We start from the raw sequence: 72,089 nt of genomic DNA, 5'->3' as shown, positions 1-72,089 counted from the left end.
TGTGGATGGAACATTTGATCCAATTCAATCCAGAAGCTCAGTGAAAATTATCAAAACATATCCCTTTGTATGCAAAGAACCTAATATATATATATATATATATATATATATATATATATATATATATATATATGCCAAGAGGCAGGTCCAGTCCTACACTTGTCTGTAGAGTTCCTCTATTCCTGTCTGTCTTATATAATCAAGGAACAATCCCAGAGATCTCACATAACTTGGAGCCCAGTACTCAACCCTATTTAACTAGGGGTTATAAACAGCACTATTGTTTATCTAGGAAAGGAAACTTAGAACCTACTCCAACAGTCCTTTTCAAACTCGTAGTATGACTAGCTGTTCAGTGCACATTAGAATACTCCAAATGGCCAATACAACTAAGAGTCAGCCCTTCTACAAAACTAAGCTACACAAAGTAGTAAAGTTTGCTTATTGTAAAAGAGTACTTTCAAAGCCTAGAAGAGGTTTCTGTCTCCTTAAGTAGTCTGAACATCAAAATAAAGATGTCTTAGTTACTTTTCAATTACTGTGACAAAATACCATGACCAAGGCAATTTAAAAAAGAAAGTGTTTAGTTGGGCTTATAGTTTCAGAGAGTTAGAGTCCATGATGGCAGAGGAAAGGCGTGTCAGCAGGAACAGCTGAGCAATCACATGTTGATCCACAACATGTGGTGAGAGAGACAGAGACAGAGAAACAAAGACACACACACACACACACACACATACACACACACACACACACACACACACACACACACACACACACACGGAGATGTCTTTTGAAACCTCAAAGCCCACCCTTAATGACACACTTCTTCCAACAAAACCAATCCTTCCCAAACAGCTCCATTAACTTGGGACCAATTATTCAAGCACATGAGCCTATGAGGGCCATTCTCATTCAAACCACCACAGTAATTAATATGTTTCTCAGTATTCACACCATCTGTTTATTATTTTATTTTATTATTTTTCTCAGGGCTGGGGATTGAATACAGGGCCTTCTATACACCAGGCAAGTGCTCTACTACTGATCTACACTGTTAGCTCACATAGTTGATGTTTACTTTCTTGAATTATTTTCAGTTCTATTGTGGCCAGGGTCATGCTTGCTTTCAGACTGTGATTTACCACAAACAAAAAAGTGAAAATGACAAGACAGCTGATGCAGTTTGAAAATGTAAATTTCTTGCTAATTTCATTGGGAGCTTGTTTGAGGACTTGAGGATTCCTTCCTTCCTAGCCAGGGGAGTTCCCTCTTCCTTCTTTTTTGGTTGTTGAAAAGCAAGGGGAAAGATAAATGGGCAGCCCTGGATAACTTTCTATTTCCTCCCACACAGCCTCTGATGTACTTGCCTATATAGTTGGCAAGCCAGAGAGACACATAGGCTTGGGAAGGTCTGGATTTTTGCCCTGATGCTCTTCAAGCAGCTCCAGCCCTTTGGCATGGGCACGCACCTTATACCAGTTACATTTCTGCACCATGAATTTCAGGCAGCTGAAACTGCCTTTTGGTAGACTTTCACAAACACTGTGGTAAGTCACTTGAAGTTCAGCGAAGGTTCCTGAAATCTTTCTGTATGGCATCTTGCACTGCAGATTGTTCATTACCCCATCCCTAAGTTATATGGGACAATTTCTGAACAGATTAGTCATGGGCGAAAACTGCATATTTCTTGTTATGAATCACAAAAGTGGTTTCTTGCCCAAGCACAGCTTTCCTTGTGAGGTAAAGAAGGCATGTTGCTAAGTAATAGTGACATTGTTAGGTGTCTGATGATGAAAAGGCTTACTATGTGCTACCTCCATGCAGCATTCATTATTCTTTACTTGTGAGTACTATAAGCCAAACATTGATTTGAATATACAATCTATTAATCACATGAGCACTGTAACATTTAAGGAAAGCATATCATTAATATCATTAATTTCCTACATCATAGCAATATTTAAAATGAATTTCCTTCTACCTGACCACCTAAAATATGCAATGTGAAGATTTAGAAATATATCAGACATTCATATTGCCATTTATAATTTTAGAAAGAAGTGTCAAGGGTTAAGTGACACTAAATCCCCGTTTACTCATTCATTCTTTCAGATCAATTTGGTATACCTTTACAATCTACAGTAGCTATAATGAATACACAAATTGAAACAAAGACCTAGATAAAGATCACTGTGAATTTGGAAGGAAGGAAACAGTCAAAGATATGACAGTCAACAGAACTTCTTCACAAAGAAGGGTAATATTGTTCTGTTTTAAGGGAGGATGTCATGTAGCTCTGTACTTTTTTTTTTTGAAAATTTAAGCTTCATGAGATCTTGTTTTACATTCTATAAAATGGCTACTACTTTTTTCATGTTCATCGTTAATGAAAAGACTCTTTTCATAGAAATGGAGTATTTTAAAATAAGCAAATTTCCCCTGGAGATTTTCTGGTTCACCCTGACAGAGCAAAAATTCCACTGGATGCTGTTAAGTCAAGGAAGAATTCCTTCAGAGGAGTGATGTCAATGCCATTACCATCAGAATCTGCACTGCAACACAGGATGGGGGCTGTAGAGCTGGCCCATCGATACTATGCTGTTTCCTCATTACTAAAGGGACAGAGCTGAGCATGCACTGCAAGATTGTTGAAATAATGTATAAGTAAATTACTAAGAAAATAATATGAACCTTAGAAAAAGCAAGCTAATGCAAAAAAACTCTCCTTAAAGGCTAGTGAGAACTCAAGTGATTTTTAAGTATAGTAGTACAAAGTTTATGAAAATAAAAAAATGAGAATATTCTAATTTTCAGAATCATGAGCTCAGAATAGAGAAGAAATATTTTCCTACGTGTAGTATGACCATATCTGAAAACACGAACTTGAAATAATATGATTCTTTAGAAATCAATCTGAGAATATAAATTTCAAAGTATCCATTATAATCTACTTTGTTAGTTGTAAACATCCCCCCCAGCAAATATCTTATTTTAGTTATTTTGTGTTGGAATTGAAAATATTTTCTCTTTGTTTCTAACAAAAAAATTATGCTGTAATTGATACTTAATTTTTTTAAAAATTTGAAACAAGTAATTTCATCCCTGAAGCAACTGAAAAGATAGTAAGTTTGGCTTTTCTAAAATTTCACCATAAATTATGGAATAAAAGATAGTTAAATACAGGCATGCTGGTTCATTAATATGACTTTTCACTCCTTTAGTGCCTTTTCTTGAATGAGGAGCAGGTGAAGCAAGGTCAAACTCTACCAGATTTGAGTGAACGCTATTTTGAGGATTACTAGTGTTCATCTATAAGAAGGAAATCAAAATCCAATTACCATGCCGACCCAAACTGTCCAGTATTCACCGTCTGTCAAGTTCCTGAGCTGCTACACTGCTTCAGGCAGCAGGGACACTTGTGCAAAGCTGTCTTTGGTGCTCCAGTAGGAACTTAAATGTCAAATGGTCTTTTATCCCTATGTCTTATTTGCTGAATTATTAATATAAATAATTATAACTATATATTGACACTTACATGTAAGTATTACTATAAACTATAATGTTTAAACAATCACTAGGAACAAACCATTAAGGTATATCTAATAAGGTAAGATACACTAAATAAAATCTTATAATAATTATTGGTTTTTATAATAATACTTTCAGACATGATTTTGAAAGTGATTTACATAGCAATATCTTGGACTCATATGCACCATTAATGCTATGTGTTGATGGTCACTTAACTATGCTACAAATAAAAAAATCACTAATTTGAAACAATTCCATAAATCTTGAATGATATCAACCATGCCACACAAATGAGCAAGTGACAATTATACACGGAGTGTTCATCACCTATGCTTCTGTTCTCAGGAAACTGTGCACAAAGGTGACTACCCAGCGGTAAAGCCTCCTTCACCTGTGACTTCTGCTGTTTTTCTTTGAAAAGGAAATTAGAACAGCTAGAAAAATTCTTCAACTCATTCTCTGTACCAGCTCTTGGAAAGGTATCAAAACCATAATAAGGGGCTGGAGAAATGATCCAGTATGTACGGTGTTTGCTTCTAGCTTGAGAATCAGAGTTCCATGCTTAACATCTCTGTGAAAAGGCCTGCCATGGTAGAGGATAGCTAATCCCAGGATTGAGGGGTGGGGTTAGCAGCAAGCGTCATAGACTGACCAGCCAGTCTAGACCAAAGAGCAAGCTCCAGCCATGTTCAGTAAGAAATCCTGTGCCTAAAAATAAGAGTGAGAGTGACTGAGGAAGCTACTCAAGCACACTTCACCCAAAAGCCATTATAAGACATTTTGAAATTTTGGCCTTCTCCAGTATATGCTTGTTTATGCTGGAGAGATTAGATGAGAGGAAGGAAGAGAGAAAAGAAGGAGTAAGAAGAACATTTAAACTTAAAGGTTCTAAGACAGGATTTTCCTCTCACTCCTATAAGATAAAAGATGTGTGTCTGTGTTTCACATACGCCACTTGCCCACATATCTTCTCACAGCAGCATAGTAGGAGAGGAAGAGGTTGTAAGATTGCTTAAGATGCCTTTAATCTCCATTGTTGGAAGTGCTGTGCCTCACTCCTTTCATCCTGCTGGCCAGGACTTAATCCTTAGCTCCACATTCCTGGAAGGGATGCTATGAATCTGATCTTTGTTTGTCCAGGAAGAGATAGCAAGAGAATCCAAACCTGTTGAACTGATTGGAGTCTTATGCAGGCTCTCTCTCTCTCTCTGTCTCTGTCTCTGTCTCTCTCTCTCTCTCTCTCTCTCTCTCTCTCTCTCTCTCTCTCTCTACCTCTCCTTTATCCTATCCTATTCTTGCTTTCTCCCCCTCTCTTTATTTCTTTCATTTTTGTTTCTGACAGGGTTTTGCTATGTAGTTCTGGTTGACCCAGAACTCTAGATTTTCTTCCTCAGTCTCCCGAGTGCTGGGATTCCAGGTGCATGACGTTCTCTCTCTCTCTCTCTCTCTCTCTCTCTCTCTCTCTCTCTCTCTCTCTCTCTCCACACACACACACACACACACACACACACACACACACACAGAGGGCAGGGTCACACCATTCAGCAGTGTGTTTGTATAAATGTTCAATACCATGATATGGAATGTAATTATAATATTTGCAGTAGCACTAGCTATACATTCTACTTACTTATGCAACAATCTTATGTCTTCCCTCATTCCAACTGATCTGTTAATTAAATTACAATTTCTGTTAAATATCAGCTTTTTCAATAAGCTTTTGCAAATACTGATCTGCATTCAATGTTCAGCTGAACTCAAGTATAAATACTATAAAAATCTATATCCTGGGTTATGACTTAAAGATAAATTAATGTCACTAGTAAGAATGACATACTTTCATGTGCAGCTAGTAAGAGTGACATGCTTTCATGCTGGTTTGTTATCTCTAAGAATGGTCCCTCTCCTGTGTCCAGAGTAAAACTATGTTTTCTGTACTAGGATCTCTTCCACTCATGGGCTCAGGGCAAGTAGTTTCCAATAATTTAATTTTGAGGTATGTTAAATATAGTCCTATCAATGAGTATGATGATTGTCATCTGGAATAAAATGTGAGTAGTTTTATATGATATTCTTTATTGGCAAATACCTATGAGTTTCAGCTGTCAAGTCTACAGTCAGTTGTAGAGGAACCTTGGAACTGCCTGTATCAGACTGGCCCAGAACCATGTCTCTGGGGGCACTTTCCAAATTGCTAATGGATGTAGAAGACCCCAGTCCACTGAAAGCAGTGCCATCCTTATACCTTACACAGGTATGCCTGTACTGTATAAGAAAGAAAGCTGAGCAAGCCAGAGAGAGCAAGACAGTAAGAAGCATTCTTCTGGGTTTCTGACTCAAGTGCCTGCCTTGAGTTCCTGTCTTGGCTTCCCTCAATCTTCATGGAAACCTAGTAGATAAAATAAACTCTTCCCCTAAGTTGCATTTGGTCATGGAGTTTGTCATAACAACTAAGAAGCAGGCCAGAATGTCAGGTAATACATTTAGGGGCATTTGTAAATAATTTATGTTCTTCCTTCATATTTAGCTCCAGAAATAATTTACTGCATAGCCAGTATGGGTAGTATGTCTGAAATCTCTTACTTAATACTCCTAGGGAGAGAGAGGATTGGGAATTCAGAATTTTGATTATGATTTGATGGCTAGGACTTTTCCAATTCTATTGGTAGATTCTATATGGACCTGTCATATCTACTTGCCTTTTGCTCAAATATCAAGCTCTAGGAGCTAGGAGGTATTGCTAACACAAGTATTTCTATGAATGGTAAGCAAGGAGAAACTTCTTGCTGTTTGAGGAATAAATTTATAGATTGTGTGAACCCACCATGCTGTGAACATTTGATAAAAAAGCATAAATGGCCTTTTCTACATTGCTCCTATGTTGGTTCCATTGTGTGCCTCATAGAACAGTACAAATGCAGCATGAGGCTCTATTCAGTTATCTCCATAACCCAAGCTGAAAGAGATGCACAATGATATTGTAATAGTAAAAATTCTCAATGGCATTTTTCTTTTGAAGTTTGGTGTAGTAGGTAGACCTAAAATACACCACATGGGCCTCATTATTTATTTGAATGATGTCCAAAGTGGATGCTGTGGTTTTCCAGATTCCTTTTCCAATGGCTGTGAGTGCCTCTCTCTTTATTTTCTGCTTCTTCATGCATGCATGCACGCTTTGACAGGCATCCTGGGGATCACCGAGGCAGCAGATGGTCTGTGCTCAGTTCCCTCAAGCATAAAACAAAATTTTTATACTTGTTGTCAGGACCTTAAACTGCACACTTCTCTGATTATTTTCATCCTCTAGATTTACTGTAGGAATTGAAATTAAAACTATTTATATAAAAGAATTTAAAGAAAGAAAAGATCAATTAAAAGGGCAAGTTTGAAACTAAATCTTATGTAAAAAGTCATTTCCTTGGTTATCATAGATGTTATTTTTTTTATTACCATTAATAACATTAGTCAGTGTTTAGGTTATATATTTTTATTCAAACCACTAGATAAATATACTAAGTATTTTTTTAACTAAATAAAAGTATAGAGCTTGTAGGGAAAAGAGGGTAGCTAAAGAAACCCACTCTGACCCTGGAGCCCAGAACTAGGGAAAGATGGCTCAGATCAGGGCAGAAAGAAACACAGTTTGACTCAGTCAAATCAGAGCCATCTCTGGCCCTGGCCAACTGACTTGTGAAACCAACTAATCACAGAGCAGGATAGAAGAACCCTGGGCCCAGGGTTGACTCCACCCCCAAGACTTCCTGTGTAAACTGCTCTGCCTGGTCAGTTAGAAAAAAGACTCTTCTCTCCACCCTGGTAGAGGCAGCTACTCTCCTGGACTCCTCCTTCCCAAATAAATCTCTTTCTCAAAAGAGTTTTGGGTGTGAAGACCTTCATTCACTGGTGCACAGAAGAACATTGCTGGACATCCCATAGTGGATTGAGCAAGGGGGAGCTGAGCAGAAGAACCTTACTAAGACATCCCATAGTGGATTGAGCAAGGGGGAGCTGAACAGAAGATGCTTGCTGAGAGGTCCCTCAATGGACAGAGCACAAGAAAGCTGGTAACACTAAGCCAGAGGAGATTGCTACATTTTTGCAATTTCTTAGGTGGGAGAAGCAAAGCTCTGCTAGGAAGCCCCCTTAAGTGGGGACTAGCAAAGCTCACCTGTCTCAAGAAGTCAGAAAAATTTCCCTTTCAGGGTTGGGCTGCTTCTTTGCAGTTCCAGCTGTCAGAACTGTGCTAAATAGCTCCAGGTGTTTGGGACACCTTCAGGGCAGAGCTGTTATTCTGAGCAGCTCAAGGTGTCCGGGAGACCTCGCCCTTCAGGGTTGAACTGTTTCCTTGCGGTTCAGTCATCAGAGCTGTGCTAAGCAGCTCTAGGTGTTGCCTGACTCCCCAGGTCGTCAGGACACCAAACCCACAGAATTGCAAAACTCACCCTTCGCAACCAATTTACCTACAGAGCTGGCATGATTAGCTTTAATTGCCAACTTTCATAATCTAGAAAATCTTGGAAAAGAGTCTTAATGAGGGACTTGGGTTGCCTTGTGGGCATATTGGTAAGGGATTGTCTTAAGTTAATTGATGTGGGAAAGCACAGCCCAGTGTGGCTAACACTGATCCCTAAGCAGGTTCTGAACTGTGTTAGAGGAGAACATGAGCAAGTAAGAAAGCAAATGCCCATGGATACACTCATTTCTCTCTGTTCCTTTTAAAAAGAGTATTTATTTATTTTTATTTTGGGTGCATTGGTGTTTTGCCTGCATGAATATCTATATGAAGGTGTCCCCTAGAACTGAAGTTACAGACAGTTGTAAGCTGCCATGTGGGTGCTGGGAATTGGACCCGGGTCCTTTGGAAGAGCAGCCAGTGCTCTTAACCACTGAGCCATCTCTCCAGCCTCTCTTCTCTGTTTTTAACCATGGACAGGATATGACCAACTGCTTCAAGCTTCTTGCCAGTCTTTCTCTCTCGCTGGGGTGGACTTTAACCCGGAATTCTAAGCCAAATAAACACTCTTTCCTCTTAAATTGCTTTCTCTCAACCTATTTTATTACAACAGAAATGACACTAGGGTAATATCAAATTAGAAATATTTATATTTTAATGGGAAATCTCACATGACTCACAGTGACAACAACTATGGGAATTTAAACTAAGCTACCTCCACACTATATCAAGTTACTATTTCATTTGCTTTCACAAATAGGGTTGGCAGTGTCATAGAGACTTGTTATGTGAGTTTCTTCCACCCAGATATGGAATGTGGAATGTGGAATATGGAATATTAAGGTTGTAGATGCTTGAGAAGTTTTACATTCAAAAGAAACAGCCCACAAAGCTTTGAAAGAGATAGATAAATCTACTGGGATTAAATGGATTCCTTAATTTGAATTTTCTACTTTATTTTTGGTTTTAACTTTTTACTCTTCCCAGGTAAGGCTTTAAGATATTGTCAAGGAGTTATGAATTGAACTCCAGGCAAGAAGTTGTTTCCCGGGGAAAAGGGAGTGGATATTTAGCAGATGAGAGGAAGTAATGTGCAGAGAGCAAGTGAGTGGGAACCTTCCCACTGCTCTGTGCATCTAGCTCCTGTCCAGAGCGGCCCCCATCTAAAACTGAGTACAGTTCTAGCAAAGGGTTTCTTTTTTAAGTCACACATTTTTCATTTTTACACATGTAAATGACCACATTAGAGTGCACAATTTTACCATTCTTCACTAAGCACTTCGAATTAAAGTAGGGATAATTTCAAACTTTCAATCTCACAGATACAGATTTGACTATTAATATGGACAGTTGAGACAAAATTTGGTGAACGGTCATTAGGTCAGTTAAATAAGAGGATCAAGTGTATATGGAAGTACAATTGTCTTCCTAATACCTAGTATTTAACTTCTACCAGTTACATTTTCCATTTTCCTCTTGTCTTTATTCATTTCTGACTAAATTTAGTGAGAGCTGAATTGGATATTATTTAGATCTGTGCTGTACAAAATCTTAGCCCAAATATAAGTTAAATTATAATTATTCAAAATCACATTTTAGTTGTTCAGTGTTATTAGACGTATTTTAGGTGTGCATTAATCACAGGTACTGATGGGCAGTTCAACATGAGCCGTTCCTCTAGCACAGAAGGTTCTAAAGGCAACATGGGTCTGGATGCTGCTGCCTGCAAAGTGTTATGTCTCTTCCTTCACAGCAGGGTAAGCACCTACTCTGTAGTGTTGCACAGCTATGTAAGTCCTCTACCACTGAGTTATATAGCCCCAGCCTTACTCTACTTGGTATTTTGACACAGTCTTACTGAATTGTCCAACTGCCTTGACTCACTCTGTAGTCTGGGCAGAACTTGATTTACAATCTGTTTGCCTCAGCCTCCTGGTAAGCTAGGGTTTTTTGTGCCCATGCCCAGCTCTACCACAAATCTTAAAGAAGCCACCGCCAACACTGTATTCAGGCACTTCTGCATTTACACTGTTAATCCTGTTTAGATGCCTGCCCCAGTGCCTTCTCTTGGACTCTTCTTGCAATGCCTTCTGGGAAGAAGCTGCCACCTCAGGGAACTTTTACTTGCTTTCTTGTTTGAATCTTTTATCTTTTAGTTAAAAAAAAAACAAAAAAAAAAAACAAAAAAAAACAGAGCCAGATATCAAGGTGAAAGCTGAAATATCAGAGAAGCAGAAATGCCAGCCACTAGTTCTTACCTCTATGAAATCCTCAGCCTAAAGAGAGTGACTTCCTGTTTCTTCATACCTTACATACCTTTCTCTGCCAGACATTGCTTCCTGGGATTAAAGGCATATGTGCCTCCACTGCCTGATAGGATTAAGGGTGTGTGATAGGATTAAGTGATAGAATTAAGGGTGTGTGCCACCACTACCTGACCTCTATGTCTAATCTGTGTGGCTGGCTCTGTCCTCTGATCCTCAGGCAAGTTTATTAGGGTACACAATATATCACCACACTCTCTCTTTCTACCTGTGAGTTCCTCTAACTCTCTCTCCATTGCTTTGTTTTTATGATATAGAATGAGTGTTGTAAAGCATGAACTCAACACTGTCTTGACTGGAATTTGACTGTCTCTTGCTTTTTTTTTCACTTTTAGTCTTAAATTTTCACTGACAAGCCTTGAGTCCTAGGCGGCAAACTAGCTCTCTTCTGTGCTGAAACTTTGTGTCCTGTGCTTTGGAACACTGAACATGCTTGGGTGAAGACCCTGTGCTGTCTGTGTATCCCAGTGACACAGGAAGTGGACGGTGACTTTGTCAAAGGTGCTTTCTCTTGCCTCAGGAGAGTTTTAACTCAGGAATTAGGATGCTGGCTGCTCACAGTCACACGAAATTTCCACTTAGTCAGTGGCCTACGGCTTTTTTTTGGCATCTATATACATTATGTGCAGACATGTGCTGTGGGATGTATGGCAAATGTGTTGCTAATTAATCAATAAAACACTGATTGGCCGTTGGCTAGGCAGGAAGTATAGGCGGGGCAAGGAGGAGAATAAAGCTGGGAAGTGGAAGGCTGAGTCAGAGAGACACTGCCAGCCACCACGATGAGAAACAGCATGTGAAGATGCCGGTAAGCCACGAGCCATGTGGCAAAGTATAGATTAATAGAAATGGATTAATTTAAGCTATAAGAACAGTTAGCAAGAAGCCTGCCACGGCCATACAGTTTGAAAGCAACATAAGTCTCTGTGTTTACTTGGTCGGGTCTGAGAGGCTGTGGGACTGGCAGGTGAAAGAGATATATCCTGACTGTGGGCCAGGCAGGAAAACTTAAGCTACACATGCACATAAACACACAAATAAAATAATAAAAATTATTATAAATAGATGAAAGTAATTTTACAATGAAATGTTTTCACCATGAAGATTAACTTATGCTTGGGTATATCTTAGTGATAGAATATTCCTCATGTACACATGTCCCAGAATTTGCTTCCAAACCCTGAAAAAAAAGTGGATTATACCAAAAGTAACCATATTGTAGAAGTTTGGTCAAGTTATATTATATGGCATTTATTGCACTCATCAAGATATATTTTTAGTGAAAGTCATAAAGCAATTGGTCTTGGTTTGAAGTATAAGATGTATAACAGACTACAAAAACTTTTAATACTCATTTGGGAAATTGAAGTTTCATATTTCTTGTGTTCTGGCTCCTGTCTTAGTGCAGTTCTCATCACTGTACTGAAATGCTGGGGACAATGTAAGTATTAAGGAAGGAAGTTTATTTAGTTCTCAGTTTTGCATCTGCTATCTCTCCCCTTTGCTAACCTTTAGAGCAGAACAGTTACTTGAATCTATTAATGCATGACAAATGGTATGGGCATCATAAAAAGAAGTTATTTTGGAAAGAAAAATGTGAGTATCCTACTAGAAATTTGTGTGATGATAGCTAAACATAGACAGTTGGTCATTTCTTGTTATGAAAAGGTAGGTATTCTGGAATGATCCAAAGCAGTAGACAAAATAATGACGTTAATTCAGCAATGATGTATGTAGTTTAATGAGTAAAATCATAGTATGTACACCAAATGTTGTAAAACAGACTCATAGGATACTTGGATAAGTGAGAAAGAAGTATTATGTAAAGGTAGTGGGGAAACAGGATGTTAGCCACTTGATAATTTAGATAGGAGTAGTGGTGACTTTCATTTTGATTTCGATAATGAGTCAGAAGCACTATTCTTATTTTGAACAGAGAAATACTTAAGTAAAGGATAAATACCAGTTGAGTTATAAAGATAACAACAATGGACCTGGTTTAAAACTAATCTGACAATGGTTCAATAAGAAACTATTCATTTTTCAAGAATAAAAAATCCTTGTGATAGCCTGAAAGTATATTTGATGCCTAGGCATTTCTCAGATAGTGCATGTCTACCTGAGCAGCAAAAGAATCTGTGCTAATCTTACATTTTAATCAGCTCATAGGGTTTTGTATTAAATGATTTAGTATTCTTCTTTCTTCTCCCTGGAGTAACAGGAAAGCTGAAGGGATAATATAAACTCTACCATTTTATCTTATACTGAGGGAACTTAACTCCAAATTAATTAAAATGGCACATCAAATCAAAAAGTAATTATATGACATGTCATAGCTATGTTCTTCATAGTTCTTCAGCAAAGCAAAATTAAATAAAGATATTGGAATTCTAATTACTTAGACCGCGAAAAGAAAGGGCAGAGCTTCAAAATCATAAAGTGACATAAATATTTCATTTTAACAATGCTTAGTCTTCTTCCTTAACACATTCTCAGCAAATTAAGAAATGATTTTTAGTTCTGTTTTCCCCACATTTATTCACTCCTTCTTTCTTTTATAAAAAAGATCCAAGAAAGACAGAAAAGTTTGTATGGCACACATATTGACATGGTTCAAACTTTTCTTTCTTATCTGGCTGGAATCCTTCTTCAAAGATGTTTTATTCATTCTGCTGTGAAAGAAGAAACTTATTTATCTCATAGTGGGCACCAGAATAATTAGGTAATATGAGGAAGATAGCTGATTAGCTAGAGGTAAAACTCAAGGTGTTTTAAGCAGAGAGAAATGGAAAAGTTTCTAAAGCAATTGTGTTGTTGAATGAGCCTTTAGAGGGATAACTGCAATAGATCTTAAAATGGGTTTTTCTGGGCTTTATTTTCACTAATGTTTTGGGGTCAGACTTTTCATTTAGTTGTATCACCATATAGTGATATACCTTGAAGCAGAGAAACAATGCATTGGATTACAATTTCCATTGATAAATCCAAATAAGACTTGGTGCATGGCATTGCGGTAGGATAACTATACAGGCTATGAAAGAATCATTGAGAAGACAAAATTTGTGACCCTCTGAAAGCTGAGTAGGAATTACTTAGGTGAAAAGTTTAGCATATGTAGAACATATTGCTTATATTTTAATACCAGAGTTTTGATGTAACAGCCAGATGAGGAATGGGTATATATCCAGTGTGAATTTAACTGATAAAAGGTGTGTGAAAAATTCTCAAAACTTGCCTTGAAAAGTATGAGAGAATATTATAAATTATGATTAAGAATATATGGGATTCAAGGACAAATTTGCTTTTCTTTAATACAAAAAATGTCCAATGATATATGAATATTTATAGAATGACTTTATAAAAAGCATTTATAATTAGTGACCTTAAAACTGTAAGAAGAGTAACAATGGGGTATAGTATCCTATGGCCATGTCATCTTTTAGGAGAAAGAAAATACTAATGCTAATGTCAATGAAGAGAGAACTGAGGCAGATTCAGGACAAATTGTATTTGATGAGTAGACATAATGAATTCTTGTCTAATAGCTCAAGATCCATTATACAGTAAAGCTGTAGCTGAGGTGACCAGTTGACAAGAAATAAACCAGAAAGGAGATTTGGTTACAATGGTGAGTGTATGGACAAAGACATTGATTTCAGTATTTTGCCAACTGTGCTGACAATTTAATAAGATTCATAGCTTTTCTGACAACTCAGTTAATACTGATGATCCTGAATATATGCTCAGGAAGCCAATGTATGAGATTTTTAACTAGGGATTTTCAGTTACTAGGATGAAAGACCAAGAAGAAATCAGGAGGATTTTGAGTGACCATGTAAGAAAGATGGTGAGAACGTGATAGAAATGGAAAATTTGGGGGACAAAATAATTTTGATGGTTGGCTCTGAAATTTCAGCATGGAAAAAGAAAAGTGAAGACACACATACACACACACACACACACATACACACACACATATCAGAAAATAAGAGTTCTCAGTGGAAAGACAGGCAGTTGGGAACTTTAGTTCAGTTGGCTGGAAATATAGGGAAAAAAATCAACCATACTGGGGAGTGATGAATCAGTGGTTTGGTATTGTAGATATGTGGGGTGCCTTATAAAATGCAAATTAAAGAAATGAAAAAATTATCATTAAACTGAAGTTAATACCATTAAAAACCAAAATTAAAGGAGAGCATTGGTAGCCATGATCATCGGCTGCAAGGAAATTTAGGCTTCTTGCTTGATGCTGTTAGACCCTTAAAACACACACCTCATTTTGTTGTTATGCAGAAGTGATAACTATGAAGTTATGCATTTCAAGGATGTCATATTATACAATCAGGTAATGAGTAATAGACATTGCACTCCTCATTGGAAAATGAAAAAAAAAAGAGCCTCTACATTTAAAGTAGATGTGCATTCTTCTGTTATTTTGTGGTTATAGTCTTTAAAGCATTCCATTTCCTGCCATCTTTTAGCTCTTCTAGTCTTTTTTGTTGTTGAAAACTATAACTAACATCTGAGCTATGACTCAAAGAAAAGAAGTGTCTTTTTTGATGCGAACAAGGAACTGAAGATGCTTTCTTTGCTCTGTGGAGCATTACTGTTTTGACGATACTTATTATGGTAAGTTCTGTATCAAGAAATGAACAAGATTAGAAGAATATGAAACCATAATATTGTGTTTTATATATAAGTATCATGGATACATAGTGTCAATATTTGACATAATATTGACATAATATTTGAGTTTATGTGCATGCCCTGTGTTCTGTGCACAGTATTAAATACTTAGAATTTATAATTCATTACTATAATAAGTAAAACAGACTCCAACTGCTGCTATGGCTTGACTTACTATCCTCCTATTAAGCAATGTTGCATCAGGATTATGTTACATGAATGTCACATGAAGATTATGATGCATAGTACCTTTAGATTTTGCATTTTTAAAGAAGACCCTGATAGATTTTATGAATCAGAGACCATTGGTAAATCTAAAAATAGGACTTAAGGAAGACTCTTTCCTCCCAGTTTTCACAGCTATTTAAATATCAGAAGCAGGTCTTTTTCTTTTTCTTACCATAGACTTTTGTGTGGTACACCAAACATTCCTGGTGCACTACAATGGGTAAAATATGCCTTACTCAAAGGAACACACATACCTGAAGAGAAAAAAATCAGAGCACTGTTATTCTTTATAATATTTAAAGATACTTCATAATATTTTAAGTTATTTCAAACATTATTTATTTCCATTGTTTTAAATAATTTGCATGACATTTTTTCTTTTACAGATATATAAGTATCATGGATACATAGTGTCAATTATCCAAGTTTACCAAACACATAAATATCAAGAATTGATTTTTGAGTACATATTTTGAGATTATAAATCAAACATATTTTATACAATTTCATATTTTCAAGTTGCATTTCTGTTGCTGTGATAAAATACCCTGATCAAAAGCAATCTAGGGAACAATATAGGATTTATTTGGCTTAGAATTCCAAGGTATAGTCCATCATTTTAGTGAAGTCAAAGCAGGAACTTGAGCACCTAGTCACATGGCACAGCCACAGTCAAGAGCGTAGGGAGACAAATATACTCACGCTTCCTGCTTGCTTTTGGCCACTAGGACTCTTCACTCTTCGATAGCCCAAGGCTCAGCCCATCAAATGGTGCTGTCCATAATCAGGCTGAGTCTTCCCACATCAATGAACAATCTGGGTAATTTCCCACAGACATGGGAACATGCCAACCTGATCCTCACAATTGTCCTTAAGAAAAATTCTGCTTATCTGTAATGCCTATAAACCACAAAGACCACCATGGCAATGTATCATGAAGGTGCAATAGTGGCACTCATATTCTGGCCATAACCAAGCCTATTTAGTTGGATTTAAAGCACAATTAGCAGGAAGGAAATCATGTCTCCTGTAGCTGAAGGTTTTCCCATGTCCCATTCAGTCTGTAGCCACTCAGACCCAAGTAAAAACACAGAGGCTTATATTAATTAAAACTGCTTGGCCATTAGCTCAGGCTTACTACTGACTAGCTCTTGCACTTAAACTCAGCCCATTTCTGTTAATCTATACGTCACCATGTGTTCCATGGCTTTACCTGTATGACATTACATGCTGCTCCCTTGATGGTGGGATGGCGTCTCCTGACTCAGCCTTCCTCTTCCCAGAATTCTCCTTGTCTGCTTATCCCACCTGTATTTCCTGTCTGGCTACTGGCCAATCCAGTTTTATTAAACCAGTGTACAAAAGCATATTCCACAGCAGTCTCCTACTTTAAACCAAACCAACTAGTGAGATCATGTATCTTAGAGGAGAAAGTATTACCTCTCCTTCCCAAACCTATATAATTCCTAACTATATAATTCTAAGTACTTATCCTTATACCCACAGATAAGTATATCATCCCTCATCAAAGGAGCTTCTTTGGCAATAGCAGGAGGCAACTACAGAAAGCTACAACTAGTCAAAAGGCAGAGAACTTGTAAGATGATTTGCTAAACAGTCTTATTAATAAAAAATCTGGAGCCAGATATTAGGATGAAACTGAGAGATCAGAGGAATAGGACAAGCCACAGCCAACCTCACCTTACCAACACCTCAGCCTCCAGAGAGGGCCACTTCTTGCATACTCATGCCTATATCCTTTCTGTCCCTGTCATCTCACTTCCTCTCTCCATCCAGCTACATCATTTCCTCTTTCTGCCCAGCTCTGTCATTCCTGTCTGTCTGTATAAACCTGCAGACCTCCATGGTTAACTAGTGCTGACCTTGGACTCACAGAGATCTGGATGAATCTCGGGCTCCCAAATGCTAGGATTAAAGGCATGTGCTACCATTGCCTGACTTCTATATTTAATATAGTGGCTGACTTTTTCCTCTGATCCTCAGATAAGCTTTATTGGGATGCACAGATAAAATATTACCACAAGAACTGACCATGAGTTCCAAGCTCTAATTGATAACACCTACAACACAATTCCTTTGTCCAAGCTCAGGAAACATTGCTGAACATGGGCAGAAAGATTGTAAGAGCCAGAGGATCAGAAAGTTTGCTGTGTGATTGTCCTTTCTGGCTATGATAGGAAAGCTGCACACATGAGTTATCAACAACGTGGCTGCCTAAACAGGACCGGAATAATTCCAACAGCACTTAGCATCCTAATGTAGATGGCAGAAATTGCATGAGGCCTCACACCTAGATGAAGAGCTGCAAGGAATTATCTACTGAAAGATGGGGAATTAGTCTTCTTCAGGGATGAGTGCTCTGATTGGTTATCTAATATCAAGTAGTCAGGACTAGGAAAATATCTCATCAGGCAACACTGAATGGATTTAGCAGATGGAATTTATATGTTTACTTGTGTATATGTCACAACAATGCTTAAAGAAGAGGAGGCTATTGTGAGTAAGTGGGGAGGAGTAGATGAGTAGGGTTTGAGGGAGGAAAGAGAGGGGGAATTATAAAATCATATTTTAATAATATAAAAAGTACTCTTTTCCCAAATGATTCTAGATTATGACACACTGACATTTAAACCTCATCATTATCTTAATCTCTCTCTCTCTGTCTCTTTCTGTCTCTGTGTGTGTCTTTCTCTCTGTCTCTGTCTCTGTCTCTGTCTCTCTCTCTCTCTCTCTCTCTCACACACACACACACACACACATATACACACACACACATTCATCCAAGACTTTGTATTTGAAATTATATTGTATGATAGGTGCTATCTCTAATGAATACATTTCCCTATGGATTTTCTCAAGTCATTGATAGGATGAACTCTAATAGAAAAAAAACATGAATGTATTCATGTAACAATGTTACATAAATAATGAGGGTGATTATGAGCATAGGTCATGAAATGTAAAACAAGCTCTGAGGAAACAGAGTGAGGAGGAAAATAGAACACATGTGACATGACAGTGGGAAGGGATACTGGAGACTGAAGGATGTAACTGGGGTCAGGGACCAGTGGGCTGAGAGAAGCAGGTAGGGGAAATCAATTCAAACTATGTTGTGTATGAAAAGGCCATGAGAAAACCTGTTACTCTGCATGTTAGTTCAAACATTTAAAAGAAAAATTGAAAATATGTAGAATCCACTTAGGTGCCCATTAATCAATGAGTGATTAAAGAAAATGTGGTACATATTTACCTAATGAAGTTTTATTCTGCTTATAAAGAAGAACAAATTTATGCTGTTTAGGAAAATGGATGAAACGACAGAACATTATGATAAGAAAATAAACCAGGCTCACAAAGACAAATAATTGCACAGATGAGTTTCTCATGGAGTCAGTAATAAACTGAATGCAACATTTTGGCCATAACTTGGACCATTATGTTTATGGACACCTGTGTCCCACATTTTGGTTCAAATCTGGTGGGAATGCTTCTGATAATGAGGCTTGACAATGTAGCCTCTCCGTGAGGAGTCAGCATGTTTTTCGAAAAGCAGCTGCATGGGGGTTCTCATCCATGCACACAGATAATACCAGAGTTGCAGATTGGGAGCTGAATAGCAAAGTAACAGGTTTTCTCATGGCCTTTCCACACACAACATAGTTTGAATTGGTCTACTCTACCTGCTTCTCTCCTTAGCCCACTGCTCCTTGACCCCAGTTTTCAAGGTAAGGAAGCATGCTTTGAGGACTGAGTGAACATTGTGAGGAACCAATGCAGGAATGATGCTGGTTTCTGTAAACACACCTTCTAGCATCCTAAGTAGTTTGTGGGGGAGGTATCACAGATTAACAAGGATGAACAGATCCAATATCACTACAATGAAGACAAACTCTCAAGTCATTATCCCTTCTATAATGCTTTAGCATTGACTGAATGAAGCATAGTCTTTGTTTGATGTCTTCAATAAGGCCTTTCAATTCTGTCTCTGGCTTTCTAAACTTTGTAACATCTATCTTACTAAACTTGTAATTCATTAAGCATGTTTTGTGCATTGATTTTTTTTACATATTTTTTGAATCAAGCTACCTCTTTAACTTTTCATTTTCTTTGCATTCTGGGTCCACTCCCCAGTCCCCATCTGTCTCCTCTATCTCTATAGAAGATACTTTCTTTTCTCAAAGTCTCTAGGACCTTGTATCCCTTAAATAGCCTTCAGTGAGCAGCTAGGATCTTCAGTGAGAAACTTCATGCAAGAATTATAAGTCAATTAGTCCTTTCAAAATTAAGTGTTCAATAGTAAAACATTATTGTATAGATGAAATGTTTTTCCCTCCTGGTAGATTTTATCATAATCTCATTGAGTATATTAATGTATTAAAAGAGTGAATGAGGTAATCATATTAAATTAGAGTTAGATACAAGAATAAAGAAAAGTAAGTGAAAACTTTCACCTTTCTTGTTAACATGTCCACTGATACTGCCATTGTTCCAGTCTTGTTTATGAAGCCATTTCTGAGATTGACTCACAGTTGTCTCCAATGTTCTGGCTCTTATCTTCTTTCCTCTCTTCCATAATGTTCCTTGAGCTATATATGCAAGAACTGTGATGTAGCTATATCCCTTGGGTCTGAGCTCCCCACAATCCTCTGCTTTGCACTGATCAAATTATGTTTTCCTGTGATGGTTTCCACTTGCTATAAAGAGAAGTTTCTTTGATAAGGGGTTGGAACAACACTTACTCAGGAAAGGTACGTGCACAGACATACTAAATATATATCACAATATGCATGTGCATATGTAACAACAATAACCAAGTAAAAAGGGGGCTATCAACTTGAGGGGAGGAGGGGAGAGGTTCAAGGAAGGGTAGTTGGAAGAGGATGGAGAAAAGAAAAGGAGCGGAAAAGTGAGATAATTGTATTTGAATTAAGAATAGCTGGGCGGTGGTGGTGTACACTTTTAATCCCAGTACTCAGAAGGCAGAGGCAGGTGGATCTCTGTGAGTTCGAGGCCAGCCTGATCTACAAAGTGAGTTCCAGGACAGGCACCAAAACTACACAGAGAAACCCTATCTCGAAAAAAACCACAAAAAAGAATATGTGTGTGTGTGTGTGTATGTATGTATGTATGTATATATACATAAACATATATATATATATAATATTATATTAAAAAGAGAAGACTTCGACAGCCTAAACTCCCCAGGGAAGCAGACAGTCCTTTAACTTTTGAGATACTCTTTGTTGTAAGATCAACTCCCTTGTGGGCTGTGCTCTCTCACGAACTCTTCTGGCTTGGTTGGTCCTGTGTTCTCTTGTCTCTGTAGTTTCCTCTTTCACGTGCTCTGGTGCATCAGGCTCGTCATCTATGTCTACTTGACAAGTCAAATAGTTGTTGTATCTTATAGCGTGAATGCGTATTTATTCCACAATCCCGATAATTCTCTTCTGTCTGCATGCTGTTTTATTTTGCATCACTCTAAGCATGCTACACAGTCTGATAAAAACAGGGTATCCTAAGAATGCTATTATTTCTATAGATACAGTCTTCACACTGTTACAGTTAAGTTACCATTTTGAATAAATTGCATTCTTATTTACAGTTACCTAAATTCTTAATAGTAAATTATACACTTAGAATTAATTTTCAATTATCCCTGCACAGAATTTTATATGCATGTTGGCAGCCTCCTGCCAAGGAACAGGTGGTGTCTGGAGCACCTCCTCCTCTGCCAGTTGATGTATTTTGAAATGCAACAGTCTTGCATATATTAGCTTACACAGTGCATAAGAATGTCCATTTACTGCATATGAATATTTGAAAAAAGATTAATTTGTGAACTTCAGAGTTAAGTATGATTGGTATTTAAATGCCATGTGAATGGACATTTCTTCCTTTCTCTATTTTGGAAGATGAAAATGGGAGTCAGCTATTATATTTACAACACGTTCTTTCTTTAGTGTTTACTTTGTATTTGTGTATGTCTTGTTTGTAGAGATAATAATACCTTCAACCATCACAAAAATGTGTTTATATCCTGCAACAAGTCTCTCAGGGCTCCTGATGTGCAGCATATCAATCAGAGTCCTTAGTATCTCTGGGCCAGTTAGTCCATAACATGTGGCTAACTCACAGATCAGCAGGTGGGGTACAATTCACTCTATTGTGCTAAGATTCTGTGTGTGTGTGTGTGTGTGTGTGTGTGTGTGTGTGTGTGTGTGTGATATGTCTAGAAGGAAGTAATCTGCCTGTATTCCTTAGAAATCTGAGCAGTTTGATTTCAGCATCTTTGCTTTCTCCTTGTGTGTGCTGGGATAACAAGCTGGGCAGTTCACAGAATCAAATACTCAATACTTAAGGACACTATTATATCATAAAAAACCAACACAAAAGCATGGAAAAATCAATTCTACTTCAGTAGGATGTAGATATCTATTTTAGAGTAGATGATAGCTATATTTTATGTGATCTATTGTCAAAATAGATTTTGCTAAAGTTAGGAATAAAACTTCATAATGAAAGAAATGCAGATTTAAAAGGCAGAGACAAGTTCAGATTTCCAAAGTGTGATCCCATAGAAGGAACTTACAATAAAGAATGGCATAAATTTTTAACAACTATAGAAAATGACCAAACCATCGTTGTCATAGACTTGACACATGATTTTTTAAAAGGAGATTGTTACTGTTTTGGTTTGTTCTTATCAGTGACTGGGACTGAATTTTGGGCCTCACACTAATTAGAAAAGTGCTCTCCTGAGCTCCATCCACAGAGTAGTAGTGTTAATTTTCTAAACTAAAGTGAAATATTCAAAATCTAAAACCACAAATATAACCATATCTGTCATATTACTGCATTAATAAATGAAATCAGTACAGAGTGAAAACTGTTCTGTAAATTAAAATTTTTAATGATTAACATCACTATTTTATTTATTACATGGGAATGAAATTAAAAACAGAGCATCTAAGTTTCAATAAAATATAACTATATTTATAGTACACTGATACACTGACATTTATGGTGAGGTTCGATACCTTTGAAAGTGTATGAGGATTTTAAAGGAGCTGAATGTTCTGGTTAATCACCTTGGTGAGCTGTTCAAATTTGCTCTGTTCTTGACTGGTGTTAAATAAGCTTCCCATAAAATGAAAGATCAACCAAAGATTCCATCAGATTTATTCACATACCCACTTTCATCTTCACCCTTAATGTTACCAACCAACAAAGAAGAATAGAAAAGGAAATTAACTTGTACAAACCCTTCATCAGCTGTCTTTGAAAAGGTCAACAGATTTAGTTCACACAGGAAAATTAAAAACAATCCCTGACTAGTTTGATTTAAACCAAATTTACTGAGAAAAAAATGAGTCTCTAATCTGGAGGTAGATGTGACTCAACAATACCTAGTGTCAAATATTTAAAGTTTACTTTTACAGTGTGATCTATATAATACCAGAGAATTTAAAAAAATCATAAAACAAGTCAAATTAAATCAGCAATTATTACCATTTTCTCTTTTATTCCTATTTTCAAAAATGGATTTTCATACTTAAACTCAACTTCAAAGAATCATTTTATTGAGACTCTCTAAGTTGTGTTTTCTGTTGCTCCACAGACTTATAATTTTGATTATTAAAGACTGTACAATAATTATAAACTGATAGTTTAATACTTGACATAGCAACTGTCTAACTATTGCATTTCATTTAAACCCCATGAAAATGATTAACAAAAGTATAAATAGTATCATTCCAGCAAATCTTGAAGTAGTTGCTTTCAATCTGTTCTTCCTTTGTACTCGGATACTGCCTCATCCCCTGGGACTCTTACTTCACCATGTGAATTACTTGACAAATGGAATTCCAAGTCTCTGATAGAACCAGAAACCCAAAAATGGTCTGCATGTCAGCTTTGATATCTTGATAAGTGGCTACACCATGGAGCTGTCCAGACCAGAGTGCTAGAGACACGTGGCTTTCCAACAGCCAATGGCAGTCTCCAGATATCTGGAGTATCTCAGATACTAGTGCTCATGTAACTCAACAGAGCAGTGTAGGCACTGTAGTGACCCCAAAACAGACTACAGAAGAGTGAGTGAAGCATCACATTGCTGGCCGTCCATACAGATTCACAGATGGTTGTGGACATCATTCTATTTGGGAAATGAGAAGGGTAAGGGATGAAAACAATCTTGACCTCCTCTTGTACCCCAAAGTTAGTGGAATGATGGAATCCCAGGAGGATTATTTTATGCACTGCCCATGGCACATTACTAAACATCAGATTTTCAAGAGACAGAGAATCTTATCGATACACAAAGCCAAAGGTTTGTGAATAGGCTCCGAAGTCAGGGAGTAAAGAGTTTTTTCAAGAAATTAGAACCGTCACTTGATGTAAGGTGTAAAGTAAAACAGTGGCCATTTCCAGCTTTATTTTGTAGAGGCACAAGATATTAAATGATTACATCTTGTTGCTTTTTATGGCAATAAGATTAAAGGATCAAAATCTAGAAGTATTTACTTTTTTGATAGGCAATATGCAATGCTCATTTATTTTTAACTAATATTTCAAACATACACAGCTGAAAAAAATCAATAAAGCTATCATGTAAATACTTTGTTATTTTCATACCAGTTGCCTCTGTGTTTTAAAATAACTGATTATTATATCTTAATAACACTCTGTAGTGCTTCTTATGGTTTTTATTGGTCACGTGAGTTACAAGTAAGGATGAAACTCACATAAATTAGCACAGGCTTAGAAAGGGTGACTGGAGGTCCTCTGCCTGCATCATGATGAGTGTGGGGCTCCAGAAAGTGTTCAAAGGGCCATCAGCAAGGCACAGAGCCATTCTCATTAATTATAACTGGTGAGGGCTATTTTGAAGGTGACCATGACCTTTCTTGTGTGCTGTTTGAAGATTAGCTGTAATTTTAAATATTCTTTCTCAGTCATTTGTTGCTCTTTTTGTTTGTTAAGTAGTATATTTTGTACACTTAAACAATTTGGAAAACATGGGCTTTTTCAAGACACAGGACAAATCCATTTTCTTTATGATTGGTGCTTTATTTATCTTAATTAAGAAGTTTTTTGCTAACAAACTATTTCCTTTCAAAATGGACATTAAAGCCTTTTTTTAAATTTGAAGTCTTTTTCTTTTCAAATTTTTCTGCTGTGGGATGGTCTGTATGTCAAATTCTCCGATTGGTCAATAAATAAAGCACTGATTGGCCAGTGGCCAGGCAGGAAGTAAAGGCGGGACTAACAGAGAGGAGAATTGAGAGAACAGGAAGGTGAGAGGAGACACTGCCAGCCGCCACCATGACAAGCAGCATGTGAAGATGCCGGTAAGCCACGAGCCATGTGGCAAGGTATAGATTTATAGAAATGGATTAATTTAAGATATAAGAACTAGATAGCTAGAAGCCTGAGTCATTAGGCCAAACAGTTTAAATAATGTAAGTGTCTGTGTGTTTATTTTGTAAGTGGGCTGTTGGGCAGCTGGGGTTTGGTGGGACCTGGAGAGAAAATGCTCCAGCTACATTTTCTTTCTTCTTTTCCCCTTTCTTGGGCAAGGTCACATATGATTCAGATTGTTCTCGAACTTAGCTTCTTAGTGAGGACTCTACTGCTGGCTGAGCCTTGTCCCACCCCCCTAGGCTTCTTATATCTTTTATTTTCAAAAGTGTGTGTGTGTGTGTGTGTGTGTGTGTGTGTGTGTGTGTGTGTGTTTATGTGCGTATGTGTTTGTGTGTGTGTGTGTGTGTGTGTGTGTGAGAGAGAGAGAGAGAGAGAGAGAGAGAGAGAGAGAGAGAGAGAGAGCATACACTTGCATGCATGTGTGCACATATGTAGGTGGGCTACAGGGCACTCGTGAAGGTCAGAGGACAAGAGGGGGAAATTAGTTCTCTCTCTTTGCCATGTGTTTCCTGGTGAGCAACCTCAGATTGTCAGTTGGTAAGTGCTTTTGCTCACCAAATCATCTCACTGACATCATAAAGTCTTAACTTTTAAATGTAAATTCTTTCTTGATGGCATGAAGTATGGATTTAATTAATTTCTTTTCATACATATATGGTGACCCTGCTACCTATTAGTATATTGTCTCATAGTTATTTGCCTTTCCTGTAGCATGGTTTTTCCATTAATGAAATGGGTTATTTCACTTTCTAAGTCATGTTGAAAACTAGATGAAAGGAGGAAAATATCTACAGCTGTGCCTGACACAGTGGTCCTTCTGTAACTACTAGTTAACAGGCTGAGCCAGTTGCTTAGTTTTATCAGTTGACCAGACCATGAATCACCTGCTCAGATAATTTTATGCCATGGATAGAAGATGCCTTGGACATACGAGTTCATTTTTTAGCTCTGTTCTATTGCTTAATACATTTATTTTCTTTGGCACCAATATTCACGTTCTGATTCCTGATCTCTGTAGAGTGACCCATAAATATTTTTTCAGAATTGTCTGTGACTCCCACTTTGCATATACATTTTATGTCAAATTTGTCATATTCTCACAAAAATCATGGTTGAGATTTCAAACAGAGATTCTTTGAGTTTATAACTTATTTTGGGTAAAATTTGTCTTTATGATAGTTACGTCTCTAATTAATAAGAACATTGATTTAGAGTATTTTCTATTTATCATGGCAAAACCTTTTGGAAAAGATACTTACACTGGAAGTATATTAATTTATAGAATCCTAATATAGGTCCCCATTCTTCACACTATGGAAAATGAAGAATTCTAGGAGACTTTCAAAGAAGAGCTAATGTCAATACTGCTCAAATTATTCCACATGATAGAAGCAGAAAGAACATTGCAAAATTCATTTTATGAGGTCACAGCCACCCTGATACCCAAACCACACAAAGATTCAACAAAGAAAGAGAATTACAGACCAATTTACCTCATGAACATTGACGCAAAAATATTCAACAAAATACTCCAAAACAGAATCAAGAACACATCAAAAATGTCATCCACCAAGATCAAGTAGGCTTCATCCCAGAGATGCACGTATGGTTTAACATATGAAAATCTGTCAGTATAATCCACCATATAAACAAACTGAAAGAAAAAAAATACTACATGATCATCTAATACTGAAAAAGTGTTTGATAAAATCCAATACCCCTTCATGATAAAAGTCTTGGAGAGATCAGGGATACAAGGGATGTATCAAAACATAATAAAGGCAATATAAAGCAAGCCAGTAACCAACATAAAATTAAATAGAAAGATACTCAAAGCAATTCCACTAAAATCAGGGATAAGACAAAGCTGTCCACTCTCTCCATTTCTATTCAATATAGTGGTCAAAGTTTTAGCTAGAGCAATTAGACAACTGAAGGAAATCAAGGGGATACAAATTGGAAAGGAAAAATGTCAAAGCATAATTTGCAGATGATATGATAGTATATATAAGAGACCCCAAAAATTCTACCAGGGAACTCCTACAGCTGACAAACACCTTCAGTGAAGTGGCTGGATATGAAATAATCTAAAAAGCATCAGTAGTCCTCCTATATAAAAATGATAAATGGGCTGAGAAAGAAATTAAGGAAACAGCACTCTTCACAATAGCCACGACGATATAAAATATCTTGGGGTAACTCTAACCAAGCAAATGAAAGATCTGTATAGCGAGAACTTCAATTCTTTGAAGACAGAAACTTGTGAATATATCAGAATATGGAAAGATCTCCCATGCTCATGGATTGGTAGGATTAACATAGTAAAAATGACCATTTTATCAAAAGCAATCTACAGATTCAAGGAAATTCCCATCAAAATTCCAACACAATTCTTTACAAACCTTGAAAGACATATTAAACTTCATGTGGAAAAACAAAAAAAACCCATGATAGCTAAAACAATCCTGTTCAATAAAAGAACTTCTGGAGGTATCACCATCCCTGATCCTAAGCTATACTACAGAGCTATAGAAATAAAAACAACATGGTATATGCATTAAAAACAGACAGATGGATCAATGGAATTGAATTGAAGACCCAGATATAAATCCACACACCTCTGGACACCTCATTTTGACAAAGAAGTAAAAATTACAAAATGGAAAAAGAAAGCATCTTCAACAAATGTTGCTGGTTTAACTGGATGTCAGCCTGTAGAAGAATGCAAATATATGTATGTATGTGTGTGTATATATATATATATATATATATATATATATATATATATATATATACATATATATCAGCCTGCACAAAACTCAAGTTCAAGTGGATCAAAGATCTCAACATAAAACCAGATAAATTGAACCAGATAGAAGAGAAAGTGGGAAATAACCTTGAGTTCATTGACATAAGAGACAACTGCCTGAACAGAATGCTAACTGTGAAGGCACTAAGATAAACAAATAATAAATGGGACCTCATGAAACTGAAAAGCTTCTGTAAGGCAAAGGACACTGTCAATAGGACAAAATTGCAGCCTACAAAATAGGAAAAGATTTTCATCAACTCCACATCTGACAGAGGGCTAATATTTAAAATATATAAAGAACTCAAGAAACCAGGCATCAACAAACCAAATAATCCAATTTAAAAATGGGGTACAGATTTAAGCACAGAATTCTCAACAGAGCCTCAAATGGCTGAGAAACAAAGAAATGTTCAACATCCTTAGCCATCAGGGAAATGCAAATCAAAACTACTTTGAGATTCCATCTTATACCTGTCAGAATGTGATACCTCATGCCGGTGAGGATATTGAGCAAGAGGAACACTCCTCCACTGCTGGTGGGTGGGCAAACTTGTATAGCCACTTTGGAAATCAATATGATGTTTTCTCCGAAAATTGGGAATCGACCTACCTTAAGACCCAACTATTTGACTCCTGGACATATACCCAAAGGATGATCCATCCTACCATGAGGACACTTGCTCTCCTATTTTCATAGCAGCTTTATTCATAATAGTAGAACCTGGAAACAACCTAGATGTCCAGCAACCAAAAAATGGATAAAGAAAATGTAGTACCCACAAAGATACCTCCACAACAGACTGCTGGCAATGGTCGAGAGACAGCCCGAACTGACCTACTCTGGTGATGGGATGGCCAAACACCCTAATTGTCGTGCTAGAAACCTCATCCAACTACTGAGGGATCTGGATGCAGAGATCCATGACTAGGCCCCGGGTGGATCTCTGGGAGTCCAATTAGCAAGAATGAGGAGGGTTTATATGAGCGAGAATTGTTGAGACCAAGGTTGGATAAAGCACAGGGACAAATAGCCAAACAAACGGAAACATATGAAATATGAACCAATGGCTGAGGGGTCACCGACTGGATCAGGCCCTCTGAGTGGGTGAGACAGTTGATTGGCCTGATCTGTTTGGGAGGCATCCAGGCAGTGGGACCGGGTTCTGTGCTCATTGCATGAGTTGGCTGTTTGAAACCTAGGGCCTATGCAGGGTCCCTTGGCTCGGCCTGGGAGGAGGGTACTGGACCTACCTGGACTGAGTCTACCAGGTTGATCTCAGTCTGCGGGGAAGGCTTTGCCCTGGAGGAGATGGGAATGGGGGGTGGGCTGGGGGGGGAAGGTGAGGGGAGGAGGGGGGAGAACAAGGGAATCCGTGGCTGATATGTAGAATTGAATTGTATTGCAAAATAAAAATTAAAAAAAAAAAGAAAATGTAGTACATTTACATAATGGAATATTACTCAGCTGTTAAAAACAATGACATAATAAAATTTGCTGGCAAAGGGATGAAATTAGAAAAGGTCATCCTGAGTGGGGTAACCTAGATCCAGAAAGACAAACATGGTACATATTCACTTATAAGTAGATATTAGACGATAAGTAAAGGATGACTGTGCTAGAACACACAGACCCAAAGAAGCTAAGTAACAAGGAAGGCTCAAGGCTGGACACATGAATCTTACTGTGAATGGGAAATAGAATAGATATCACAGTTGGATGGGAGGGGGAGAGGTCTGGATGGGTGGGTGGGTGTAGGAACAGAAGGCACCAGCAACTGATGGAAACTGATACAGAGACCCACAGCCAAACATTAGGCAGAGCTGGGGAATCCTGTGGAAAATGGGGAGGAAGGATTATGGGAGCCAGAGGGGCCAAAAACATCTCATGAAAACCCACAGAATCAACTAACCTGGGATTATATGTCAGGGGCCATCCCTGGCAGAGAACAGATCCCAGCAGAGGGTGTAAAGAGTTAGCAGGGGAAGGAATGAACCAGGCATGATGATCAGGAGAATCTTGCAACCTTACTCATTAGCAGCCAGATTGCTTTTTTATTTATACAACACTTAGTAAGCAGAGATAGATTCATATTGTTCCAAAACATAGATAATATCATTTTTGTTTTTGAACATGTGTTTCACCTTTTCTTACTCATCTTTTAGTCATCATTAATAAACTATGACAGAATTATCATTTCTAATCATTTTGCCTCAAGTTTTGACATCATTGATGAACAGAGTTATCATTTTTACTCATTAACCCATACCCATTTTTTAAGAATCTAGAGGCATGTGACAGCCTGTTCTCAGGATGGTAGCTTCAGTTGCTTCGAGGATGCTATACCAAAACAAAATCTTCAAGCCAGCCCGGATATATTGCCTTGTCCCAAGCAGTGTATTTTTAACTCCTAAAGGTCAGAGTGCAACAGAAAAATCCTCAGGCCAAAGCTGCTGCAGTTACTATTCAAATTCTGGCATAATACAATGTTTATACCTTATATTTTTATAGAATTTGTTTATATGCCTAATCCTGGCATTCTGTTGTTCTTTGGTCATAAGACATCAGAGTGACCGCATGTGCTATCTTTTCTAAGAAAGGGAGGTCCTGACATCTTATTCTTTTATCATCTTTCTATTTCATACTTTGCTCATCATTATAGGTCTCTATGTATGGAAGAGGTAACTTCAGCTAATCTAACCTTATTGCTGTATATGTCATGTAATTGCCTGAGTGTATAGTGGGAAGAGGCTTGTAATCTGAACTGTGACCAACTCCTCCAGTCTACCGAATCTTGTTGACCTTTTAAAGTTTACTTTGTTTTGAATATCTTGTTCCATAAGTACAGTGACAGATGTTTCAACAATGTCTCATAGCCTCATAAAGAGACCTCTGGCTTCCTTTCATGTGTCAAAACCTCTAAGGTATAAAGAAGACCTTCAAGTGGATAAGGATATCTCCTTAAAAGCAGGAGGGATAGTATGTTCAGGACTTTCCTGGGGAAGCTTAGAAACAGTGCTCCTGGGAGAAGTCATCAATGATTCATAAGAAAATTTCCATCAATCCAATATCCTCTAAACTGTGCAAATATTAAGTCTCCCAAGTATGCAGCAGGTGGAGATGAAAACCAAAGGTGACATGGCAGCCATCATGTGGCTCAGCTTGCTTGATCCTTGTCAAATAGCTGTGCTGGCCTTATGACTTTTGCTGTACCCATCAGATATGGCTGTGCCAATCATAGTGCCTCATAGATAATGAATGACCAACCAGAAAGCCTGCATTGGACTGACCTAGGCCCTTTGCATATATGTGCAGCTTGGTCTTCTTGTGGGACCCCTAACAGTGGGAGCAGGGGCTGTCTATGACTCTGTTACCTGCTTTGGGAATCTTTCCTCTTACTGGGTTGTTGACTAATCCATCCTTAAAAGGAGAGGAGGTGCCCAGACTCACTGAAACTTGATATGCCATGGCTGGCTGATATCCATGGGAGGCTTGCCCTTCTCTGAAGAGATAGAAGAAGGAGTAGCCTGGGGGGAAGAGGAGAGGTTGGGAGGAGGAACTGGGAGGACAGGAGAAGGAGAGAGGAAACTGTGATTGGACTGGAAAAAATAAATTAAAAAAAAAAAGAAAAGTAAAAGAGAGCTGGGAACCAGGAGATATCAGTGGGAATTGTTGTCTTTTTCTCCAAGGTTTCAGCTCTTTCATCATTTCCCATAAGCCTCAAGGCAAAAATTTCAAACTCTTTGCTGTAATGCATTCTTTGCTATAGATGCACATGTTTATGTGTTGGGTATTAGTATATATATATGTATGTGTGTTGGTTGTGTGTGATTTTATATTCACTGAGGATGCTGGGGTTCTGGTTGTAGGGTAATATTTTCTAAGCCTCTATATTTTATAAAATAAACCAGCCAGAGCTAAGAAGTTGTAATTACAATTGCCTTTATTTTAAGCTATTTTCTAGGGAGGTATTTAATAGGTCATATTTCGGGCTAGCTAATATTAATGTAAACAAATATACTATACTTTTCCATATGTTTAAAATTGAAACAGTTGCTTCATTATGGTACTGTTTGCAGTGAAAGATTCAACACCATTCACCAAAAATCTTCAATATGAAACATGACACTTGTTTCATTTTGTATCATATATGTAGTTTTGGTATTCACAAACAAAGCTTTGAAAGAACTAAATTTTTCTTATTTTTTATTGTTTATTAATTTTTTTAACTATTTTTATTGATTTTGATATTGTCTATCATTCATTCTCATGCTCAAAAGATATGGATCTGCTGATGAAACATTGGCAAAATACTGAATGCTTAAATATGTTATTGTTGACATAAGTAAGGATTGGGTCCTCTTGAATGATAGTGAAACACAACAAAACAAACAAACAAAAACCCAATCAAACAAAGGGGAATATTGCTTTTATTCGAACCTAAGAATTGTATAACTAGTGTTGTTAGATGCATGGACTCTCAAGTCTATCGAGTGGGCTTATGGCACTCACATAGGAAAAGGTACATGAAAAAAATCATAGTCTCCAAAATATAATGAATTCACTGACTTTCTACTTTTCAGTTAGCCTTATTATTGAACTGTTTGCTACTTATTTCTTGGGGAAGAGAAATCATTGTCTCCAGTTTTTAATTATTATTATTATTATTATTTTGTTTTTTCGAGACAGGGTTTCTCTGTGTAGCTTTGTGCCTTTCCTGGATCTCGCTTTGGAGACCAGGCTGGCCTTGAACTCACAAAGATCTGCCTGCCTCTGCCTCCCGAGTGCTGGCATTAAAGTTGTGCGCCACCACCGCCCGGCAATTTTTTTTTTTTTTTTTTCTAAACAGGGTTTCTCGAAACTTGTCCTGGGTCTCGCTGGTGCCTGTCCTGGATCTCGCTCTGTAGATCAGGCTGGCCTCGAACTCATAGATCTGCCTGGCTCTGCCTTTTGAGTACTGGGATTAAAGGCATGCACCACCACCACCCGGCTGTCTCTAGTTTTGTATCTACTGCTGGGCCTATCAGGGTCCAACAGAAAGCTCCAAACCCATGTTCACACGCATGGCTCTGATTAAACTCAGTGACACAAAACAACAAGAGTAAGCATGGATACAAAAGAAGAGATCTTTAGAGAAGACAGGGAGTAGACAGGAATAGCAGGGAAATGGGTGAGGGTTGGGGTGGAAGTGGTCACTATGGGTTATGTACATATCTAAAATTGTCAAAAACAAATTTAATTAATTTTTAAAAAAGGGCTGTGTTAATAAGATGACCTCTTAACAACATTCCCTTCCTTCTATACTTTTCTAATTATCATTTTCTAGGAATTTTAGTCTCAGGAAAAAAAAAAACTTACAGGAGAACGAAAATAACTACAAAGGAGGCAGAAGACAAGTTCCCAAAGTGCTTGAGAGAAATAAAAGAGATGGCCATTTTATGACTTACAGAGTATTTTTCTGCCCAGAAAATCTAGAGAATCAAAGACATATATTCCTAATGTTGATGCTTTGCTCAAAGTCTGAGGACTATGATTGATTCCTAGCGTATTTTAACACACATTGGTGCACACTCCTCTGGATGACTGCTGGAAGCTGGCCGTTAGTCCTGGTATTGAGGTGGCTGTGGGAGTTCTTTTGGTTGCTGTTGTTATTTGTTTTCCTGCTAATTCTGTTGCATTTTATGTTGGGCATTCTAAGATTCTGCATCAGGTATGTATGGTTTTTGGAGAGCTCATCTTTTAAAAATGAAACTAGGTCCCTTATTTTCCAGAGTAATTTTTTCAACAGACTTTTCTTTATACCTCTTCAGCTTTATATTTCTTTCTTATGTTTCCCCAAGGGCCTAATTATGAATTCCTCCTAGGCCTCTTCTGAGTGCTATTAAGGTTTAAATTTCTGGGAGTTCTTTGTTAATATTTCCCCAAGCTTGCTGGAAGGAAGCTGTTTATTTGCTCATTGTGTTGTACTTTACTTGTGTGTGGAATAAAGGATAGTTACATTGTATTTTCTTTTTCTCTAATGAAGAATATAATAAAATTGCTTATTTAGATGATTAAAATGTGTGTATGTGACTTGTGTGTGTGTGTGTGTGTGAGTGTGTGTATGTGCATGTGATGTGTGTGTGTGTGATGTTTGTGTGTATGTGATGGGATGTATATGTAACATTTTGTGTGTGTGTGTGTGTGTGTGTGTGTGTGTGTGTGTGTGTGTGTGATGTTTGTGTATCAATGTGTGGCATGGCATCTGTGTGGAGGGCACAGGCTAACTTTGTGGGCACCATTCTTTCCTTCACCCTTCCCTTGGTTCTGGGGATTAAAGATCACCAGGCTTATGCAGCAAGCATCTTTGCCTGATGCTCCTCTCTGTCAGCTCCAATTCAAATTTTTAATGTTTTACATTTAAAGCATATTTTTTATGCTTTCTGATAGTGTCCATCTGAAATATGTGAAGACAGATCTAGAGGTATATTTTTGATAGAGACACACCAGTTAGAAGCTAAGGTGCGTATTGCGAAGACAAAGCATTCTAGTAAGAGTAATTGAAATGCTGCCTTTTCCTCCTCTGTTTTGGATGTGTCAGCTTCGTCGTGCTCTAGCAAAACAAAAGAACTAAAACACCAAGAAGTCCCACTGCGGTTTGGTATTTGATAAGCAAGACGAGTTTTGGAGATAGAACAGTTTTGAAAGACAAGAGTTCTATTTTGTTGGTGTGCTGATGTTTTCTTGTGGGAATGTGCACAGGAGGAGAAAGAAATCATTCTGTACAATAGACCAGTTCTGCTGAGCTCAGGCTTGGTGCCCAGGGACCTCTAAGAATAGCAACAAGAAGTCAGGAAAGCTTCTCGTGTCCCACAGAGTTCTTCCCACAGAGAACCCCTTTTGTCTGACCCCTTTCCACAAAGGTCCCCACTCTAGCTGCTACACAGTGCATACCTTGCTCAGAAGTGTAGTAACTGAATTAGCCTATTATATTTTTTACTGATTTGACCTTCTTGTCCGACTGCTGTGGGCATGAGAACTATTTTGTGCACATCAGCCTTTCATCACAGGCGCAGGGTGGAGGTCCTCATTCTGAGGAAATCATGGCTAATATGGGCCGTCTTAGAGATAACAGACTGAGCTTTCCCCCTCCTGCTGAACTTCTGGCATGCACAGAGCAAACTGAAGAAATAATGGAACCTCTTATTTTAAAATTTAATACCTTTTACTGCCTGCTGTCGAAGGCAAGCCCTCTATGAATTTGCTGACATTTTAAATTCTACTGTGAAAACTGCCTCTCTATTTCAAATATCCACTCAACTAAGGATTGTATATAAAGTTATCCCCTCCACACACTATCAATATGAAAGTTCTTCTTTCTTTCCTGCGGCATTCTAAGTCACTTCTGTAACCAGCTCCCTTAAGAGAAAACCACTAAATCTTGCTGCTTACACAGCAGCTCCAAATCTTACCACAGTGCCTGTCAAAGAAAGAAATATTTTCAGGGTAAGCTCCTGCAAGGTTCACAGGCTCAGTAGATTGTGCTTGCTAGCTAATAGGAGAGAAAGGCAAACTGCAGAAACCCCAAGAGAGCTTTCTGGCAGAAAGCAGATAACACAAAATAAAATCACTGCTTTATTTTATTAAGGACCTTTGTGAAGGTTCATTTGAAACAATTTAGTTTGTCTAACATAATTAAGTCACTAAACAGCAGCGGACAGCAGCCAGTCCCAAGTCTTGGATTAGCAATGTTTAATTCATCTCTAATCAGCCTCATACATGTCGAGGAAGCATACACAGAATTTTATAAAATGCAAAATGATGAGTAAGGACAGTTGATGGATAAATCATAAAAGAGATGATGAGTTTGTACTTGCAATTTATGACTATCAGCTGCCAACCAGAAGATTTCTTTTAAAGAAAATATGAATTAAATAAGTTCAATATAGTTATTCACAAAAGAAATGTGCAGCTAGAATATGAGGTATTTCTCTCTTGTCTTCACTAGAAATGAGTTTCCTGAGATGGGCACACCATAGAGCATTTGGGTAGGGTCACCATAGAAGCAGCACTGTATCCAGGAAGAAGCAGTCTGGCGAGTGTGCACCCATCAGCTCTTAATAATTGATATGTTTCAGCTGGACTGAACCGAATTTGATCAATTGGAGTAAGAGAAAAAGGAGACAAGGGTCAGCTTTAGACAGAAGATTTTTGATGCAGTACAGATCAAAAGCGATTAGGGTTTGAAATGGGGTTGTTAAAGGTACTTAAAAGCACTGTAGATGTACATCTGGCATGGACCTTAATCATAGCTCACTTTCTATATTGACAGTTGAAATTTAAAAAGCATTTTTCTCTGTATTTGAGTAGGAGCATCCTGCTGGAATAGAGAGCAACCTTACAGAGTTGGAAGGGAAGAGAAGGCAAGGCAATTAGGTCATGATGACTTTAATTAACTAGGTTCAGAGCTTAATCTTGAGGTAATTCTAGCATCTGGAAATTTGTAATCCTGAAATTTCAGAGACTATGTACACATACATTGAGCAACTAGAGTTGCAGAACTAAATATCAACAAGACTAACACTGTTGACATATTTCATCTACTTATTGATGCATGAAAGTTTTTTTTTTATTGGTTTAAAATCAGGCAATTGTCTTTTGAAGTAAACTGTTATAAACACAATAGATTCTACATATACTTTTTAGATAACAGATTTAAATCTGATTTGTTATCCATTTTTTGCTCATGAGAGCCGAAATTCTAATAAAACGGAGAACCTACCATCATAACATGTTAGAGTTTAGGAATTACAGAGCAAAACAAAATACTGGCAATAATTTCTGAGTGCAAGTAATAGAATCTGAGGGCTCTTGTGATCCATTTCCGATTATGTGAACACTGGAAAGATTAAAGAGTATCTGAGATAAACTATTCCTGGGATTTATATAGATTTGGATGCAGGTAACATTGATATTGGTTTGTGTAAGGATGTAGAATGGCAGTGGGGGCAGCAAGTCATGAGGCCTTGCTTCTGCATCACATGGGTCATGCCTAAAAGAAAGGCATGAATAATGCATTTCATTCATGTTTTATGTGACATTGGAACATTCAGTAGTGAAGACTAGATGACCCAGGAAAGAGATATCTATTGTTCTGTTTATCTTTGATGAACAATGAATGCCACTTTAGAAATGTGGTCAGACAGAGGGCATGACTTAACAACAAGAGACTGAGAGGGAAAAACATCTAGGCTCTTTGTTCATATTCTTTTTGAGGTCCTTGTGTAGAGTCTTCCTTCTTCTTGAATATGAGGGAAGAGGTTTCTGCAATAGGATTCTTTGACAAAGTAGATTTGAGAAAATTTTTATGGCCAGATCATACTCAGAAAGTGGCAAGGGAGGATAGAAAGTAAAAGCTGCTTTATTTTCTTTTTGGATTAAAGTATAATTACAGCATTTTTCCTGTCCCTTTCCTCCCCCAAAACACTCTTACATATCCCTCCCAGCTCTCCTCCAAATTCATAGCCTCCCTTTTCACTAGTTGTTATTACATTCAGCTATACACACACACACACACACACACACACACACACATCATACACACACACACACACACACACACATATATATATATATATATAGTTGAACACATGCATATTCCTAAGTATTACTTGTTCAGTCTGTATAATGTTACTTGTATAAATGTTTGGCATTAGTACTTGTATGTATCATTTGGCACTGGACTAGCAGGTATGTGTCCGTCCTTGGGAAAGATCACCTCTTCCGCCCCCAGGTTTCCTCAGTTGCCTATAGTTCTTTGTGCAGAGTTGAGGTCTCATAGGCTTTTTCCCATCCACTCTGGCACACTCATTGTTGTCATAATGCATACTGAAGAAGAAGAATCCTGATTGTAGCTTGGATCCTAATGGCTCCCTTGGGGGTGGGGGTGAGAAGGTGTGGCATCAACAACACAGACACTGGGAGTCTGTTGAAGGCAAATGAGGAACTCATTTATTCAATAACAGGGAAGACCTTATATACCCTCCTCCCAGCTCCCAGTCTGTGTGGTTGTCTCTCACTGGCTGGGCATGATCAGGAACCCTGACAGCTCCTGTTGCTAGGCCCTCAGGCAGACTTCAGGTTAGCTCTTAAGGAGCATGTTATGTGCATGCCTTGGCAACTGGTCTGAGCCAATTTCCTAAACCCTATGGGCCTGTCCTACTACATCTAATGTCTATGAATTGTTCTGGGAAGAGAAAGATAGGCATAAGAGAAGAAAAATCAGGCCATATGGAAGTCATTTGAAGTTCCTCTAATGACCCTCAGCTCAAAACACTCAGCATGCCAAGGCACTCAATTTGCATTAGAGTATCATTTGCTTTGACACAAGCGCTCAAAGTTACAGATTTTACTTGATTTGTTTAACAAATGTTAATGTGATATGTTTTGGGTAATGATTAGGTTTTAAGGATATGACAATAAAATGATTTTGCATAAAAACAGTTTACCATCTTGTAAGCAGATTTCAATAGAAACCAAATGACAATGAAATGATTATATCAAAGAGTCATTCTACCTGCTAATGTGAAAACTTTTCAAGATGTTGGTAGCACATCAACCTTCTGAATGAAGAGTAAGATGCAACCTCCTTCTGTAGAGTTGTTTCCAGAAGTGGTGTTTTCTTAAAGCCTCCCATTGCCAGAAGAATGTGTCATCCTATTAGTAAATAAAAATTTCTTAAAGTCTAGTTCTGTCATTCTAGATAGAAAATGACGTCAAAATTTCATGAGAGGTGTGGAAGATGACACTGTTAAGAAAAGTCTTGAAATATAGCATAAACTGAAGCAATTAGGAGAACCAGCATGCAGAAGAAAGAAAAAGTTAGCCAATCACCATTCCAGACTCTTTACTAAACAAATCTTTATAAATACTCACATAAAGACATATGGATGGGGGTTGTCTTGTTTCTTTATTGCTGTAATAGGAATGAAAAAGCAACTTAAGGGAGAAAGGGTTTGTTCTGGCTCACAGTTCAAGGGAGTCAGAGGAGTAGGAGCTTGGAGTGGGTGAATACATTGCATAGTCAAGAAAGATCTTCCCACATTAATTAATAGAATCAAGTATGCCTTTTTGACATACCCAGAGACCCATATCCCAAATAATTCTAGATTCCAACAAGTTGACAACACCAACTATCACAGGATTCATCCTAGTTAACAGAATTATTTGGATAAAGCCAGAAGTTGGGAACTGACAATATAAGTAAGTAGTACCAGCAATGTGTGATTGATGTTAAGTGCCGCAATGAGCAGTGGTAGCTGGGGCTGGCAGCAGCGCTTGATTTAGAACCAAAAGACAAAGAATTTAAAAACAGACTGTTTCATGTATGTGTTTAAGAGACTGAGTTGTAGTAAACAGAGTCAAAAGGAATCTTTCTTTTAGAATTTTTGTACTTGAGTCTAGTGTCAATATGGAAAGAAAGAGGAAAAGGGAAATTTTCTCTACCCTACTTTATATATCCGTTATTTATTGTGCCTAGTTCTTAAAAATAAAATAATTTCCTATGTAATTTTCCCTTTCCTCTATCTTTTAAAATATTTTCACGGTAACTTTCTCGATTACTAGTTACTTGTCCACCATGCTGAAATCTTCCTCGGGTTGAGCACATGCCTGTGCATAGGCAGGCAATCTGTTAGTGTGTGACTGTTCGTGTGTGACTGTTAGTGTGTGACTGTTAGTGTGTGACTGTTCGTGTGTGACTGCTGTTGGTGGTGGTGCCTGTGTAGCTTACCAGGGACGCTCACAGCAGCAGCAGCTGGAAGCTAAAGTGGAGATTGCCTTGCTACCTCTCCCCTGTGTCATCAGCGGTGGTGCAAAGCGGAAGCCAAAAGAGCTATTGTGTATGCTTTGGCAATTTACCAGCATTATGTAAGTAAACTCTTGGCCAGCATTTCTGTGCTTATTGCCAACTAACATAAGATTTAGGGAGAGTGTAATTTTCAGCTTTTGTAAAGACCATCAAATGATAAATCGAGTAATCAAATCTTTGCCTGAATTGCTTACTGCAGTGAAACTTGGATCAAACATGTAGTAAAAATATCAGTTAATCTGTTCAAGAAGCTAGATATATTCATTTGTTTTCTCTGAGCCAGTTTCATTCTGTCATTTGTCATGAAGGGAAAAGAAAAACGATGTCCAAATTACGTATATGTTTACAAGACTTTTATTTCTGTTTTGCTTAGTCTGTGGTTAAGCTGGTTCATTTCATGTACTCTGTGACACAGCGATTTACTCCTTCATTAAAAAGTCATTAATGGTGTTGCTCATGCATTTTTCTTTTTCAGGTTGTACAATGATAGGAATCAAGCAAATGTTTACCTCTGAGGGTTGCACATAGATGTGAAACCAAATGAAGGGACATTTACGGAGCTGCCCATACTCCCTGTACTTTGAAGTCAAGTTGAAGAGCCAGAAGCTGAGTGGCACCCAGCAATTTATCTCGACCAGAAAAGAGTGATGCTTATACCCAACTAGTGAGTATCCTTAACGAATGGGTCACATTTAAATTAAGCTCAGTACTAGATTAAGCCATTGCAACAGTGGGGATTTTTCTGCAGCGTCTCCAATGGTCACTTATCTCTGCTTTTGCTTTTAATTTTGAAGCAAAGCAAAAATTATCCCACGAGAAAATAGCTGTGGACTATTTCATTGTTGGCCTAATGGAGTCATAAATATGTAGTCAAGACTTATTTTGTGTTTTTAAGCTATTGTGATTTCTACTGCAAAGGGAAAAGGTCTTGTTAAGAATATATTTTTCTTTAACATGAGGAAAAAATAAATCAGAAATTTCAGTGGAAAACACTGATGAGGGAAAAGTTGTTTGTTCTGATAAGAAGCAAGATTTTGTACAAAATATAATTAGTTGTTCATATAATCAAGAAGCTTATAAAAGACTGGAATTTAAGTTTAAAACAATATAGGAGTGTAATTTTAATAGTATAAAATTAGAGACAATAGAGAAAAAGTAGAAATTTTGTTTCATAGGACAGTGGAATAAGTAGTACATAAAATGTTGAAATCTTGTTATAGAGGCCACTTTAGTTGTAATTAATTTTGTCATAATAATTACAAATGACAATTATTAAATCATTGTGAAATAACATAAGATATAAAAATAAATATAAAACCTTTTTTGCTCCCAAATCTGTTCCCCAAGAAAGCAATCTATTTTCATCTTTCCATTTTCTCTCCTATTAAAGAGTTTTGACCAGAGAGATAACATGACTGAATGTGTGATGTAGGACTTTTAGGAAGATTAATCTGTCAATAGTGAACAAGATCAAGAATAAGGAGAAGCATTTGAAACCTAGAGACCAATTATAATTCTACTGAAGGAATTTGATTTAGAGGCGATAAGAGCCTGGACAGAAATGGGAAGAAATGGGAAGTTGTAAGAAGTGCTGAAATGGAAAAATTACTGATTGGAAATGGGGCATTAGAGGAAGCCATCCTTAGGGATGGATGGAGCACAATTAACAGCAACTGTTCCAGACACAGGAAATACATTTAGGGAGTTTATGACAGATATTGAGATAAAAATAAATGCATTTTTCTAATGAGTATTATTTGAAAATATATACTTTTACAAAACATTGGAAATAGAATTACAAAATGGAAAACTGCAACATACATTAAACACACTCTCTAGTCCTAAAATCCTTCTAAATTTCAAGTCTTCTTTAGTTTTCCAACAAAGGGGAGTTGAACTTACTGGATTTATTTTGAAAGAAGAAAAGCGCTCGCTGAGGAATGAGTGGTGGGTGAAGGAGGGAGGATGTGGTATTTCTCAAAGTTGGAGAAGAGAGTAAGAAATGTTTAGAGAAGAAATAAGGGTTAGGTTAGGAGTTCATATGCAGGAGAGATCAGGTGCATTCAGATGTCTCTGATGCTTTTGTCTGCGCCTGGGATCCTCTTCCTCCCACTGGGTTGCCTCCTCCAGACTTGATGCAAGGGTATCTGCCTAGTCTTACTGCACCTTGTGATGCTGTGTTAGGTTGACATCTCTGGGAAGCCTATTCTTCTCTGATGAGAAATGGAGGAGCAGTGGACTGGGGGAGAGGGGAAGAGAGAGAGACTGGAAGGAGTGGAGGGAGGAGAGGCTGCAGTTGAGATGTATTGTATGAGAGAAGAATAAATTTTTTAAAAAGGGAAAAATGTATTTTCAAAACTCGAAAAAAGGAAGAAAGAAAAAATACATTTGATAGTCTAACAATAATAATGAAAAGAAGTTAATATGCATACTGAGAGCAGAGACACAATGAAGGAAGGAAGAATGAAAATCAAGGAAAAGACATTATTTTACAAAACTAAGAGATCATGGACACTACCAGAACATCAATTTTTTAAAACTGAGTTTTATTTTTATGGACAAAGGGGATGTGGCATGCACTTGGTAGGCAAGAAATTGCAAGACATTTGTTTCTGTGGCTGAAATGATGGCTCACAGATTAAGGGCACTGGCTGCTCTTTCAGAGGACCTGGGTTCCATTTCCAACACTCACATGATGCCTCACAACTGTAACTCCAGTTCCAGGGGATCTGATACCCTTTTCTGGCTTCTTCCAGTACCAGGCATACAAGTGGCATATACACAAACAAAACACCTGTGCATAGTAAACAATAATAAAAATAAGAAACATGTTTCTCTTCTCTCATAACACACTCTGGAGAAAAATGTCGATTGTTTGTCCATTTTTGAAAATTAAATACATAGCACAAAAAAGAATTGATGCCAACCGGTGTTAACATGGCAAAGACATGTAGGAACAGATGGAAATGGGTGGAAAGTGAATAACTGGATCTTGTTGTTCTAGTGACTCTCAAAGGAGGTGAAGCTGGCTTGAATTTGAGTAGTAGTTGTGGAGGTGAGCATTATTGTTTGATTCAGTCTACATGTTGAAGATACACCTGGCTTCATTTGATAATAAATTTGATATTTGAAAATAGGGAAGGATTTTTTTATAAAATGTTTTATTATTGGCTTAAGTAATAGTGGTACCACTTGCTGAAATGAATGAGAACCTGGGAGATGTAGAACACTTTTTTACAAATGAATACATTAGGAGTTCTCATGTAATTAGTTGATTAGACATTGAAGTGATCATGTTGCTCAGAAAAGAGGATAGATGAATCTTGATCAATGGGAAGAGTTTGAAAATTTGATATTCATCTTTATATTCCCGGTCTAGAGACTGAGCAAGATCAACTCTGGAGCCTAAATAAACAAAGCAAAGTCTCAAGTGTTGAAAAAGAACCATTTCAGTTCTAAAGAACTGGACAGGAAGAGACATCAGCTGTGAAGAGGAAGTGTAGAAAGTGACCTGTTAGGATCTGAGAGGTTGATGTGTGTGTGAGGAGAGAAAAGATGTTTCAAGAAGTCATGTGTATTAGTCAGGGTTTTCTAGATTAACAGAACTTAAAGAATTAATCTTTGTATATATCTGTATATCTATCTATCTATCTATCTATCTATCTATCTATCTATCTATCTATTATCTATCTATCTATCTATTATCTATCTATCTATCTATCTATCTATCTATCTATCTATCTATCTATCATCTCTGGGAATTTATTGGAACGACTTACAGACTACAGTTCAACAATGGCTAACTGTGAATAAAATGTCCAAGAATCCAGTAGTTGCTCAGTCCCATGAGGCTGGGTGTTTCAGCTGGTCTTCTGTATATGTTGGAATCTCGAAGATGTAGACTCCAATGCCAGTGAAGAAATGGATGTCCTGACAAGGTGAGGGCAAGCAGGCAAAGAAGGAATACACTCTCTTCTTTCTTCCATTGTCCTTCCAGCAGAAAGTGTGGCCCAGATTAAAGGTGTGCCTTCCAACCTCAAGGTCTAGATTAAAGGCGTATGTCATTCAGCCTCAAGATCCAGATCGAAGTCATGTTGTCTTGTTCTCTCTTGCTTCAAGGTCTGGATCACAAGTCTGCCCTCCATTTTTGGATTATAGTTCATTCCAGATGTAGTCAAGTTGACAACCAAGAATAGCCATCACAGCATGATTAACTGTGACACAGCTTGGTGGGGTGTACAGTGATTGCCACAGAATGAAATGAGGGAGACTTGAGTTTCTGTTATTATCTGAAATACATGAGGTCAGAATTAGTCTTATAGATCTTTGAGGAGTTGTGTTCAATAAACCCTAACTAAATATTTTTCTTGGAATTAGTCTTTTAGTAGTTATCAGAGTGAGGCTGATGGTGTTTTAATGTGGGGGAATGCTGATCTTATTTGGAGTGCAACCTACTGTGACATTGTGGGTAGAGTCGCAGTGATGGAGGGAGGCAGTAGAATAGGCAGTTCTGGAAGGTCTAGCTTTAAATGTAGGTCTCTGTGGAATTTCTAGATGCGCATTAAAGAAAGCATGACTTGGTACAGCTGTCCAGTGATGGGCTGAGCAGGAAAAGCAGCGTAGGGTGTTCTGGAGCCTTCCATAACTCTTACCCTAAGGCCGTGAAGGCCAGTATAGTGGGACTAGCTTGATAAAGATCACTTGGGGATAGGGAGGATATGTTTAAGCAGAGAATATAACTTTCCATATTGTCTTCAGTAGAAGTTCATGATGCAAAGTGCAACATTTTAACTTTGTGAACAAGGACACAGAACAGGGCCATTTGGAATTCTCATAAGTGTAGAGCTGACTTTGTCTTATAACAAGTCAGGGATAAGATGTGAAAAAAAAAATCTCATAAAGTTCAGTGATTTTTTTTCCCTCTTTGTGTTTCTTTAGGCTTAGTTCATAATTGACAGGATGGGTGTTTTCTTGGAGGATAAAATAAATTTATGCATGCTTATCCAGCATTTTTCACATCCGTTTTGTCTGTGGTCATAGAACTCCCTCATTTTAAATGACAAAAGCTTCAAAAAGTCAGAAAGAGAACAAAATACTTACCAATAACTGTCACGTAAAGAAAAAAAGAAAACTAAAAATGTATTTAGTTTGGGCTTTTTTTTTTGGTTGTGTATTGTGACCAGGAAAAAAACTACTCTCTCTTTTATCTACAGTGCACCTTTACAGCAGAAAGTAGGAAATGCTTTAAAATTGAAAATTTATATTTTTCAGGTTTTCTTAGTATGTGTTATATTTATCTTCTGTTTTCTTTCATTAAAAATTTACCTGCTTTTTATTATTTCTGTAAATGGCAGAAGTAAACAAGGCTAAAAAATTATCTGCATAGGTTTTGTTTCTTGACTCTTGTAATTTGTCTTTGTTTTTTAATTTTATTGTTTATCTTGTCAAATATAATCACATTCAAGCACAATGAATTCTGCTTTAAAAATTATCTTACTGTATAATTGGATTGTGGTAATTATTGTTTTTATTTTGCTGCAAAGAATAAAATAACAAAGTGAAGATAATGAATATTTTTTGTCTGAGAATGAACAAATATATGCTGTTATTTAAAAATGATCTCTTTGTTTACACACTGACACCTCCTAATGTTATTTTTGTGCTTATTTACTATGATCACTGTTGTTATAATTTGTGCATGGCCAGTATCCTGGGTTTTTACTGATTACACAGCAGATCTTTCTTTCCTACACACCTGTGTTCGTACCATTGCATTTTGTAAAGATTCCTCCCTGGAGTCTACTGTAGACATGCTGTTCATTCCTTAGATTCTTCCTCTAAGGTCCTTCCTTATGTAGGTTCCTGGGATAGTAACCAAGTTACCTCATCAAACTATACTTCATAAACTTCCTCTGGCAATCAATAGGTGTGCTTTTGATGTCATGCAAATACTTTACTTTTTGTATACTTGAGGGATGTTTTTACTTTATAGATGTTTTCAACCTGAACTGTGACCATGTAGCAATGGTTAAGTGAAAAATAAACTTGTGTGTTTGGTCTGGCTTTTTTTTCTGTATTAAGGTGTTTGTTCCTTTTTTTGTGTGTGTGTGCTCCTCACTGCCTGCATATGCTTGTGGAATATTCTGGTGAAAAATTAACAGGTGTTGAAGGGTTTACAATGTACTGAGTACTACCAATTAGCACTCTACACAATCAATTCATTTAATTAAGCTTCTAGATGCTACATTGAGTACTGCTGTTCAAACAAGACAAAATAAAAAGCTTTCAGATTTTTTAATAAAAAAATAACATTACTGCTGTATATTTTGGTCCCTTATAGATTTTTGTCCTCTGGTTATTCTCTGAAACTATGTTTTAAACATGAAAACTAACTGCCTTTCTATGGCCGTGACCTTTAGGATGTTTCAGGTTTGGTTTGGTTGGCATCCTCTACAACAGGATTGTGATAAAAGAATATAGCTGGAACAAATTCTGAATATAATATCTGAAAATATTGTTTATATAAAGGACCTAAAAAGTTGTAATTTTCTTAAAACCACCAAATTGGGTAGAGGTTTATCACCATCTCTACGTATTTCTAGTGTTTCAGAACCTAATTTAGTGGATTGGGTAGTCTAGTTTTCAAAGAAATAATATTTGATCAAACTTCCAAGTTAGATTTTCTGTAAGGACAGTAATGACCTTGATATTGTGTATGATTCTTGTTAGGTTTAAGAAGAGATGAGGTTCAAGAATAGCATGGAATCAAATAATCCTCAGGCAAAAGAGTTTAGAAGATAAAAACATTTAATTTATAAATTTTTAGTTTAAGAAATTTTATTTTCATTACACTATTTTCATTATTTTTTAAAAGAAAAGAGCTAATAACACAGGGGCCGGGTGATAGTTTGGTCCCTGCCTTCCTGAAGACTGTGTATGTATACATCCTAAATCCTACAAATGATGAATGCTATTTAATGATATCCTGTCTTCTGTATAAAGTAATGGAAAAATCATCCAAAAAGCACTGACTTTTTGATCAAAGATATTTACCAGAAAGAATGAGCTTCTTGGGGCTGGGTGTGGCAATGCACACTGTTAATCCCAGCACTTGGGAGGCAGAGGCAGGCAGATCTCTGAGCTCAAGGCCAGCCTGGTCTACAAGGCAAGTGCAAGGACAGCCAGGGCTACACAGAGAAATTCTATCTTGGAAAATCAAAACAAACAAACAAACGAACACTTTTTACTTGAAGATGAGGGAAAGTAAAAGCCCTGAGAAGTCGGACAGAGAGCCAAAGTTCTCATCTTTGAAGTAAAAATGTGTATGCATATCCAAGGGTTGAACATGTCAATAAATTTCAGAAGGGGGCCCATTCACTGTGAGACCCTTGTGAGGCCTGTGGAAGTTGGGTTAGACCTTCATGTGGATTCTCAGTCAGCTCCCATACCCAGTATTTTGAGGCTGTGGATGTTCTTATTAATTTTAAGCTATTAACTGTGCCAACTTTCAATTGGACTTAAGTGAACGTATCTCCTGAGGGGAAGAATTTTATTGAGCTGCTTTTGAACACTAAAGCTTAAAAGGAAAAATAGTTGTACCCTTAGTTCCTTTATGTTCAAACTTTTCTTTTTTTCCCTTTTCCTTGCCCAAGTTAGAAAAAACACATATAAGTGAGAATCCTACACTGAAGTGTCTTTTCCTTCTATTGCAGTACTTTGATGTCAGGCGAAGCTGTCTCCTTGTGTTTTGACAAAAACATTTGTTAAATCCTTCATTCTTTCATCATTTAGTTCATCTCCCTGAAGTCTCCATTCTTCAGCTGGAAGTAATCGTTCCCTTCTTTGTATTAATGATTATTTGTATTAATGAGGATGATTCCTCAAATACAAGTTTATGTTCTCTTTCTCCTCTGAAAAGAGTACTCTTGCCAATTTGATTTCACTTTTTGGAGATTAAAAAACACACTTCCCTTATGTTAAAATCTCCATAGTCTTCCACAGTGCTCTATACATAGTGCGACCCTCAGGAGTTGTCTCTACCACTATACTTTTATTTTTTTCCTAATTAAAAATAATTTATTAATATCTCACTTAGAAAAAGAACTCCTCTCAATCTTAGCAAATTAGTTTACTTTAATCTCAGCCTTTTATATACTCTTCTTAGATTCCTTGCCAATCAACTAAAATAATTGTTAATTATGTGTATTTTCTTATTATTTACTAATTTGTAATCAAATTATTGAAATAAAAATAAAAAGTCTTCAACATCATATCAAAATGACTTTGCATTTTAATTGAAGACTTTTCATTTTTATAAATATACCTAATATGCTATTTGTAATTTTAGAGCCTTGGATAATGGAATCATTCTTGTCTTTACTGATGTTGTTAAGACTTAATTATTGAATGCAATTGGTTGTCTGCATAAATATCAATAACACAGTTATGAATAACAAGGTCACAGTATCAATGGAGGAGGTTTGTACCGTGACTCAATGTTAGTCTTGTGCCCCTTCATATGTTGAAATCCTAACCTTTCATGTAGTGGTATTTGAAAGGGGTTGGGGTTCTTTAGGGAATTGATTTAGACATGGTGATAAAACCCTCCTGAGTAGTAGTAGTTCCCTTATAAAAGAATAAAAAATATTCAATGATGTATAGAAACATATGTAAGTATATACATAGATATGTATATGCATCTACATCTATCTATCTATCTATCTATCTATCTATCTATCTATCTATCTATCTATCTATCTTGACAGCATCTCACTATTCTGCCCAAATATCTTTCTTACTCAGCTCCCTAGGTGCTGGGAATTACAGGTTTGTGCCACCATACCTGGCAAAAAAAAAATATACCTTAAAATTATCTAGTCCTTTTCTATTAACCAGAAGAGTGTGGAGTGCCATGGTCATCATTCATCATGTAGGAATTCACTTGCAGTGTATCCTTTGATTGTTTTCCATCATGTTGTCCATTTACTTAATTTTTGTGCAGTACATAAAGTAGGGCAATTCCAAAAATTAAACTGTGAAAAGAAAGTCCTGTTATGACACAGAAAATCACTTGTTTAGATTTAAATGAGTTACTCAACTGTGCTGTACCCACACATAGTCATTACCCAAGGAGAAATGGAATTACCAGTGATATTAAATGTGTCACATGATTCTTTGATAATAAACTTCATGTTCTGCCAAAACTCCAGTCATGACCATGTGGATTTCATTGTGTTTGTTGCCATTTGTTATGCTTGATAAGTCAGAAACTTTATTTTCTATTGATTTCCTGCTGTGAATGCCTGAAAACCTTTGTGCTCTCAACACTGACATTGATCAGATATCAATTATTTTTTATTCTCCAAGCACAGAACATATTAAACTGATTCTGGATTTATCTGCTACATGCTAAAGGGCCTGACCCCAATTTTTCTGCTAAAGGCCTTTTAGCTTCAGTTTTAAGAGCAACTTTATTCCTGATAATGTTGTTGTGTTCTTGTCTGAGAATCCTACATTGTCATTTATTTAGCTGGAAAACAGGACAGAAACAGTGCTGGGGATCATTTCTAGGGATTTTGTGGTTGTTATTCTTGGCTTAATCAGCATCAATAAATATATATTATTTGGGAAATAAACTATTTTAACAATACTCATAAATTAAATTTAAAAGTGATAGGTGATTAAAAACAAAAACAAAACCAAAACCACCACCACCACCAAAACAAAGATACATTTTTGTCTCAGAATCCACTGCATTTAATTTGCCTCCATACTATGCAATAAGCATTGCCCAAGAATGTCATCTGGAGTTTCAAAATAATTTCCTGATTCTTTTCCTCGTTTGATATTTGCTCAAAGATGTCTATTCGCTAATATACATTTGAAAACACAATGAATTATTCTCTACTCATGTATTAATATTTGTAATTTAAGCGTTATGAAATATAAGACATGAGATTAATTAAATGGCCTTTTAATTATCTTCTTAAACATGCATTTGGTGAAACTAAGTCTCAGCACGTTGTTAAGTACTGTTTTCTATTAAGCAGGGCACCTCTAGTCTACATGATGAGGACTGTATAGAAGCAATGAATGTCTGCACCAAATAACTTTGGGGTTTTACCAATGCCAGATGAAGGTAAAGGTATTGAAAAGCTTCCCAGCAAAGTATAATCTGTAAATCAGACAAAACTGATTTTGAGACTGAGTTTTAAATGAATTAATGTGGTTCTGGCTGAAAATAAAAATTTTCTGGTACATAATATGCAGTGAAGTGGAAAAAGGTCTCAATGGTCTCATTAGATTGATGTTCATTGGGTCTGAGCATTTCATTGCACACCTACCTCCTCAGATTAGCTTGCTGGTAGAGTAAAAATGACATACCAAGATGTGAGTTTTGCTATTTGAAAAAATAAATCAGGAACTGCCAGAAGTTATTTTGATTCTAATAAATATTTTTCTTTAGCCCCTTCTTGAGAATTACAGTTGTTTTAAGGCAATGCACAGCCAGTTTCAACACACTCCTAAGTAACCTGGAAATCTTGCAAAAGCTTATATGCAGAGTCACAGACTTACACCAGTGCCTAAGTTTCTGCGTTTTTTAAGACTTAGTGTTACTACTGTTACTCCATGGGAACATATGTCGGTATAGGAACAGCAGGGTCACATGTCACACTGTAAACCTGTTCTCTTCCACCATTTGCTCACAAGGGACCAAACCTTGAATGTAATTTCTTTTACCCTGTGTATGAAAGCATGTTGTCTCAGTTAGGGTTTCTATTTCTGTGATAAAGCATGATGACCAAAAAGCAACCTTGGAAGAAAAGGATTTATTTCATCTTACACTTCCATAGAACAGTCCATCACTGAGGGAAGTCAGGCACAAAACTGGAGACAAGAACTGTTGCAGAGGCCATAGAGGAAGACTGCTTACTGGCTTCCTCTTTATGGCTCACTCAGCCTGTTTTCTTATACCATCCAAGACCACCAGCTCAGGGGCAGCACTGCCTATAGTGAACAGGTACATCAATTATGAATCAAGAAAATGTTCTACAGCATCACCTACAGCTCTACCTACCAAGAGAGATTTTTCTTGATTAATATTTCTTCTTTTCAAATGACCCAAGCTTGTGTCAAGTTGACATAAAAACTAGCCAGCATTATTGACCCCTTGTCAACTTGACACACAAACACATCATTTATTAATCAATAACCTCTGCTTTCTTGTTGTTCCCAAGATATTATATTAATATGACTATCTAAAACATCTCAACATTTACAAATCCCACAGCATTTAAAATTTTTAACATTTTAAAACATCTATAATCTCCATAAAACTCCAAAGTCTTGTAAAAGTCTAGAGACTCTCTAAAAGTTTAAAGTCACTCAACTGCAGGCTTTTCTAAAAAAAAAAAAAATAAGTTAAATACTTTCTTACTCAGAGAAGGAAGAACCAGGGCACAGTCACAATCTGAACAAAGCAATACCAAGTTCCAACAATGAATAACTAACTCAGTGTCCAATATCTGGGATTCACTCATGATTTCTTGGCTCTTCCACAAGTCGGGTCCCTTCTCCAGCCACACCCTCTGCAACACATTCAGCTTGTTTCCTAGGCTCAGGACAGCTCTACTACAGAGATGCTGCTGTTCTTGGTCATTATCCCATGGTACTGGCATCTCCCAAATGTTGGGGTCTCTAACTGGGTTGCATCTTAAACAACAGTCTCTCTGGAGGCTCTCTTCAGGGACTCTGACCCTGCCTCAGAGCATCAAGCCTCAGTTTATCAGTTCTTTCCATGACCCCTTCATACCTTCAGAACCAGTACCACTTGGATGATTCTTACAAATCCATCAAGGTTGGGAGCCAGTATGAGAAAGTAGCCTGTCTTTTCTGGACCACAGCTTCTGTGGAAACACTTTCCAGAAGATTTTGCCTAAATGATGCTGGCCACTTCTTCTTCTTCTTCTTCTTCTTCTTCTTCTTCTTCTTCTTCTTCTTCTTCTTCTTCTTCTTCTTCTTCTTCTTCTTCTTCTTTTGTTGTTTTGTTTTGTTTTATTTTTTGAGATAGGGTTTCTCTGCATAGTTTTGGTGCCTGTCCTAGATCTTACTCTGTAGACCAGGCTGGCCTCCAACTCACAGAGATCTGTCTGGCTCTGCCTCCGAAGCACTGGGATTTAAGGCATGCACCACCACCACCCAGCATGCTGGCCAATTCTTAATCACAGCTGATTCTCTAGTCCCAGCTGATCAGCATCAATTGTCCCAGCAAAGCAAAGTTTTCACTGTAGTGGTTCTTAATTCAAAATACTTCATAAATATCCCTGATAGAGTCTTTGAGGAATTCTCAAACTTCTCTATGAAACCTCATAAACTAGGTCACCATTGTCTGCATTTCTCTCTACACTCTTATCTTCCAAGCTCCAACAGAATTGTCCATTGACTTATGAGCAGTCAACCCAAAATTTTCTAGCCCCAAATTCAAATGCCATCACAATCCTTTCAGAAACATGTGGTCTGTCACAGCAATATCCCATGGCCTGGTACCAATTTTCTGTCTTAGTTACTACTGTTGTGATAAAAAATACCTTACCCAAAGGCAACTTGGAGAGAAAAGGGTTTATTCTAGTTTATAAATATCAGGTCATGGTCTGTCATCAAAGGAAATCAGGGCAGGAACTAAAGACAGGAACCTGGAGGCAGAAACTGAGTAGAGGCCATAGAGGAACACTGTTTACTGGATTGCTCCCCATGGCTAACTCGGCTAGCTTTTTTATAGCCCCCAGGACAAGTATCTGTGGAGATGATTGATCCTACATTAATCATAAAAAAATGCCCTACAGACTTTTGTAGCTAGAGTTTTCCTGCCTGGCCCAGGATCAGGACAAATATCTCTCACCCGCCAGTCCCACAGCCTTTCAGACATAACCAAGTAAACACACAGAGACTTATATTGCTTACAAACTGTATGGCCATAGCAGGCTTCTTGTTACCTGTTCTTATATCTTAAATTAACCCATTTCTATTAAACTATAAGTTGCCACATGGCTAGTGGCTTACTGGTACCTTATATCTCGCTTTTCATGGCGGCGGCTGGCAGTGTCTCTTTTTTTCTCTCCCCTTCCTGTTCTCCCAATTCTCCTCTCTGCTAGTCCCGCTTATACTTCCTGCCTAGCTACTGGCCAATCAATGTTTTATTTATCAATCAATCATCCACAGCACTTCCCCTTTTTCTTTTTTTTCAAAAAGGAAGGTTTTAACTTTAACATAGTAAAACTACATATAACAAAACAATTAGCAAGAATTACAGTTACAATATTAAAGAAGATATCCTATCTATCTTATATTTGTGAGTCTAAGGTTTTATATCTAACTTATCTTTTATCATAACTGAGGAAATCATGACTCTAGTCTTCAACTACATCAAAGACCCCAGAAGGATATACTATTACCTGAGAAACGGGAGAAGGATGCAAGCCACTTTCGGGAGTCTTGCAGGGTAGACAGAGACAGCTGGCAGCCTAGACAGTCACCTAATGTTTCTTTGTAAAGTTGGGGCATCTGTCTTCAGCCCACAGGCCTAGACTCTCTCAGTCATTTTTCTCTGTCCTTTAGAATGTCTGGCAGTTTCCTCTGCGAAGCAGGAACCTGAAGGACCATTTCTCCAAGCAAAGTTCAGTGGTCACTTTCCTATGGGTCCTGTATGTCCAGTTGATCAAGTAGTCCAGGCAAGAACAGTTTCTTTCCCAAATGGCTATTTTTGCCAAGGTGAAGATAAACTCCATATGGAGTGTCTTTGATGCCCATCCTCCTCTCTGAAGTAAATCAGTGCTGCCAGGAGCAGACATGTTTCATTGTCCAGAAAGTCTAAATTTTTAAAACATTTTAAATGCTATATTCTGTAGGTCTTTGAAGTATTTGAAGATTATCTATCTATCTGAAATATATCTATGTATACCTAGAAAACTTAACTAACATGGCTACAAGTATGATTATCATAGAAGACTAATTATTAATCTGTATTTCTTAATTATCCATTACAATATAAATGAGTTACATAAACGGAATACACCCAAACAAGTATATATATAACAAAATTAAGTTTAAACTTGTATCAATAAACTAAAATCTATACCGATGTGAAACATTTCAAACAAGTTGTTGCTCTTTAAAAGTAGGTTCATCCTATCATATCTATATCATATCCCCTTTTCTTCTTTAGAAAGAGATCACATTTATAATCAAACTGTTTTAAATAAAAATTGGTTTTTCTCTGTCCCACACCAGAGGGCTCTTCTGATATGGGACAAAAGAATCTCTTAACCTTTTTTTTTTTTTTTTTTTTTAGCAATATGTTTGGGTTTAGAGAAAGAGTGAGCCAATCAATTCCATCTTTAAAGCCAGCTTGGTAAATTTGGGAATCTGGGTGTAGCTTCTTTTACTACTTCCTGCTCGAAGGGGGTGCTGTATCTTATGGGGACACAAAGAAAATTTTAGGATTATGGAGTAGTCCATGAGGGTATATCCTCTGAGTCAGTTGCCTTGAAATTGTTCTGGATGTTGGGTCATCTGGGCCATGGTGTCATCAGAGACTTTTTAGTGGGTCTTGGCTGGTCAAACCTGATGTATCTTAATCTGTAACAAATCCATAGCCTCTGGCTTTTTGTGGAAACAAAAGCAGAGCCTCCTTTCCAAAGCAACATAACCTTACATCCAAATTTTGAAGTCAAAGTACCTTTAAAATATACATATTGGTTTAACTCAACATCTTTTACGATCAAATATTTTTCTGCAGTTAAAAATCCCAAAGACAACACAATCCAGATTTTCTGTGTAATATTCATCTTCACGTGGCTTATTTTTTATATTAATTTTACTGTCTCTTTAAAGACTATTTTTTAAAAACTATCTATTTTTTATATAACTGTATATATTCCTTTTTTCTCTCTCTTACAAGCCTGCGTACATTTTTACACACATTGTAAAGCATTTAAGGTCTCATTCCATCTGAATTTGTCTTATTGTGAATCTACTGCTTTAAACTGCAGCATTTCTAAGACTGAAAAGGCAGCTATGGCTGATGGCTCCACCCCTGTCAGCTTCCCAACAGTTTACCACTAGCTCTGGGTCTGGAGCCATGTGTACCATCAACTATCAGAAACAGTTCTATCAAAGCATCGTGTAGCCCAGAAACCTCTTTTTTTTTTTTTTTTTTTTTTTTTTTTTTTTTTTAACTAGCAAAAACTATATCCAACACACAGCATAGTGCGCAGCTTGGAGACACCTCTGTGTAACATAGCGTAGGTCAAGCCAGCACGCACGCCACAAACCCGCAATAGAGTAGCTCAACCTGCTGGCTGCCGCTAACTTGAGAGAGACAACTAGGAAGCTGTTTTTAGCTCCGTTTTAGAATCTTCTTTCTCAGGTTTTAGGTGGAAACTCTTGCCAACACATTGGGCACCATTCAGAGATTTTCTTACAGGCTTCCAATGGAGAGGTTTTCTTGATTACAATATCTTCCCCTAAGCTTGTGTCAAGTTGATATAAAGACTAGTCAGCACATGTCTTCTCTTATTCACTGTTCCGATCCTGGCACACACATTGACTGAAACTTAATGATGACTCTTCACTGACATTGTGTTAATGAACTACAGGTCACTCAGTACAGAATTCCATGGTTGAAGAAAAGGGGAAGTCAGGGATTGCAACCCTCCACATGAGTGCAGAATGAATATAACTGCATAAAGATTCATTTATAGGGCCAGGTAATGGTTTAGTGGGTAAAGACATTTGCCATTAAGCCTAAAAACCTGAGCTCAACCACTGGGATGCATGCACATAGTGGTAGGGGAAAAAGAGGCTCCGGAATTTGTCTAGCACTTGTGCACTTGTGCATGTCTGTGTGTGCACACTCGCGTACACACACACACACCTAACAAACAAATACAAGTTAAATATTGTGTCAGGTGTCTATGTGGGCAAAAGTTTATTGGTCATTTGGGTTAATAACCAAATGATTGGTTATATGGTGAGATTAGGTTAGCTTTTAGAGAAACAGTATAGAGCTTTCTTGCAAAGTGCTCTTGCTACTTCCCATCACCAAGGAATGGGACCACATCTTCACTTCTGCATAATACCATTCTCTTGTGCTTAATCTCCTTGCTATGCAGCATATCAAAGAAGAATTCTTGGAAATTCATGAAAATGCTACTGGCAAAATGGCTTGCTTTGATAATATCAATTTATACATGAGATTTGAATTGTTAAACAGAGTTTAATACAGAAGTAAAAGTCAATATAGATAAATAACCAAGAATTTAAGGAGAATTCAAATTTAATAAAATTCCTTGGGATAACAGGGAACCAGAACTTGATTAAAGAAGCTGTTTCAAAATAGATCAGGAGTAAAATACAATCTGAGAACAATTTTCAGTAGAGATATACCAGGAAAAGTCACCATGCAAATGTATTGGCAGTCCTATTTTCACAGAGTAAAGCTTGAGAAGAATACTGCAACGCTCAGGACTGGGCCAGCAGGAGATCCTTTTTCATATAATTTATACTCCCATGACAGCCATTTTTTTTTAATCATAAAAATGAGCTTTGGTTCTCAAAGAATACACTTAAGATGAGGAAAGAAATTTATCAGGAAACTACCAAGCGTCTAGTTTGTCCTTCTTGCAAACATGTGTATTTTTAGAATAAACATATGCTTAAGATTTTTAAAATCTGAAAAATGATCTGTAGCATAATTTTGCAGTGGTTTTTACCTATTTTCATGTAAGAGAAAAAATGCTTCAGAGGACATCAAGAATGCTTACAGCAGGAAGTTTTGAGTGTTTTCATTACTCCTGAAGGGCTGATATTAAAGGAAAACTATGTAACATCAAATTTTAGGAAAACAGAAGAGAATTTCAAACTCTATATAAGTAAGTACCTTAGTTCTCAAAGACAAACATGAATACCTCAATACACTGGCAAAGTCTGTGCTTTAAAGGTCTTATAGAATTTTCATATTTTATATGCAAAGATTTTAACAAATACCTTCATGTGTATTTTGAATATTGTGTAAATGAAATTCAATTTAAATAAAAGAATATATTTAAAACACTTTTAATTTATGCACTTTGATTTAATTAACTATTATGTTTATTACTATGTGGGGACAGGAGTCTATAGCGCAGTGGAAGAGTTCTGATTAACGTGTACAAGGCTCTGGATTCAATGGTAACGCCAAAACACAATAAAAAATAAAGATTAAATTGCTATTTGTCACTTAGGCAATGTAATGAACTAATAAAAGCTTGTTTGATTTTTAATTCAACAGCATTATTTAGGAATCATTGATAGACAAAACACTGGTTTAGATATGAAATCATTCAGAAGGCTTTCTAGCATTCCTTTGTAATTCCTTGCATGCACTTTCCTGTCTCATGTGTTTGCCAAAATAGCATTTTATATAGATGGAATTATACACTGCCTGTGCCTTTTGTCTAGCATTTTTCACTCAGTAAAATTACTACTGATTCTTTGACGTTATGAGATGTTAGTGGTTTATTTCTTTTCAATTGGATCAGAATTCCATTTAAGGAACATAAAGATTTTGTTTTTGAAGGGAAAGTTTTCTAGGCATTCATGTCTCTGAAGAATGTCTAAAAATAATAGAATCAAGACATATAACTTCTTATATGTTCTTATGTTGGGTACAGAAGTTGATGATATATAAAAGCTGCCTTTTTAGTGGTCTATTATCCAGCATTTAAAGTATTTGTTTTATTTTATATGTATGAGTGTATGCCTGGATGTGTGTATGTGTACCACATGTAATCAGGAGCTGACAGAAGTCAGAAAAAGGATGTCTGTGGTGATATTGTGTTCCCCAATATATTGTGTACCCTGATAAACTTATCTGGGGTCAGAGAACAGAACAGCCGCTAGATAGACATAGAGGCCAGAAAATGGTGGCACACACACCTTTAATACTAGCCTTCTGGAGGTAGAGATCCATTCAGCTCTCTGTGAGTTCAAAGCCACACTGGAAACAGCCAGGCATGGTGACACAGGCCTTTAATCCCAGAAAGTGACAGCAGGAAGTAGAAAGGTATATAAGGCATGAGGACCAGGAACTAGAGCCCTTGTTAAGCTTTTAGGCTTTTAGCAGCAGTTCAGCTGAGATCCATTTGGATGATCACTCAGAGGTTTCCAGTCTGAGGAAACAAGATCAGCTGAGGAATTGGAGAGGCGAGGTGGCTGTGGCTTGTTCTGCTTCTCTGATCTTCCAGCATTCACCCCAATAACTGGCATCAGGTTTGTTTTATTAATAAGACCTTCTAACAATTAGTGCCACAGATATCGGATTCCCTTGGAACTAGAGTTGTGAGCCATCACGTGGATATTGGAACTTGAACAACGGTCCTCTCTGACAGCAGAAGTGCTTTTAAAAGCTTGAGCCATCTCTCTAGCCCATTCTGAGATAACTTTAATGATGATTTTAAACAGAGCTAGTAAAGTGTGTATACAACTTACTGTAAAACAATTAAAACGTAAGTATTCATATGAGATAATCAACCTAACACATCTGTTTGATGCTCATGTCTCAGCTACTGCTTCTAAGAAGTGGTCAATTAGCAGGAGTGGGGACTGAAAAATGTCCATGCTGATGACTTGTTCCAAAAGGAATTTCCTTCTTAGACAATTCACAAAAGGGAAATTTTTACATCATGTGTAGAGACAGGGATGAAAATACATTCGGAAAATTTGAATTACTTTTACCTATAATATGTGGCCCCAGTTTTGAACACCTTTAGTTATTTTTAACCCTGTTTCTTTCTGGGCAATGGACAGGGTTTTTAGTATGAGTTATACTACAGGAACTGCATGTGTAACTCTGATCAGCTGTAGGCAAACATGCATGTCTATACTTAGTGTATGCATAGCTATACTTGTTGCTTTTAACCCCTCCCCCTACATTTAGGTTTAAAATTTGAACAGTTACTATATCTAGAGTAGGAAGATAACCAATTAATATACATATTATATGACATATATCTGTATGTTATCATGATAAATTATATATATATATAAATAAGTTATCATGATCCTACTCAGTAAAATATTCAACATGGAGTTAAGAACATGATGCTTAATCTTGACTAGATTTGGAGATGCCTAGGAGATTTCTAATACATATTTCTGGTTGTGTCTCTAAGGGTGTTTTCAGAGATGATCGGCATATAGAACATCCAACTACAAGGCCTATCCTGAATGTAAATGGCATCATCCAATAGACTGTAGATTTCCATGCAAGATAAATAGGAGAAAGAGTCAGATTGTGAAAGTTACATCTACTGCTCCTTCTTGGTCTATGCATTCTAACAGCCACCTTATTCACTACTCAATAAGAACTCACACCGCCATTGCCCTAAGGAGCTTCCAGGCTTTCATTTTTGATTCGTCCCCCTTCAGCTGAGGCTTCTAGCTTCTTAGACTGAGCAACTGATTTTTTTTTTTTTTTTTTGCTCCTGCCTTGAGCAAACATTCGTCTTGGAATCATGTAGCCTCCAATCCTATAAAACAATCTAGAAAACTCCTTTTATCATTTTGTGCATACCCCACTAGTCTAGTTCTGCTTAACTAAAGAACTCCTCCACAAACAGAAACAAGGAACTATGAACTTAGTAAACATTTGTCAAAAACAATGCCATGGAAGAAATCTGTTGCTATGGTTTGTACATAGCATGTAAAAAAGTAGAAAAGAATTTTCTTAAATTTCTCGATGTCAAAGTTTATCTTTGGTCTAACTGGTAATTACATAGTGAAGTCAAGATATGTACATGTATGAGCATATATGTTCATTTTAATGCATTCATACATTTTTTAAGGACTTTTTTTTTTTTTTTTTTTTTTTACATAAAAAGGCTTTATTTGCAGGGGAGCAGGAATTTAATCAAACAAGCCAAATCCCATGTCATCATCTGACTCCTCCGACTCCTCCTTCTTCTCGTCTGTCTTCTCCTCTGCTGCAGCAGGGGCAGAACCAGCAGCAGGAGCTTCAGAGCCGGGGGCAGCAGAAACAGCCACAGCCCCACCAGCAGGCACACTGGCAAGTTTGCCAGCACCCTGGGCGATGACATCTTCAATGTTTTTTCCATTCAGCTCACTGATGACCTTGTTGAACCGATCATCGTCCGCCTCGATCCCACGCTGTCTAGTATCTTCTTAATGTCTTTGGCGCTGGGAGAGGAGTTGCCCCCAAGGGCGGCAAGCAAGTAAGAGGCGATGTAGTGCATGTCGGCTGCTGCGGACAGGCCTTGCGCGTGCGACCTCGGCGGCGTCAGGCAGCGAAAGCTTTTAAGGACCTTTTATGCTTAAAAAGATGAAACATACTGTGAGTTTAGGAAGTCAGGCTTTAGTTACAGGCACTTTTTCTTTTTTGCCTCTTACTTTAGATGCTGCTACAGTTTGAACCTTGAATATTCTACAAATGTCCATTGATTGGAGACTTGGTTTGCAGGTAGATTCTTTGAGGAGGTAGCAGAACCTTTCAGAGATGGGACCTGGAGGGAAGTCCTAAAGACTGTTGGACCTTCTCTTATTCTTTTCTGCTCCACGGTCACCTGGTTGTGATCTGCTACACACTCCAACTCTAACCTCTGATGTGCTGTCTTACCACAGCCTAAAGCAATTGGATAAAGCAGCCCTGGACTGCAACTGTGAAACCATCAACAAAAATAAAACCTTACTTTTATGATAATTTTTAAAGTCATAGAAAGACTGAAAAATACAAATGCCTTAATATATTGCCAGTTTTGGGTAATTAATTATATTTAACATATTAATTGGATCTAATATATTAAAGACAAATAAAATTGAGAAATGCAGAGTTTATTGTTGCTTTCAGAGAGAGAGAGAGATAAACACACAGAGAGAATAAAAGGTTAGGCATTCTTAGTTAATCTTAGGAAATTAAGTCTATCTGAGTAAAACCAATTGGGAGAGCTTCTTTATTTCAGGCTTTGGGACTTCGTTCAGCAATAACTGCAGCCATTTAAAGTAAATTGTCCATTAAAGTACCACTCCAGCTTTTGACAAATTGCCTCAAACTGTTTTCTTCCTCTGGGGAAGCACAAACCAGAGCACGATTGTTTTATTTATTTATTTATTTTGTTTGACATACAGGCTCTCTGAGCCAGTGGGATAAAATGCTTTTAGGTGCTCTGTAAGACGTTCTGAAGAGGTTATATATGATCCAGCAGAGTCCAAGTGAAGATGTTGGATGTGAGCAGCTTATCTCATGTGATGACAAATAATTGATCTTGTCTCATATAATCTATCATTCTGAAAGAGTTCTCACTTTTAAATCATCCTACTTGATAGTGGATACCATGGCAGCAAAGGCTCACTGTCCTTAGTTGTTGTTGTTAAAACCTCATTGAGCCATATGAAAATAATTCAAGTCCTTAGCAATGCAAAAACCTGAATCTGTTGTTGGCAGCTGCCGGCTAACTTTTTAGTTTTAAAAGTTCATGTTTCTAAGGATGGATAAGAACAAATAAACCAGCTATTGATAAAAATATTCTGTTAAAGATTAAAATTAGCTATAATCAAATATTTAAATCTAACCATATAGCTGAAGTTTAAATATGATTTGAATAAAATATTTTATTTTTCTGAATTGTTGGCAGTAATAGTAAAAGCAGTTAGAATATTTGTTATAATATTTCTTTATAATACATAATTACAAAACAATTTGCGCCTCTTAGAACTTTTTACTTTAGCTTTGATGTTTGATGTATTGTAGTCATATAAAGTTTTGGTGATAAACATTTCAACTAAAGGCCACCAATGAAAAATTCTTACTTGAAAATGTGAGATAAGAGACATATTGTAAATAACTAAAACTCTACTTAGATGTTTTTATTTTAGAAATTATTTCATGGTCTTTTACACATTACAAAATAATAATGTTTATTTTCTTATCTGGGACATTATGAAATGCCACTTTCCTGATGCTCATACTGAAGTTTTTGAAGACAATAGGTTTGTTATTTCTCAGATTTCTCTTCATTTGAGCTTTTCCAGTGTTTCCCATTTGTGGATTTGGTTATGCACACCTTCAAAAGAGAGTCTATGTCCTTGTGAGGAATCACATGACTTTGGTTTGATTTTTCTATGTCAGTTTGATTATGTGTCTGATGTCATCTCTACTTCATGGCACAGTGACATACGTCACGTTTGTGATGAGTAAGAGTATTATGGGGAGATGCCTTTAAACTATGTAAAGATCTCATTATTTACTAAAACTTTGATCTTTCACTTATTTCTTCAGGTGAGTAAATTTATTTATTTTGATGCCTAAATTGTGTTACATTTCACTAAATGGATCCTCAGGCTTTTTGTCATGGTCTCAGTATTCCTTAAGCCCCTCCATCTTTTTGTTCTGGCCCATTAAGATTATCCAGGCCTATTTTCTAATTTCATCTCCTCATTCAGCTACTTTTCAAAGAAGACACCATTTCTTTTATCAGAGAATGATTACATTTACTGGGATGTGGGAATAATTATAGCACAGGGAAGCCATGAATATAAATCATAATAGTAAATAGTTAACAATAATTTAAGTATATGTGTATGTATGAGTTTACAAGCTTTCAAGAATAAAAGTAGCTCAGTACTGGCAGAAGGAAAAGGCAAAGAGATTAAATAACTCTCTTTTACTTTGGCTCTGTATTTTGAGCACCTGAGGGAATTTTATAAATGCTAGTGTCTGAGTCAATACCCAGAGTCCCTGATTGAATTGTTTTTATGTGTTGTTGCCTGGGCATCAAGACATGTGAATTCTTCCTACATGGTTCTAATGTACAGTTGGTATTGAGAGTTTAAAAACTAGTCTTTTAAATTAAGGCAATTTCTTTCTGTGTGTGATTCTAGTCAACCCTACCATTTCATGTAATGAGTCTCCTGATATGAGTGACAATCTACTAGAACCCCTCATCATTGTCCTAATTAGCTTCTCATTCAAAATGCTTCCAAGAGATATAAAAGCCATTTCTAGAAAATGAATTCTTTCACATTACTTACTTGGATTACAAAATACCAGCTAAAGGTTTTTCCTTTCTCCATGGGCTAGAGTGTGTCTGGTAGCAGGTTATGGCTGCTTTCACCTTCTTTCCTATAAATTGTGCTGTCACTTTGGGTGCGGGACACTTGCATGTTCACCAGGAGAGTAGGTATGGAAAGATCAACCTCGAAGGTTATCTTTTTCCTTGAGAGGCTTATAGCAGAACTGATCTTTACTATATTACTTGTTCTTTTCTCCTACATTCTGTCACAAACATTCTTGTAATGAGTCCAAAGTCTCCCAATTTCAGAGCAGTCAGAATTACCTACTACTCTATTAATGCAAACAAGCAACGCTATCACAGCAAAACAGATCTCTTAGCCCTATTCCAGGCAGTCTTAGAAACACTCATCAGCCTTGGATCGATGGAATTCAGAGGTATACATGGTGAGTCCTACTCACATGCACTTGGAAAGCTGCTGTGATGCCCTCAGCAGTGACATCTGCTTAAGAAGCTCTGAGCTTATGGAATCCAATGAACTTTTGTCAGTTCTACTAAGAGTCTCCTGCTTTGGTCCTTGCACAGTTGCTAATAAGGGAAACACTGAAATCAGCAAGTTTCCGACTGGGAGTAAGCTATAAGTGGCTTTTGAATATTTTTTTTTTCTGCCCGCTTAGCAAATTTCTCTTGTGACAATTGGTTGTTATTTGGGGTTTCATATGGGGAGGAGGAAGCATAAGCAACATCCAATAATTTGAGGCATAAATAGTCTCTCTATATATTTGTAACTGTTATTTTGGTTCTATTTGAGATTTATGATTGATCCTTGGCATGTGTCCCCTGGGTATTGCTACAAAAAAAGGAAAATCATGTAAAAGAAATTTCCAAGACTTTTGCAGAAGTTTTCTTTTGTTGAGATTCTAGTTTTCTTCCTTACTTTATCAGTCTTCAGAGAACTAGCCCAACAAAGGAAAGGATAAAAATACATACAAAAACGAGTGTGTTGGAAGACCACTGCATTAAATTTTGGAAAGCTTGTTTAAAGTGATTTTCTACTGAAAAAAATTAATCAAAAATTTTAATCATATCTCTGTTTACTGATGTTAAATGAAGGTTTCAAAGGTAGCAATCAATAAACAGAGATAAAAGCTTCTCCTGAATAAATGAAAGGAAGTAATAAAAAGACTCACTAAGCTCAAGTGCCTCCTATCAACAGCCACTGATAAAATATTAAAAGATTTTCCTTGTGTAATGTCTCTGGAGAGCCATCTTGCTGATCTCCTAGACTGTGATTGACAACTTTGAGACCTTGCTGGAAGCCACAAAAGTGTATCTATAATATTATGCTCAATTGCTCAAGTTTTTCTTCCTAAATGGGGCTAGAAATAACATACCACAGAGTGGTGGGCTTTTAAGAAACAGGATATTCTTTCCAGTCTAAATGAAGTTTAATTGGCTTGTTATTAGACACTATGCACTTCAGGAATGTGAAAAGGAAAACAAAACTGGAGAAACTGAAAACAGCAGTATAAAGAATGTATTGTATTTAAAGATACATTAAATAGTTCTGGAGGGGTTAAGAACTCACTGGAAGAAATCAGATGTAGGAAAACATTAAGCTTAGAGTACAAAGTGTCCCTCCAACAGCTCATGTGTTAAGATAGAATTAATCTTTGGGGAGGTGCTTAAAATGTTAAGATGTGGGGCTAGCTCAAAGTAGGTTATTGGTAATTGGCCTTTAGAGTAGTTTCCCCAGTGCTTTTTCCTGTCTTCCTGTCTCCTTCCTTTCCACAGTGAAGTGAATACCCTTCCCTTACATGCTCCTACCACCATGATACCTGTTCTCTTCTAGGGACTAATGGAATGGAGCCATTGACCACAGACTGAAAGGTCTTCAGCTGTGATCCAAAATTAATGTTTCTCTCCTTTAAATCAGTCTATTAAGTATTGTTGTCATAGTCATGGAACACAAAAGGAAGTGTTTTCTATATTACTAAAGTATTTTGTAAGCATAGCAGAGGAGCTAATTGATTTATATTCATAATCTTTATCTATTATGACATCAGTGATCACATCTCTATTTTTACTGGAAAGGAGGACCTAAAATTCAGAAAAGTTAAGGAACTTCTTTCAAGTTCCTTAAATAAGTGGTTGCACTTGAATTGGAGCCTAGATTAACTTAACTGCAACCATGACATGAGTTGACTGTAAAGATCTTGATACTCTACCATGATACAAAGTGATTCTGAAGACATGATGAAGATGATGTAGGATAGAGGAAATAGTTAATAGAGGTTTATGAAGAAAGAAACACAAGGAAGTTCATTTATTCACTTGTCTAGCCCCAGCAACTGGTTGACAGAAAGACAAGCTGGATGATTCTGTAAGGCTCATATTTGACTTTACTAAGAAAATCATACAGACTTTATGCATGGAGCATTTTCCTTGCTTATTCTTAGTTCACATCATGATTTGATAGTGCAGTGAAAATTATGGTGATATTGAGGTCATTACAGGCTTTTAACTATGTGGACAAGCATTCCTTTACAGAGAGTAGGAGAGGTGGAGACAGAAAGAACTCATCACTGTGGCTTTTGAAAAAGAGATGTGTAGTATATGGATTATGGAAACTGAAACAAAGGCAGAACTTTAGACTTAAAGCCCTTATGAGTTATTAGAAAATTAAGAAACTCTTAGATGAGATTTTGTGTGTGGGTATCTGGTTTCTAGTTTAGAAGGCACTGATTATAAACTATCAAACTCTGAGTATAATCATGAACATAACTGTGTCATAAGTTTACATAATACAGCAGCTGTTTTATTATCAAATTCTGGTGTGACCTGTTTTGGTAGCCTTGTCATGTCCAGTTACCTTTGGCATCACTAGAATTTCCTTTCTCTTCAGGGTCATTATGATACAGCTTTGTTATTTCTCACTTTACTTACCCAAAACCCAATGTGCCCAACGGCTAATTATCATAATGAAACCTGGAGTCAACCCTAAAACATGTGAATAATTTATCTGTTAATTCTTTTCCTTTTGTGCATGTGTGTGCTATGTATGTGTATTATGCATTTTTGCAGTGGTATGCATGCCCATGAATACACATGTGGAGTCTGTGTGTGCACATGCAGAGACCAGAGGGGACATCATACGTTTTCCTTCATAATTCTGAGCTTTATTTCCTTGAGACATATCTGCCATTGAACCAGTAGCTTGCCGTATCACATAGAATGGATTCCCAGTGAGCTCCTGGGATCTAAGTGTCCCCAATTGTGGTGGTTTGAGTTGAGAACAGTCTTCATAGGCTAACATAATTGAATATTTACTTGGTCCCCAGTTGGCAGAAACGTTTGGGAAAGATTAGGTGGTGTGACCTTGTTGGAGGAAATTTGTCACTGGGGGTGGGATTTGAGGTTTCAAAAGACTCTGTGATTCCTAGTGTGTGCTTTCTCTGCCTTGTGGTTGTGGATCAATTTATTAGCTTTTAGCTATTTCTTTACTTCATTGTCATGGACGAAAGCCCTCTGAAACTGTGAACCAAATTAAACACTTTCTTTTATAAATTACCTTGTTCATAGTGTTGTTTTATCACAGCAATACAAAAGTAACCAAGCTACTATTCTACAACACTAAAGCTATAGGCATGCATGCTAGAGTTTTCTTTTTTATATGGATGCTGGAGATTTGAACTTAGGTTCTCATTCTTGCACGATGAGCAACTTATACTTAGTAAATAACTAAGCCATCCTCCCAGATTCCCCTTGTGTTTCCTGTAACATAGCTTATCTACACCTCTGTGGGAACATCTAAGAGAAAAGGGCTGGGGAATCTTAGAAATGACTGTTCCCGAGGTCATTGTTGTCTGTCCCTCTCTTTACCCTTGGTTTGATCATCCTGTTTTTTCCAGGTTTCTGACTAGCCTTCTGCCATTATCATTAACTTCTTTGGTTCTTTTGACCAAACTTTTTCCATTTTATCTTTTGACTTTGTTTCATTGTGTTTCACCTCATATACATATGACTTTAACAAGCCATAACGATAATATAATTAATGCTACACCTTTTCCTGTGATTCTGTCTGATGCATTCTGCTTCACTGGCATATATATATATATATATATATATATATATATATATATATATATATATATATATATAAAAATTGTTCTAAATAAAAGTAATGTGCTATATTTTAAAAATATATTTTAGCAGCTGAAACTCATGTATCAAAAATGAAAACTAGGTGGGAAAGGGATAATGTCAAAAATTGCTTTAATATTTATGTGATATTTAGGAAATATGTATGTTCTTTAACCTTTTATATTTAACATTTGTTATCATGAGTAATTAGTAAAAAAGATGATTTCACAATACTTGCTATTTGTTTAATCTAAGTATCTACAAGAATGTAGCTCTACCCCAAGGCGATGATGTTATCTTTAATTTCATGGTAAATTTCCTGAAAAAGGATCATATCTTAGCTGTCATTTTTATGTATATCCATCTATTAGCTTTCTTTTTTTTTTTTTTTTTTTTTTTTTTTTTTTTTGGTTTTTCGAGACAGGGTTTCTCTGTGTAGCTTTGCGCCTCTCCTGGAACTCACTTGGTAGACCAGGCTGGCCTCGAACTCACAGAGATCCGCCTGGCTCTGCCTCCCGAGTGCTGGGATTAAAGGCGTGCGCCACCACCGCCCGGCTATTAGCTTTCTTATCACATAGTAATATGTATAAACAGATTGATTACAATGTTTACAGTCACTTTGCTCATTTTTCAATAAAGACTAAAAACATTGCTTTTCTTACTTTTAACTGTTACAACTATGAATTTGTCTTCTTTATCTATTATGTCTATTTGGCTTCCCAATTTTGTAATTTGAAATTCAAATATACATTTAGGGTGGTTTTATTGCCCAGTTGAATTGCCTTCTTCATCATCTTGGAATTCCATATTAATCACTGATATTTCCTGTTACAACCTAATTTGCCTTTTGACACTGTTTCTATTTCTACTTTATTTTGATGACACTTGGTAGGATCCATGTATTAGTTACATTTCCCATGTTGTGACAATGAGCAAAACTTAATGGACAAAGGGCTTGATTTGACTTACAGCTCTGGTAGGCATGGTGTCAGGAGTGGGAGGCAGCTGGTCACGTGCTACCTGCAGTCAGGAAGCAGAGAGTGACCAGAAAGTGGAGCTGGGTTGTAAAATCTCAATGTCAACCCCAGAGATCTGTTTTCTCCAGTTAGATTCCACATCTAAAAGGTTCCAGAACCTTCTTAAACCTTGTCAGTAGCTAGGGACCAAGTCTGCAAACACATGAGGCTATGGTGAATAGTTCACATTTAAACCATAATAATGCATGTACTTGCATTTTTTAACATTAATATATTGAGTTTTAATCTTAAAAACTTCCTGTAGCCAAATATAATTGGATTTTCATTTTTCAAAATACATCTTGACAGTATGTGTATTTTAATTACAAAATTTAGACCATGTGTATCTAACATATTATCAATATACTGATGTTTAAATTTTCTGTCATAATGACTTTTCCCTTGTCTCCTTTTTATGAATTATTGGAGTAATTTGTACTTCTCATGTCATCTTCACTGTTAGCTTAGTGAGAATATCTCTATTTTATTTCCTTAATGACTACTATTGTGATATATATGATATATACATATATGATACGTAAATATGTAAAAGTTGTATATAGGCATGTATGTGTGTTTGTGTGTGTGTGTGAACTTACCCATGCATGTTGTGCTTTTGGAGCCCAGAGGTTGATGTCCTGTTTCTCATCCACTGTTTCTCAACACCTTATTTCTTTTTAGACAAGCTCTCTCACTGAATTTGGAGGTGCCATATCAGTTAAATCCACTGGCTATCAACCCAGGGATTGGCCTTTTTCTGCCCCTTTAGCACACAGTGATTACAAATGTAACACATCCAACTTTTTTTTTTTTTTTTTTTTTTTGGGTTTTTCGAGACAGGGTTTCTCTGTGTAGCTTTGCGCCTTACCTGGAACTCACTTGGTAGTCCAGGCTGGCCTCGAACTCACAGAGATCCGCCTGGCTCTGCCTCCCGAGTGCTGGGATTAAAGGCGTGCGCCACCACCGCCCGGCCACATCCAACTTTTTATGTTGGTGCTAGGGATCTGATCTCAGGTGTTTATGCTTCTGCAGCAAGCATTTTATCCACTTCATCTTCTCTGGAGTACTATCATACATATGAGTGTGTGTGTGTGTGTGTGTGTGTGTGTGTGTGTGTGTGTGTGTTTCATATATATGCATGCTCATATTTGTGTAAGCACATATGTGTATGGGTAAATGGGCATTTGTGTGAGCATGTATGTGGAGGATCAAAGTTGATGCAGGCAAAGTCTCTCACTGAATCCAGAGCTTACGAATTCCAGCTGGTCTAGCTATCTAGCTTGCGTAGATATCCCCTCTCTCTGGCTCTCTAGTGCTGGAATTCTAGGTGACTGCCATGCTTGCCCTGTGTTTTTGGGGCTCCGAACTCCAAACTCTAGTCCTCACACTTGTCAGACAAGTGCTTTGGAGAGTGATCCATCTCCCCAGGTGTTCGTACACAGTTTTAACATATCTAAATTTATTAAAAAAATAAAAATAAAAACTTCTGTCACTTCCTGAATTCATGCTTCTTAGGCAAAATATATTCATTTATTCTATATTTTGATCTATTTTTGTAGTTCATTACAATTGAACATCTACTGTAAAGCCTACAAAAATTTTCTTTTCTTCCCCTTTATTGAAAATAGATTTTTTTCTTACATACTATATCCTGATCATAGTTCCCCCTCCCTCTACTCCTCTCAGCTCCTCTTCACCTCTCCACCCATCCAGATCCATCCTCTTTCCGTCTCTCACTAGAAAACTAGCAGATGGTGCCTGGTATAATGGTATATGCCTTTAATGCCAGCACTTAGGAGTCAGAGGCAGGAGGATCTCTGTGAGCTTGAGGCCACACCTAGTCTATGTAGTAGGTTCCAGGACAGCCAGGACTACCTAGTAAGAGTGTTATGAAAATAAAATAAAAACAGAAACAACTCACCCCTAAAAAAACACAAATAAAAACAAAAAAGAAAAGAAAACAGGTTTCTCAGGGATAATAATAAAATAAAATATAATAAGCTTAAACAAAAATCAACGCATTGGAATTAGACAAAACAAACAGAAGGAAAGGAGACTAAGAGAAGGCACAAGAACCAGAGATCCATTCATATACACACTCAGGAATCTCATAAAAACACTAAACTGGAAACTGTAATATACACACAAAGAAACTGTAGGGTAAAAAGAGAGAAGAGAAAAAAACTATATAAATAAAACTAAAATTATAACAATAATACAAAATTGAAAAAAAGGAAGAGTCCTGACATGATATTATGAAACAAGGAATCTCAAAAGATGCCATTGAGTTCATTTTCTGTTGGTCATCTTTGGCTGGGCATATGGACTACCCATAAAAATAAACTGTTTCCCCAGTGAGACTGCCTTGGAGGAAATAAGTTTTCATTTGCAAGTGGTTATCAATTGGAGATTACTAATGGTTTAAGAATGGGGACATATGCTCACTTCGCCTTTCAGCTCTAGAGCCCATCTGGTGCAGACCCTTGCAGACCCTGATCTTGCTGCCCCAGTCTCTCTGAGTTCATATGTGCGTTGATCAAGTTGATTTAAAGGGGCTTGTTTTCTTGGGGTCTTCCATAACCCCTGGATCTTATAATCTTTCTACCTCCTTTTCTGAGCTCTGAGAGAAGGGATTTGATGGAGACATCCCCTTTTGAGCTGAGTGTTCTGAGGTCTCTCACTCTATGCATAATGTCTGGCTGTGGGGCTCTGTATTTGTTTCTATCTGGTACAGGAGGAAGCTTCTCTGATGATGGCTGAGTAAGGCACTGATTTATGTGTAGAGTGGAATGTCATTTTATTGCTACTTTTTAAAAACAGCAGTGTTTAGTTTTACTCTAGGTTCCTGGGCTATCTAGCCCCAGGTTCTTGGTTCACAAGCAGTGTTGGGTATGGGTTCCATCTTGTAGAGTGGGCCTTCAAATCAAATCAGATGTTGATTGGTTGTTCCCACAAACTTTGTACACTAGCATATCTTGCAAGCAGGACACCAATGTAGATCAAAGGGTTTGTGTCTGGTTTGGTGTTTATGTTTCTCTTTTGGTAGCCTCAGAATACCTTCCTGTACCAAAGATGTTATAATGTAGGGGTGAAGGCTCTGTGTAGGCTCCCAATCAACATCTCCATCTTCAAAAAGTTATGCAAGTGTTGTCTTCAGCAATGAGGCCATGCTGTCAACCTATAGTCTTGGCAACAGCCTGGGTTATTTGTGAATTCCCATTGGGGCCTCTTTGAGCAACAACTCAATTAGATGTAACCCAATCTCAATATTGGAATTGTAGTTTGCTTATTATTGACTTAACAGCTAATATCCACATATAAGTGATTACATATCATGTTTTTCTTCCTGGGGTTGGCTTTACTCACTCAGGACGATGTTTTCTAGTTCAATCCATTTACCTGTGAATTTCATGATTTCACTTCTTTTAACAGCTGAGTAATACTCAATTGTTTACACATACCAGGTTTTCTTTATTTGTTTTTCTCTTTAGGGATATCTAGGTTGTTTCAAATTTCTGGTCATTATGAATAGAGCAGTAATGAACATTGTTGAGCAAGTGTCCCTGTGGTAGGATAAAGTATCCTTTGGATATATGCCCAAGAGTGATATAGCTGGATTTTGAGGTAGATTGATTTCCACCTTCCTGAGAAACCAGCACATGGATTTGCATAATAACTGTACAAGTTTGCACTCCTACCAATGATAGCTAAGTGTTCCCCTTACTCCACATCCTTACCAGCAGGAGCTGTCATCTATTTTTATTAATTGTAGCCATTTTGACATTTTGTAAGATGAAATTTCAAAGTAGTTTTGCTTTTCATTTCTCTGATGACTAATGATGTTGAACACTTCTTTAAGTGTTTTTCAGCCATTTGAGTATTTAGATCTATACCCCATTCTTTAGTATAGTAGTGTTTCTTTTATGAACTTGGGGTCTCTTTTGTTTGGTTCATAGATGTTATTAATTATAATGTTCTCTTGGTGAATTTTTGGTGAGTTTGTAGTGCCCATCCCTATCTCTTCTGATTAGTTTTGGTCGGTAATCTATTTTGTCAGATATTTTAAAATGGCAACACTAACTTGCTTCTTAAGTCCATGTGCCTGGAATTTTTTTTTCTATTCTTTATCCTGAGATGTTAAGGTGTGTTTCTTGGATATATCAGAAATGGATCCTGTTTTTCCATCCATTCTTCAGTTTGTCCTTTCATTGGGCAAGTGAGACCTTGATGCTGAAAGATATCAATGAGTGCTGTTTGTTGATTTCTGTTATGTTGTTGCTGTTGCTGTTGTTGCTGCTGTTGTGGTGGTGGTGGTGGTAGTGGTGATGATGCGTGTCCCCTCTCTTGACTTGCTGGCTTGGTATTAATTATTCCTTGTGATTGCTTGTTGGAGTTGTTGGCTGGGATAAAACAATGAGTGGGGTAATGAAGTTTGGAGGGGAAGTTATGTGTGATCCACTGGAGATGGGGAAATGAGAGAAAAGAGACTGTAGGAGGTGGTCAGCTACAAAGCTTGGAATAAGATGTCAGGGTTGGATTTGGA

General features: G+C 37.1%; 1 pseudogene; it reads right to left on the bottom strand.

Annotated features, from left to right (window-relative positions):
- Window positions 1-59,227: 59,227 nt before the first annotated feature.
- Window positions 59,228-59,659, bottom strand: LOC131908150 (large ribosomal subunit protein P2-like; annotated as a pseudogene).
- Window positions 59,660-72,089: the final 12,430 nt, after the last annotated feature.

Source organism: Peromyscus eremicus, chromosome 4, assembly GCF_949786415.1.
Source record: "Peromyscus eremicus chromosome 4, PerEre_H2_v1, whole genome shotgun sequence".
Taxonomy (NCBI): Eukaryota; Metazoa; Chordata; class Mammalia; order Rodentia; family Cricetidae; genus Peromyscus; species Peromyscus eremicus.
The sequence above is the reverse complement of the archived record's forward strand: the minus strand, read 5'-3'. Positions and strand labels throughout refer to the sequence as shown.